The 60,948-nt window shown below is 44.6% G+C and overlaps 2 protein-coding genes across 8 annotated transcripts; both read left to right on the top strand.

The window, feature by feature from the left end:
* The first annotated feature begins 24,620 nt into the window (after window positions 1-24,620).
* IFNAR2 (interferon alpha and beta receptor subunit 2) lies at window positions 24,621-40,231 on the top strand. 6 transcript variants are annotated; one of them, XM_083855313.1, is made up of 10 exons: window positions 24,621-24,757; window positions 27,408-27,709; window positions 29,754-29,850; window positions 32,876-32,917; window positions 33,191-33,320; window positions 33,618-33,787; window positions 35,360-35,532; window positions 35,779-35,941; window positions 36,912-37,030; window positions 39,011-40,231. In XM_083855313.1, exons 3-10 carry the CDS (start codon window positions 29,808-29,810, stop codon window positions 39,659-39,661), a joined length of 1,491 nt encoding a protein of 496 aa, XP_083711439.1. In that variant the 5' UTR covers window positions 24,621-24,757; window positions 27,408-27,709; window positions 29,754-29,807; the 3' UTR covers window positions 39,662-40,231. The 6 variants fall into 6 exon arrangements, with proteins under 6 accessions (XP_083711439.1, XP_083711440.1, XP_083711441.1 ...); XM_083855314.1 differs by having other exon boundaries at window positions 27,576-27,709; XM_083855315.1 differs by lacking the exon at window positions 32,876-32,917.
* Window positions 40,232-41,745: 1,514 nt separating this feature from the next.
* On the top strand, window positions 41,746-60,625 carry IL10RB (interleukin 10 receptor subunit beta). Of its 2 annotated transcripts, none has more exons than XM_083855318.1 (7): window positions 41,746-42,071; window positions 45,150-45,273; window positions 52,023-52,192; window positions 54,310-54,488; window positions 56,230-56,371; window positions 57,224-57,381; window positions 59,455-60,625. In XM_083855318.1, the coding sequence occupies exons 1-7, from the start codon at window positions 42,023-42,025 to the stop codon at window positions 59,662-59,664; spliced, it is 1,032 nt and encodes a 343-aa protein (XP_083711444.1). In that variant the 5' UTR covers window positions 41,746-42,022; the 3' UTR covers window positions 59,665-60,625. The 2 variants fall into 2 exon arrangements, with proteins under 2 accessions (XP_083711444.1, XP_083711443.1); XM_083855317.1 differs by lacking the exon at window positions 41,746-42,071 and adding an exon at window positions 44,234-44,654.
* Window positions 60,626-60,948: the final 323 nt, after the last annotated feature.

Consider the following 60,948-nt stretch of genomic DNA (forward strand, 5'->3'; position numbering starts at 1 on the left):
CAGGTCATTTCTGGCTTTTCTTCAGAAAATTTCTTTTTTTTTTTTGAAGAAATCACAGACTCTGAGTGTGGTTTGTTCCAGTAGTTACAGCACAACGAGGAATAATGCAATAAAAATTATTTTTTCTTTACCTTTTAATTAAAGTACATTTTCCCCAGAAATAAAACCCAATCTCACAATAGAAAAAAAAAAAAAAAGGAAGAAGAAAAGGAAAAAAAAAAAAAAAGAAAAAAAGAAAAAAAAGGAAAATGGAGAAAAAAAGAAGGAAAAAAGGAGAAAAAATAAAAAAAGAAAAAAAGAAGAAAAGAAGAAAAAAGAAGAAAAAAAAGAGAAAAAATAGGAAAATATAAGAAAAAAGAAGGAAAAATTAAGAAAAAAAAAGAAATAAGAAAAAAAAAGAAATAAGAAAACAAAGGAAAAAATAAGAAAAAAAGGAGAAAAGAAGAAAAGAAGAAAAAATAAGAAAAATATAAGGAAAATATAAGAAAAAAAGAAGGAAAAATTAAGAAAAAAGAAAGAAGAAGAAAAAAAAAGAAAAAAGAAAACAAAGGAAAAAATAAGAAAAAAGGAAAATATAAGAAAAAAGAGGAAAAATTGAGGAAAAAAAAGAAAAAGCAAGAAAAAAATAAGGAAAAAGAAAAAAAGAAGAAAAAGAAAAAAATAAGGAAAAAAAAAGAAAAAAGAAAAAAAAGAAGAAAAAAGAAAAAAGAAAGAAAAAAAAGAAAGAAAAAAATTAAATACAACTAATGAAATTAATTATTGAATCCACAATTTCACAATTTTGCTGTGATTAAAAAAAAATATTAACAATTTTAATAGTAATTTATTATTATTAAAATTAATAATAATTTTTAAATTATTATTATTTGGGCAGCACAAGAGGCCACAGTTGTTTGAGGCACTTTTGGATGTGGAGGATTAAAAATAAATCGATTATAAATATAAAATATAAATATAGACAGGGGAACTCTCAACAGGAGCTGAGAAATAATTTTATCTCATTTATTTCTATGTCCCAGAGGAGAATTTGGGGCACAGGGAGGGAGAGAAACTGGGGAGAAATTGGAGAGAAATTGCAGAGAAATTGGGGAGAATTTAAAGAGAAATTAGAGAGAAATAAGAGAATTTAGAGAAAAATTGGAGATGAAATTGGAGAGAAATTGGAGAAAAAATAGAAAGAAATTAGAGAGAATTTAGAGAGAAATTGGAGAAAAATTGGAGAGAAATGGGAGAAAATTTAGAGAAAAAATGAAGAGAAATTAGAGAAAAATTAGAGAAATTCAAGAAAATTTAGAGAGAGTTTAGAGATAATTTAGAGACAAATTACGGAGAAATTAGAACTAATTTAGAGAGAATTTAAAGAGAAATTAGAGAGAATTTGGAGAGAATTTAGAGAGAAATTAGGGAGAAATTGGAGAAAAATTAGAGAGAATTTAGAGAAAAATTGGAGAAAAGTTAGAGAGAATTTAAAGAGAAATGAGAGAAAAAATAGAGAAAAATTGGAGAGAAACTGGAGACAAATGGGAGAGAATTTGGAGAGAAATTGGAAAGAATTTAAAGAGAAATTAGAGAGGATTTGGAGAGAATTTGGAGAGAAATTGGAGAGAAATTGGAGAAAAAAATAGAGAAAAATTGGAGAGAAATTAGAAAGAAAATAGAGAGAAATTGGAGAGAATTTAGAGAGAAATTAGAGAGAATTTAAAGAGAATTTGTAGAGAAATAAGAGAGAAAATGAGATAATTTAGAGAAAAATTGGAGAAAATTAGAGAGAATTTAGAGACAAAGAGAAATTGGAGAAAAATTAGAGAGAAATTAAGAGAAATTAGCGAGAATTTAGAGAGAAATTAGAGAAAAATTAGAGAGAATTTAGAGAGAAATTGGGGAGAAATTAGAGAGAAACTGGAGAAAAATTAGAGTGAAATTAGAGAGAATTTACAGAGAATTTAGAGAGAAATTAGAGAAAAATTGGAGAAAAATTGGAGAGAATTTAAAAAGAAATTAGAGAGAATTTGGAGAAAAATTAAAGAGAATTCAGAGAGAAATTGAAGAGAATTTAGAGAGAAATTAAAGACAAATTAGAGAGAATTTAGAGAGAAAATAGAAAGAAATAAGGGAGAATTTAAAGATAATTTAGAGAAAAATTAGAGAGAAATTAGAAAGTATTTAAAGAGAAATTGGAGAAAAATTAGAGAGAAATTAAGAGAAATTAGAGAGAAATTAGAGAGAAATTGGAGAAAAATTGGAGAAAAATTAGAGAGAATTTAAAGAGAAATGAGAGAAAAAATAGAGAAAAATTGGAGAAAAATTAGAGAGAATTTAGAGAGAATTTAAAGAGAAATTAGAGAGAAATTGGAGAGAATTTAGAGAGAATTTGGAGAGAGATTGGAGAAAAGTTGGAGAAAAAATAGAGAAAAAATAGAGAAAAATTAGGGTGAAATTAGAGAAAAATTGGAGAAAAAATTAGAGAAAAATTGGAGAAAAATTAGAGAGAAATTAAAGAAAATTTAGAGAGAAATTGGAGAGAATTTAGAGAAAAACGGGAGAGAAATTGGAGAGAAATTAGAGAAAAATTAGAGAGAAATTAGAGAAAAATTGGAGAAAATTAGAGAAAAATTGGAGATAAATTAGAGAGAATTTAGAGAAAAATTAGGGAGAAATTAGAGAAAAATTGGAGAAAAATTAGAGAGAAATTGGACAGAAATTAGAGAGAAATTGGAGAGAAATTAGAGAGAATTTAAAGAGAATTTTGAGATAAAATGGAGAGAAATAAGAGAGAGTTTAGAGAAAAATTTGAGATAAATTAGAGAGAAATTAGAGAGAATTTAGAGAGAAATTAGAGAAAAATTGAGAAATTGGAGAAAAAATAGAGAGAAATTGGAGGAAAATTAGAGAGAATTTAGAGAGAAATTAGAGAGAGTTTGGAGAGAAATTGGAGAAAATTTGGAGAAAAATTGGAGATAAATTGGAGAGAAATGGAGAGAAAGCGCAGCCCCAGGTCTCCCACGGCCGAGGACACAAGACCAAATGTAAACAGAATTTAGAGGAAAATTTCCTTTCAAAGCCAAGAGACGCTCTCAGGGCTCCTCTAAAATAAACATTAAAAATGGGGTTTTTTCTGCTTTTTGAAGTGCAGGATCTGCAAAGCTTTGGAGCCTTTGGGAATTTGTCCCTTCATTTATTTTAATCCCCCCTGGATTTGTCCCCTTTGTGGAGGGGTTTGAGGGGAGATGTTTGTGCAATTTCCTTTCCTGCTTTTGTCTGCAGGATTATGGAATTTCAATATTCTCACAGTGGATTCCGCAAATGGAATTTCCAAGGGAAAATAATTCAAATTTATGCTGCCAAAAGCGGCGCTGAAAATGCATAATCTGCAATATTTGACTGTAGTAAAATAAATTAATTAAATTAATTTTTATTTAATAAAAATATATAATATTTTATAATATATACAATATAATATTTTATATATAAAAATAATATATACATTAAAATAATATATAAAATATAATATTTATATAAATAATCATTCAATTATTAAATTAAATAATTAAATAAACATATAATTTAATAAACATTAAATAATGTGTTTAACATAATGTGGAATATGTTTATTATATTACATTATATTACATTATATTACATTATATTATATATTATATATTATACATTATATTATATTATATGCATTATATATTATACATTAAATATATTATTATATTATATTATATTATATTATAATCATATTATACATTATATATTATATATTATATTATATTATATTATATTATATTATATTATATTATATATATTATATATTATATGTTATGTATTATACATTATATGTTATATATTATATTATATTATATTATATTATATTATATTATATTATACTTAATGCTTTATAATTATAACTGGCCTAAAACCCATTAGTTCGGAATAAAAAGGCTTTAAAATAGGTTTAAAATGGGAAAAGGGATGGATGGGGCTGGGTTAAAACCAGGTAATTTCTGCCTTTTCTTCAGAAAACTTTTTTTTTTTTTAAGAAAACACAGACTCTGCACGTGGTTTGTTCCAATAGTTACAGCACAACAAGGAACAATACAACAAAAATTATTTCTTCTTCATCTTTTAATTAAAGTACATTTCCCCCAATCTCACAATAGAAAAAAAAAAAAAAAAGCTCAAAAATGAAACACAACTAATGAAATTAATTATTTCCTCCCTCCAAAAAGAACTTTTTTCTTTGAATCCAATGAAATATTCTGAGTACAAAACCATCCCAACCTGTTTTCCCAAAAATCTGCTGTGGGGGATAAGCCTGACTTAGGGGTGTCCAGCTCTGGGTGTCCAGTTCAGGATGGACATTGAGTGCTGTGTCCAGCTCAGGATGGACATTGAGTGCTGTGTCCAGTCCAGGATGGACACTGAGTGCTGTGTCCAGTTTGGGGTGGACACTGAGTGCTGTGTCCAGTTTGGGGTGGACACTGAGTGCTGTATCCAGTCCAAGATGGACACTGAGTGCTGTGTCCAGTTTGGGGTGGACACTGAGTGCTGTGTCCAGTTTGGGGTGGACACTGAGTGCTGTATCCAGTCCAGGATGGACAATGAGTGCTGTGTCCAGCTCTGGGTGTCTCAGTTTAGGGTGGACATTGAGTGCTGTGTCCAGTTCTGGATGGACATTGAGTGCTGTGTCCAGTTCAGGATGGACATTGAGTGCTGTGTCCAGTTCAGAATGGACATCGAGTGCTGTGTCCAGTTCTGGATGGACATTGAGTGCTGTGTCCAGTTCAGAATGGACATCGAGTGCTGTGTCCAGTTCTGGATGGACATTGAGTGCTGTGTCCAGTTCAGGATGGACATTGAGTGCTGTGTCCAGTTCAGGGTGGACACTGAGTGCTGTGTCCAGTTCAGGATGGACACTGAGTGCTGTGTCCAGTTCAGGGTGGACACTGAGTGCTGTGTCCAGTTCAGGATGGACACTGAGTGCTGTGTCCAGTTTAGGATGGACATTGAGTGCTGTGTCCAGTTCAGGGTGGACACTGAGTGCTGTGTCCAGTTCAGGATGGACATTGAGTGCTGTGTCCAGTTCAGGATGGACACTGAGTGCTGTGTCCAGCTCTGGGTGGACATTGAGTGCTGTGTCCAGTTCTGGCCCCTCAGTTCAGGAAGGACACTGAGATGTTTGAACGTGTCCAGAGGAGGCACCAAAGCTGGTGAAGGGATTGGAAAACAAACCAGATGAAGAACGACTGAGGGAGCTGGGGGTGTTTATCCTGGAGAAAAGGAGACTCAGGGGTGACCTGATCACTCCCCACAACCCCCTGAAAGGTGCCTGTGCTCAGTGGGGTTGGTCTCTCTCTCCAGGCAGCACTGACAGAACCAGAGGACACAGCCTTGAGCTGCACCAAGGGAAATATAAGTTGGATATCAGGAAAAAGTGTTTTATTGAAAGAGTGATAAAGTATTGGAATGTCCTGTCCAGGGAGGTGGTGGAATCACCATCCCTGGATGTGTTTAAAGCAGACTGGATGTGCCAGGGTTTAGTTGGGGTGTTGGGGTTGGGTTGGACTCGATGATATTGAAGGTCTCTTCCAACCCAGAGATTCTGTGAAATCCTGGATGTAAATCAACATCAATTCCACAGGAGTGTTCCAGCTCAGCCTTCCCAAGGCATCAATGTGCAGACTGGACCTCAGGAGGTTTTATTTGGGTCCATTTTGTGCCCATTTTGTGACCATTTTGGGTCCATTTTGGGTCCATTTTGTGTCCACTTTGTGTCCACTTTGTGTCCACTTTGTGACCATTTTGAACCATTTTGTGACCATTTTGTGCCCATTTTGTGTCCCTTTTGTGCCTATTTTGTGTCCATTTTGGGTCCACCTTGGGTGTAGCCCTGGCCAGGCTCTTGTCCTGCCCAAGGTGTACCTTAAAGGCCTTTTAATAAATCTCTGTTTTATTCTCCAGCTCTGCCCAGTCTCTGTTCCAGCTCAGCCTCCCCAAGGCATCAATGTGCAGACTGGACCTCAGGAGGTTTTATTTATCTTTTCTCTTGTATAAAATTCTGGAAAGCTGATGGATTTCCAGTCCTGGGAAATTTTTCCTCAGGATTTGACAGACTAAAATAGAATACACATGAACCATCCCATGGAGATTGAATAAAGGTGATGGAATTTGGGAATTTCAGTTTTCCTGCAGCCCTGCAAGCCTTTTTTACATTCTTGGATGTAAATGGATGGGACTGCACCACCTGGGGCTGGAATTGGACAATTCAACCCCAAGGTGCAAATGGACCAAAACTTATCACAGTGTGAGACCTCCTGACCTGGTGTCCATTTTGTGTCCATTGTGTGTCCATTTTGGGACCATTTTGTGACCATTTTGTGTCCCTTTTGTGACCATTTTGGGTCCACCTTGGGTGTATCCCTGGCCAGGCTCTTGTCCTGCCCAAGGTGTACCTTAAAGACCTTTCAATAAATCTCTACTTTATTCTCCAGCTCTGCCCAGTCTCTGTTCCAGCTCAGCCTTCCCAAGGCATCAATGTGCAGACTGGACCTCAGGAGGTTTTATTTATCTTTTCTCTTGTATAAACTTCAGGAAAGCTGGTGGATTTCCAGTCCTGGGAAATTTTTCCTCAGGATTTGACAGACTAAAATGGAATACACATGAACCAGCCCATAGAGGCTGAATAAAGGTGATGGAATTTGGGAATTTCAGTTTTCCTGCAGCCCTGAAAGCATTTACATCATTTTCCATCCTTGCTCTTACTCACAGGAATAATCTCAGTGAAATAAATGAGATTATTAAATGAGTGTGAGCACAGGGGCTGGGAATGATAGAAAAAGAGAAGAGAAAGGTGCAGAAGGAGAACTTTAATTTCCAGTGGGACTTTCAGCTCCAAAAGCTGTTGGGCACAAAGATTTCTGCTGCTCTCCCTGTCAGCCAAACTCTGCTCCTGTTTAACTTTGGGATGGGGTTGATCTTTGTGCCTCCCAGGAGTGTTTGAGCAGATGGGAAATGAGCCCTGGGCAGGGCTGGAATTGCCTGGCTGGGGAAGGGCTGAGGGTGCCCTGTCAGGATCCCAAAATTCCAGAATCCTCAGGGCTGGAAGAGCCCCTCAGGGTCACCCAGGGCCACCCCAGGGTCACCCAGGGCCACCCCAGGGCCACCAGCACCAGCCCAAAGCCTGTCCCCAAGGGCCACCTCCAGCCTGTCACTCCAAAGCTCAGCTGAACTTCATCTCAGCCCTTTGGCTTTGGAGGAAGCTGAGCTTTGGATGGGAGGGACCATCCTGGAGACTCCTGACAGCCCTCAAGGGGCTGAGGCTGGGAGCAGATGAATTGGGAGTTGTGGCCCCCTGAAGATTTGGTGGATGTGCAGGTGCCTTTGGCTTTGATTCCATGGAATGGCCAAGGTGGGAAGAGCCCCTGAGGATCAGGCAGTGCCACCCCAGCAGCACCAGCATCAGCCCAAAGCCTGTCCCCAAGGGCCACCTCCAGCCTCCTCCTGAACACTCCCCCAGACAGTGACTCCAAACCTCCCTGGGCAGCTCATCCCAAGGCCTGACCACTCTGAGAGGGGAAAAAATTATTCCAATCTCCACCCTGGCACCCTCAGTGCTTCATTTCAAATGGAAAACACGACTGTGTAAAACATCCTTATACAATATAATTCCACCTGGGGAAAAAAAAAATGGATTTCCAGACAGAAATAAATGTAACAACAAAGTCCATCCAGCCCAGTCTCCTCCATTAACAATGAATTCTTAATAATTGTTAATAATTGTTAATAATGGCTAATAACTGCTAATAATTACTCTGATAGGACTCATAAGTGTCTATACAGTTTATATTCAGTTTATGAGTCCTGCCAGATTAATGAGACAGAAGAAACCTGTGTTCCTGTTTCTCCTGAGGATGTGATGCTCACAAACAAAGCAGGCAGGTCTGGTGTATAAAAAACATTTTTTTAAAAAGAAATTTCTCCAGGGCATGGATTTTTATAAAGAAATTTCTCCAGGGCATGGATTGCTGCAGGGGCCAGATGAAAATTCAGGTTTGGAAAGACAAGGAGTGTGTCAGGGAAAGCTGGAGCTTCCCTTGGGATGGAGAATGTAAACCCCCCTCCCTCTGATTTATTATAATTTTGAAATTAAGGGGCTTTCAGACAAAGATTTGGGAGTAGGAATAACAGCTCTTTACTAGGAATATTAAAATTAAAGTGGAGTAGTACAAAAAAGTAAAGAAACAAAAAGAAAACACTGAGAGAGTCAGAACAACCTGACCCCTGTTGCTCAGGGTGTTGGTGTCAGTCCAAATAAATCCTCCTGCAGTGCCAGATGTGGCTCTGGTGGAGCAGAGATGATCCTGTAGAAGGTCCAGTGGTGCTGAGATGGGTCTGGTCTGATTTATTATTAAAAAACTCTGGATATTGATCTAATACCAATATCCAACTATGACAGACAAGGACTCTCTAACAGTTTAAAGTTAGAAAGTGTCTGTTTATTTATGTTTATTACAACGCCAGACAGGGCATTTGGGGCTCCCAAACACACACCTCAATCCACAGATGGTCACAGGGGCTTTTATGTCCAGGAGTATTGAACACCCAAAACACAAATGCACATTCATAACTCTGGTACATCCCATTCCCCACTTTGTATGGTAATTAGCCCAAAAAGCCATTAAGCCTGGGGAGTTTGTTCTCTAAAATGGGTCGGTGGTCTTTTTTATAGGGTGGGGTCCTAAAATGATGAAGAAAGAAGGGTCTTCCTCTCTTTGACATTTTAACCTTTAGTGTTAGTGACAGCTGAATCCTGTTTTTTCCAGGACTGTTTGATTTATGATTGTATTGTATTCATGGGGTCTATTGATTATTCAGGATGCAAAAACCTGGTTTGACAGGTTCTATGATTTATCAGTTCCTTCAATGATTTATCAGTTCCTTCACTGATTTATCAGTTCTTTCCATGATTTATCAGTTCTTTCCATGATTTATCAGTTCCTTCACTGATTTATCAGTTCCTTCACTGATTTATCAGTTCCTTCAATGATTTATCAGTTCCATCCATGATTTATCAGTTCCTTCAGTCTGGCTCCTGTTAACAAAAAGGGAAATCCCGGCTACATTATCTCAGCACTATTTATTTTGACTAAAAAGTCTTTAATTCTTCTAAATCAATGCTTCAGGTCTCCCTCTGGGAATCCAAACAGGCTGTGCTGGGGTTCTGAATGATCCGGGTTTGATCCAGGTGGGAATTCCGGGCTCCTCCCCCTGGGCTGATGGAATTGTCTCAGCCCTGCAGTGACCTGGATGGGCCATGGACAGCAGAGATCCCCTGGGGGAGGATGGGATGGAAGGGATAAAGAAACACTTCCCCACCTGGTTTATCAGCTGCCCATTAACACAACACACTCGCCCCTCCAGCCCCAGATTTATGAGGAATGGATTAAAGAACCTATTAAAAACCTAAACACCCACTAAAGAACCTAAACACCTCCCCTAACTGGTTTCAACAGATGATAACAGAATATTTTTGGTCCCACCTTGCATTGCAACCCAAGCCAAGCCTGTGTGGGGATGGGCAGTGGTGGAGCAGAGGCCACTTCTGACAAACCCCTCACTGTGTGGCACCAGTGATTTTGAGCTGCTGTACCAAAGTTCTAAACAGTATTTAAAAATCCAAGATATTTCCTGTAAATGAGCTCTAAAGCTTCCTGAGCTGTAGAAACAAAAAAAAAAAGGGTGTTTGTGTGCTGTGGGGTGATGGCCCATGAACAGCAGGTTCCCCTGGGGGGAGGATGGGGTGGAGGGGATAAAGAAAACACTTTAAAAACTGGTTTTAACAGCCGGTGATAAAACACAAACTGCTGTTTACATCCTGCATTGAACCCAAGACACCTCCCCACACCCTGGACCTTCAATTGATAATAACTGTGGTCTCAAAGATGTTGGCTGGAAATGAGTTGGGGAAGATAAATCAGGGAAACCTTATAAATATGATTGCTTGGCAAAAGAGTCTGAAAATATGAAACCTAGAATTGAAATAGAAATGGAAGATTATTTGAGTAGTAGAATATTATAGTTACTCTATAACCTAAAAACAATAGCCTGGGCAGCTGAAGGAGAATCCCTTTGGATTGAACAATTAACTTTTTAATTGAATCTCTTTTAACTGAACAATCCCCTTCTGCTGCCTGAGGGACCCAAAGGTCAATGCAGCAAAACAGAAAAGTCTAAAGAGGAGTTTTTAGAGTTTAAAATATAACACATGGTAATGTAGTAGTTCTTATAGGCTGTGTGGAGATTCTATAGGATTTTGTGTCTTGTGTTGGTTGGTCACTGTAAATTAGAATATTCATCACAAAAGGAGATGGAATGGATTGGAACAAAGACTTTGCTCTCTTTGCTCTGTCTTTCCCCTACTCTTATCTCTCTCTGGCTCTCTTTTCCCTGCTCTCTGGCCTTGCTCTCTCATTCCCTTCTCTCTCAGCTCTCACCCTCTTGTTTTTTCTCCCTCTCTCTTTGGGGTTCCCTCCAGCCCAGGCTGGTGACTGAAGGCAAAACCCTTTTTACCCTTGTAATAACCCCACATATTCTAGAATATCTCAGCTCTGCAGAGTCCCCTCTTCCTGCCCTCCAAGGATGATCCTACAAACTTTTGTAGGATTTCTACAAGAGCAGGAAGAAAACAACAAATCAACAAGAAGAAAAATCCCCAATTTGAGCCTCCCCTGGAGCACCTGGAAAGAGCTTCAGGGGTTTGGGCACAGATTTCACCTTCTTGCCCTCTCTTGATCCTTTCCTGGGTATAAATAACCAATAATGACACACCAGTGTCAAAAAAACCCTGCAGAAATTTAGATTTTAAGGCTTTAGAATATAGTTTTATAGTTTAAATTTAGCCTATATTTGGACAATAGTCTAAATATGGAATAATATTGCTCCATAGAGAGCAATATGGAGGATTTGGGGTGTTGGCTGAGTTCTTCTTCTTTCACTTTCTTTTTCATGTGTTTGGGTGGTTTTTTTCTAATTGGGTGAAAAATCCTCATTGCAGACCTTTGGTATTTGGCTATTGGGTTAAAAGTATAAAAAGGGTTAAAAGTATAAATAATATAAATAATATAAATAATATAAACAATATAAACAATATAAACAATATAAACAATATAAATAATATAAATAATATATAAATTGGGTTAAAAGTGTAAATAATAGAGGTGTCATCTCGTTGTTGGGTAATTTATGATTAAGAAGAGCTTGGAAAGAGTTGGAGGCATCAATTTTCTACCTTGTGAGCCAAAACTCACAACTTGTGAGTCTACTATAGATAAGAATTAATAAATACGAGTTATTTATATCAATATATTAATTATATATTAATATATATCAGTATATATCAGTATATATTAATATATAATTATTATATATTATTATATAAAATTAATATTATATGTAATATAATATTAATTTAATATAATTATTATATATTATTATATAAACTTAATATTATATGTAATATAATATTAATTAATTATATATATTAATATATATTAATGTTAATCAATATAAATACAAAACTGTGACTCCCGTGCTTTAGTCCCAGCTATAAAAGAAGAAAAGAAAATAAGAAAACCAACACTCCAGAGCCCTTTTTTCCTGAGGAAATCACCAATAATATCATAATAATGTCATCAACAATGTCATTTGCAGCAAACAGGTCCTGGCCTTGTCCATCCATGGGATGGGGAATTCTGACTTGAGTTTCTGCTGGATCTGCAATGGGAATCCCAGGAAAAAACAGCTGGAATTGTGGAGAGAATGTGGAAAAAAAACCCTGGAGCATCCCAGGGATGGGAGGAATGTTGTTCATGTTCCTGCAAACCCAGAGCAGCCTCAGCCCACACAAAGCCTGATTTCAGCCCTGGGATGTGCCTGACCGTGTTTATACTCCTGGAAAACCTTCCTTGGGTGGAGCGTTGGGATGGGGGAATTCTGGAAACTTGGATTTTGGGGTTTTAGTGTAGAGTAAGACACGTAAGTCAAGATGGAGGAGTTTGGGTGTTGTCTGAGTCCTTCTTCTTCTTCTTCTTCTTCTTCTGCTTCTGCTTCTGCTTCTGCTTCTGCTTCTTCTGCTTCTGCTTCTGCTTCTGCTTCTTCTTCTGCTTCTGCTTCTTCTTCTGCTTCTGCTTCTGCTTCTTCTTCTGCTTCTTCTTCTGCTTCTTCTGCTTCTTCTTCTGCTTCTTCTGCTTCTTCTTCTGCTTCTTCTGCTTCTTCTGCTTCTTCTGCTTCTGCTTCTGCTTCTGCTTCTGCTTCTGCTTCTTCTTCTGCTTCTTCTTCTTCTGCTTCTTCTTCTTCTGCTTCTTCTTCTGCTTCTTCTTCTGCTGCTTCTTCTGCTGCTTCTTCTGCTGCTTCTGCTTCTTCTGCTTCTTCTTCTTCTTCTTCTTCTTCTTCTTCTTCTGCTTCTCCTTCTCCTTCTCCTTCTCCTTCTCCTTCTCCTTCTCCTTCTCCTTCTCCTTCTTCTCCTTCTTCTCCATGGGTTTGGGTGGTTTTCTGTAATTGGGTGAAAAAGTTCACATTGGAGGCCTTGGGTGCTCATTATTGGGTCAGAAATATATAATATAATATAATATAATATAATATAATATAATATAATATAATATAATATAATACAGGTGTCACCTCATTATTGGGTGATTATCACTTAAATAACCTTGGGCAGAGTCAGAGTCACTCCATTTAACCTTCATTTTCTAACTTGCTGGTTAGAGTTCACAGCTCCTGAGGCTGTAAATAGATAAAAAATAATAAACATCCAGGTCTGAACTCGAAACCTGCATTTCCTGTGGATTATTCACCCTGAGCTGAGCAGAGAAAAAGAAACCAGAACTGTCACAGGGGGATTTCCCCTCCATTCTCTGGAGATCTCTGCAGTGACTCTGGGCTTTGGCTTTGTTTTATTTTTTTCCCCTGTAGCTCATTAACCCTTTATTCCCCCCAAATCTGAGATCTTTGCCCCCTTTTAAAGCCTTGTGCCTTCCCCTGCTTGTGCAGAGCAGCAAAACTCCCACTGCAGCAACATTTGGTTGTTTTCCCTTGGATTTTTTTGGAATTTTTTTTGTGGATTTTTTTGCTGGAGTGAGGATGGGAAGGAACATTTTGCCCAAAGCAGGGCCCAGACTGCTCTGTGGCACTCAGTGGCTGCAATGACCTGGCAATTTCAATTTTCTCTTGTTTGTTTTTTTTTAACAAAACAGGACAAAAAACTTCCAAGCCTTGCATTTGGAAAATCATTGTTCAGGCTGCAATGACCTGGCAATTTGAATTTTCTCTTTTTTTTTAACAAAACAGGACAAAAACTTCCAAACCTTGAAAGAAAAATCATTCTTCAGCCTGATTCCTACTCTGAATTTTGAGGAAACACCGCAGAGTTTTGCCAGGAGATGACAACTGGAAACACCAATTGCAAAAAAACTCTTCCCTTTAATTCTCCAATTTCAAACAGCTCCCAATAAAAGGATTTATTGTGTCGTTGATTATCATTAGACCTCTGCTTTTGATTAATGCCGCTAATTAGTCCCTGCCCTTGGCTTTTCCCAATTAAGGGGTGGATGCTGAACACGTGGGGAGATTGTCTAATGAGATGGAAGGAGAATGAAATTCTCTTTGTAGGGAATTATTGGAACTTCCAGGAGTTGCTTTGGTGGTGCCACAGGAGATGTTGAAGCTCCAGGGAGCAGCAGGTGGGTGGGAGCCTCTTGTTGCTGATAATTCTTTTGATTTACAGGGCAAAAAGTTGGATAATCTGTGATTCTGGGATGGAAGGAACTCCTCCCCTATTCTGTTCTTCACTTCTCTTGGGAAAAAAGGGGAACTGGTGGTGGAAAAAGTTGAATAATCTGTGATTCTGGGATGGAAGAAACTCCTCTCCTATTCTGTTCTTCCCTTCTCTTGGGAAAAAGGGGAAATTCCCAAATTCCATCACCTTTATTCAGCCTCCATGGGCTGGTTCATGTGTATTCTATTTTAGTCTGTCAAATCCTGAGGAAAAATTTCCCAGGACCAATAAATCCATCAGCTTTCCAGAATTTTATACAAGAGAAAAGATAAATAAAACCTCCTGAGGTCCAGTCTGCACATTGATGTCTTGGGAAGGCTGAGCTGGAACAGAGACTGGGCAGAGCTGGAGAATAAAGTAGAGATTTATTAAAAGGTCTTTAAGGTGCACCTGAGGCAGGACAAGAGCCTGGGCAGGGCTACACCCAAGGTGGACCCAAAATGGGCACAAAAGGGACACAAAATGGAAACACAAAATGGACCCAAAGTGGACACAAAATGGTCACAAAATGGGCACAAAATGGGCACAAAATGGGCACAAAATGGACCCAAAGTGGACACAAAATGGTCACAAAATGGGCACAAAATGGTCACAAAATGGACACAAAATGGGCACAGAATGGACACAAAATAGACCCAAAATGGTCACAAAATGGTAAAAAAATGGTCACAAAATGGGCACAAAATGGTCACAAAATGGTCACACAATGGACCAAAAAATGGACACAAAATGGGCACAAAATGGACACAAAATGGTAAAAAAAGATCACAAAATGGACACAAAATGGACACAAATTGGACACAAAATGGGCACACAATGGACACAAAATGGACACCTGGTCAGGAGGTCTCACACTTTTCTAAGTTTTGGTCCATTTGCACATTGGGGTTGAATTGTCCAATCCCAGCCCCAGGTGGTGCAGTCCCATCCTTCTTGTTTTCTCTCCTCAGCCCAGCCTTGGTTGTGCTTTTGGGCCTGAACACTTGTCCCAGTTGTCCTTGGTGTGCAGCAGGAAAAGGATTTGTTTTGTGTCCCTGCTGTGTGCAGAGCTGAGTGACACTGACTGGGAGCTCTGGGCACCACAGAACCTCAAACACAGCAAAGAGAAAACTTCAGGCATCAACATATTCCCCAAACCATTTGGGATTTTCCAGCTCCTCCTCCCAAAGGACTCTCATGGAACAAAATAAACCCAAGTGCTCCAGCCCCACTCCTGTATCAATTTGCTATTTCTGTCTTTACACCTCAATGAGCAAAGCAGGAGAGAAATATAAATTATTATTTCATCTGGTGTGTGCACTGAGAACAAATTGCCATCCATATTGATTAAACCTGGGGGATTTAAAGCCCCACAAGGCTGTGAAATCCCAGCTGCTGCAGGAGCTGCTTTGGGGAACTCTGATTGCATCTTCCTGGGTTTTATATTTGTCTGAGAACACTGAGAAAGCACCCAGGGAATGATGTGTTGTCATAGCCAGGATGGTGCAGTTCCTGCAGGTCTTTAGCAGGTGCCAAACAAGGATTAAAATTAACCTAAAAATGAGTTATCTCAGAAAAAAAGAAAAAAAAATAATAAAAAAAAAAAACTCCAAACAAAAAACCACCCAAAAAAATAACAACAAAAAAATACCAAACAAACAAACAAACCCCACCAGACTCGTTATGAGTTTTTAGCAGCCCCAGAAAGTATTTAATTATTTTTTAGCTCAGTGCTGGTTTTTAATGAATATAAATCACCACAGATTTTGCCTCTCTGACTGCAAACCCTGCACTGAGGTGCCACAAATTCACACAGAATTCGGCTTGAAGAGTCGTGGAATCAAAGAAATGTAGAATGGATTGGGTTGGAGGTGTGAAAAATGAAAGTTCACTCTTAGAATCTATTTCAAAAGGGAATAAATAATATTTTATTAATATTTATTTATTTATTTATTTATTCTCTTTAATAAGGGGATAAAACAGGACAATGTCCAGCACTGAGGTGTCCCTGGCTATGGCACAATGTACATTAAGACAATATTATCTATATACTCTTATTTTACATATTAATAAGTTTCATGCATCATCCAAACATTCTTGGTATTTTTTAACTTTGCAGAAACTTCCTTTTGTTTTGGTTTTTCACTCTGACTTATCTGCACGACATCCTGCAGATCAGGGCAACAAATTTTACTCCTCCTTGTGGTTTAATCTCATTGTTTCACACTTCTCTGATAAGGAGGAGTGAACAAGTTCTGTAATTCTCCTGTGGTTTGTGTCACAGTTTTCCCTTGGAGGGGTCAGCAGAGGTGGGAAACCAAAGAATTGCTTTATACAGTTCTCTCACTTACACAGGAGTATTTAATATTTTATATTTTGCTAAGGCTTGTAGTACAATGCATTCATCACAGTATTATTTCTCTAAGCTATAAGGTGGATATAGATATAATATATACATATAAAATATATATATTATATATTATATATTATATATTATATATTATATATATTATGTATTATTATGTATTATATATTATTATATATTATGTAGTATATAATATATACTATACTATATATTATATATTATATTATATTATATTATATATTACATATTATATTCTATATTCTATATAATATATTCTATATATTATTTATTATTTATTATTTATTATTTATATATTATATATTATATACAATATCATATATATAACCTAAGCTAATATATAATATTATATAATTATAATATTATATAATATTATATACATAGATATAATATATACTATATATAATATATACAAATTTATAAAATATATAATATCTTATAATATAGATTATATTACATTATATTATATTGTATTATATTATATTATATTATATTATTATTATACTATACTATATTATATTTGTACATAGATATAATATATTCATCACATTCCTACTTCCATGGGCTACATGGTGCATATTTAAAATGAGAAATTAGGTTATATTAGCAAGCAGCTAAAAGGGGTTATAAATTGCATTATATTTACAATCAATATCATGTAAAGACTATTCCACTGCAGTGGTTTCACTAGTGTCTATTAGAATATTTACTTTTTTTCTCCTGTGAGATAGAATTAGGAGAAAAGCAAAGCAGGCCTAAAACATAAAAGGATATAAAGCCAGGTTTATTAACAAAACTACAAAAGAGATAAAAAAAATTAATAAGAATCAGAATAAAACTTTCAAAAAAAGAGTTTTTCCTGATATTCTGTGATTTTAACACATGTAATCCCAGAGGTGTCAACTTTCCACTGATTTAACCAGATATCAATATCCAACCCTGGTCACTGACTGGGTTTTGCTGTAACTTCCTGGGGAAAATCATTTCCTGGCAGAACCAGCACAGCACAAATGTGAAAGTCAATATTGTGGGGTCATTTTGAACAGAGGGAACTCAAGGATGGTTTAACTGAGTCCCACCTGCCATGGCAGGGACACCTCCCACTGTCCCCAATGTCCAACCTGGCCTTGGGCACTGCCAGGGATCCAGGGGCAGCCACAGCAAATCTGGGAATTCCATCCCAAACCCCTCCTCACCCTTATGGGAAAGAATTCCTGCCCCAGATCCCACCCAGCCCTGCCCTCGGGCAGTTTGAAGCCATTCCCTGTGTCCTGCCCATATAAAAGTCCCCCGTGTTTTTGACAAGCCCCTCCAGGCACTGCAGGGAGCTCCAAGCCTTGCCCAGAGCTTTCCCTTCATGCTGAGTTGGGAGAGGTTTCTCTGCTGAGCTGAAGGGCAGAGGTGTTTTCTGGGCACTCACACCCAAGGCAGCTCTGTCCTGTTTGTTTTGGAGCAAAATACATTCTACATTCTTTTGGAACAAACACATTCTGACATTGGATGTTACTGGTTGTGTCTGTGGGTTTTCCCTCTCATGGGACACTTCCCTGTGACTGCAGAGACCTGGAGTGTTTGTCCTTCCCTGATCTGTCAGATCCTCCCATCCCATCCCAGCCCTGCCATGGCAGGGACACCTCCCAATGTCCCCAATGACCAGCCTGGCCTTGGGCACTGCCAGGGATCCAGGGGCAGCCACAGCAAATCTGGGAATTCCATCCCAGCCCCTCACCACCCTTATAGGAAAGAATTCCTGCCCAAGATCCCATCCAGCCCTGCCCTCGGGCAGTTTGAAGCCATTCCCTGTGTCTTGTCCATATAAAAGTCCTCTCTCTTCTTGACAAGCCCCTCCAGGCACTGCAGGGAGCTCCGAGCCTTGCCCAGAGCCTTCTCTTCGTGCTGAGTTGGGAGAGGCTGTTCTCTTCATAGTTGGGAGAGGTTTCTCTGCTGAGCCGAAGGGCAGAGGCGTTTTCTGGGCACTCACACCCAAGGCAGCTCTGTCCTGTTTGTTTTGGAAACACAAACACAAACACATTCTGACACTGGATGTTACTGGTTGTGTCTGTGGCTTTTTCTCTCTCATGGGACACTTCCCTGAGATTGAAGAGACCTGGTTGTGCTGAGTGTTTGTCCTTCTCTGATCTGTCAGATCATCCCATCCCATCCCATCCCACCCCATCCCATCCCATCCCATCCATCCCATCCCATCCCATCCATCCCATCCATCCCATCCATCCCATCCATCCCATCCATCCCATCCCATCCCATCCATTCCATCCCATCCCATCCCTTCATCCCATCCCATCCATCCCATCCCATCCCATCCCTTCATCCCATCCCATCCATCCCATCCATCCCATCCATCCCATCCCATCCCATCCCATCCCATCCCATCCCATCCCATCCCATCCCATCCCTTCATCCCATCCCATCCATCCCATCCATCCCATCCATCCCATCCATCCCATCCATCCCATCCATCCCATCCCATCCCATCCATCCCATCCATCCCATCCATCCCATCCATCCCATCCATCCCATCCCATCCCATCCATCCCATCCATCCCATCCCATCCATCCCATCCATCCCATCCATCCCATCCCATCCCATCCATCCCATCCATCCCATCCCATCCCATCCATCCCATCCCATCCATCCCATCCACCCCATCCCATCCCATCCCATCCCATCCACCCCACCCCACAGGACTGGCAGGGGGCAGAGCTGTTCCCTGCAGAAGATAAATCCTCACTCAGATTTGCAGCAGTTTTTGGTCCCCTTGGCTTAAAATCTTCCAGGCAGAGTCTGAAGGAATCCCCTGTTGGAGTGAGATATGGACAACTTTCCTTTCCTCTTGGCTTTCCTGGAGGCCTTTTGGTTTCTGCCTCAAATGTGCTGATTGAATCCTGGAATGGGTTTGGGTTGGGACCTTAAATCCCCCCCAGAGCCCCCCCTGCCATGGCAGGGACACCTCCCACTGTCCCCAATGTCCAGCCTGGCCTTGGGCACTGCCAGGGATCCAGGGGCAGCCACAGCAAATCTGGGAATTCCATCCCAGCCTCTCTTCACCCTCTCAGGGAAGGATTTTTTCCTAGTATCACAGCTAAACCTGTAATTTTTCACTTTGAGGCCATTCCCTGTGTCCTGTCCCTTTGGCCTTTGGGAATTGTCTCTCTCCAGGTTTCCTGGGGCTCCTTCAGGCCCTGCAAGGCCACCCTGAGCTCAGCCCAAAGCTTCTCCTGTCCAGGCTGAACAATCCCAGCTGTGCCAGCCTTTCCTCCCAGCACAGGAATATCTTAAGACTCATTTCATGGCAGGGACACCTCCCACTGTCCCCAATGTCCAGCCTGGCCTTGGGCACTCCAGGGATCCAGGGGCAGCCACAGCAAATCTGGGAATTCTCTTCCACCCGAGCCTGGAAAGGGATTTTAAAGCACCTTGCCCAGAAGAAAAGGGCTCTCAGCACAAAGAAGGGTCTCACTGAGGTTTCTAAGCTGACACAGAAACCAGAAATTTGCCTGGGTGTCAGAATTTGAGACTGAGGTGACAAAAAGTGACAGGAGTGAGTCATTTACTGAAGAAACACCAAAAAGCTGCTTTGGTTTGGGTCTTGCATGGGAAAATCTCTCAAAACAAACGAGTCAAAGCAGATTTTGTGGGCACAGGAACCACAAGTGTCCCACCACAGACCTGACAGCACAGCACAGCACACAGGGAGGATGTGCACTGATATTATTATATTATATTATATTATATTATATTATATTATATTATATTATGTTATATTATATTATTAATCTCATATATCATAATTATATATTATTTATAATATTAATATATAAAGAATTATATATTAATACATATTATATATTATATTATATTATATTATATTATATTATATTACATATATTATAATATATATTATCTTATACTATATTATATTATATTATTAATCTCATATAATAGATAATTATATATAATTATATATTATATATAATATTAATATATAAAGAATTATATATTAATATATATTATATACAATATATAAAAGATATATTCTATTCTATTCTATTCTATTCTATTATATCTATTATAATATATATTCTATTCTATTCTATTATTAATATCATATAATATAATTATATACAATATTAATATATAATAATTATATATAATATAATTATATATAATATATGAAAGATATATATACTATATTATATTATATATCATATCATATTATATATTATATTTTCTTTTATACATTATATGTCATATGTTATATTATATTATATTATATTATATTATATATTACATATTATATATTATATTATATATTATATATATTATCTATTGTATATAATAGATCATATAATATATAATATTATATTAATATTATATTATTAATAATAACAATTAAAACAAATTAATTACTGGTTTTTATTTTGAGTATGCTGACCCACAATACACTAGAGCGTTTAATAAACTCAATTTAATAACCTCTGCTCAGACAGAACTCAAATCTTTCCAAGTTTTGATGAAAACTTGCCAACACAAAGGGCACAAATCGGTGTATATTGAATTTTAACACAAGTGTTTCCCCACCAGCCTTCCCAGTGGCTTTTCCCAGGACTTTTTCCTGGAGAAACAGCATCACCTTCAGGCCAAAAAAAAGGAGACACATTCCAGTTTTTTTTTAATTGGGAAAACTTAAAGGAATACTTCTCAAATTCTTCAACGTTTTTTATTTCTTTCTGACCCGAGATTGCAAAACGTGAACGCACAAAAGAAATGTAGGAATTTAAAATACAAAATTCTAAATAAATGCAAAATAAATTCAAAATAAATCCAAAATAAATTAAATATATATATAGAGAGAGAGGGAAGGAGCATCTCTCCTCATTTTGGATGCACTGAAGTTTCAGAAAAGCCCACACAGAACAAATCAAGACAGGAAAAATATAAATATGTATTTTTAATTCCCCATTTCTTTGCAAAGAGCCACTTTTACCAACTCCTGTGGCAATTATTCTGCAGGCTGAAATCCCCCCTGGCAGTGACACAGCCACAAAACCCTTGTGGGACATGAACAGCAGAAAAAAACAAAAAACAGGATGTGCAAGGAGACATCCCCAGCAGAAATCAGACTGCTGCCCCAAAATTCAGACATCAAACACCAAACCACAGCAGGAAAGGCTTTGTGCCTGCAGAAATTATTTCTGCAAAATTTCTGTGCTGAGAACAGAGCAAAAGGAGCAGCCTGGAGTGGTGGGAATCTCCCTGCCCATGGCAATGAAATGAGATTTAAGGTCCCTCCAATCCAAACTAATTAAATTCTTTGGTTTTAAATCAGAATTAATTCACTGCACCAAGGGAAAACACAGAGAACTCTCCAGGTCTTTGTGGCTGAGGTTTTCTGTGACTTTGTTTTGCAACAAGAGCAGCAGAAAAACAGAGGGGAGAGGCTGCAGTGAACAGGAAATTCTGCATTTCAGCTGCGTCTTCAAACACCTCCTGCCTTGCCCAGGGCGGCTCTGCAGGGCAGGAACTGCTGCTCTTCACCCTGAGAGAGAGATGCGGCTTTTTTATCTTCTTTTTTTCTGTTAGAGTTGGGATTAAATGCTCCAGAGATGGTGTTCCATGTTTGGATTCAGATGTTTATTAATTATTGTCTATTAATTAATTCAGTCTCACAAACTGTGAGTTCTGGCTAAAGAAGTAGAAAATGGTTCTGTCCATCTCTCTCTTTCCAAGGTCTTTAAAGGGCATTTATGTTATGTGGTTGGATAAAGAAAAGGTGCATTTTGTTGCTTTTGTCTTCTTTTCCTGCCAGAGACAGGATTAAATGCTCCAGATGTTATTTCATGTTCAGACTCAGAGGTTTATTAATTCTTATCTCTGTTACAGTCTCACAAACTGTGAGTGCTACAGCACTTCAAGCTAACAAATAAAAATTGGCCCCATTTCTCTCTACAAGGGCTTTTAAGCACAAACTGTCCAATTAAGAAATGACACCTCAATTATTGTGACTTTTACCCCAATAACCAACCCCCCCTGGCCCGCAATGGGGACTTTTCTATCCAATCACAAAACACCCCCCAGACCATGAAGGAGGAGAAGGTGAAAAAGAAGGACTCAGGCCCTGCCCTAAATCCTCCATCCTGCTTTAGATCTCTATTCCTGTATTCTAAACCCTTCAGCTCTGAGTTTTGCCCCCTGTGATATCACACACTTCTATCCCAACTCCACAGGCACAATCCCAGGGCTGTCACTCAATTTTGGGAGCCTTTTCCAGGGCCTCAGGTCAGTGCAGGGTTTGCTGGGGGTCAGAGCCTGGCAGCACAGACAGTCTGGAGTTCCAAGAGCAGAGATTGACTCACCAGGGATAGCACAGCATGAGGACTGGGATAAATACAGTAATTAAATGGTTTTTGAGGGAAATGAGTCCTAAAAGGGCTCCAGGAGAGCTGCAGAGGGACTGGGGACAAGGCCTGCAGGGACAGGACACAGGGAATGGTTTCCCAGTGCCCAAGGGCAGGGCTGGATGGGATCTTGGGCAGGAATTGTTCCCTGGCAGGGTGGGCAGGCCCTGGCACAGGGTGCCCAGAGAATCAGAGAACATCCTGAGCTGTAGGGACCCACAGGGATCACTGATCCACCTCCTGTCCCTGCCCAGAGCCCCAACAATCCCCCCTGGGCATCCCTGGCAGGGCTGTCCAAAGGCTCCTGGAGCTCTGGGGCTGTGCCCATTCCCTGGGGAGCCTGGGCAGTGCCTGAACCCTCTGGGGGCAGAGCCTTGCCCTACAATCCCCCCTCAATCCCTGGGGGCCCAGCTGCAGGTGCTCCCTGGGTGCTGTTCCCTGTGGCAGGAGCAGAGCCCAGAGCTGTCCCTGCGCTGCCCCTCGGGAGGAGTGTCAGGGTCTGTCCAAGGATGCGTTATGCCCCACAACTGTCTCCGATGGTTGAAGACCAAGACCCCCGGAGAGACTGGGGAGAGCCCCTGGCCTGGCTGAGGTGGGGCCTTGCCAAGGATTGATTTGCATCTCCACAAGAACAATAGTGGACAGTGGACTGAGCTGACTATACTGACCGTGCCAGAAGGGCACAGCTTGAGCTTGTTCCTGAGCACCCAACCTTAACACAGGTACCTGCCTCAGCCCTGTGCCCTCTTTGGCTCCGTTCCACTCGCCTTGGTCCTCTTCCTGACCAGCCTATAAAGATTCTGGAGACCCCGAACACCTTTGTGATCACCCCACTGGAGAAGATCCCATCCATGGGCATCTCTAGGCCTTGAGGACTTGACTCTCCACGTTGGTAGCTATAACCCCCTTCCCCTCTTTCTCTATCTTTCTCACTATTCTCTATTTTCTTTCCCTACTATCACATTGTGGGCACTAAATAAAAGTGCATTTTTTGTTTAAGCAAACTGGTTTGTCCCCTGCTGTGTCTTTTGTGCTTTGAGATCTCCAAAACGAACCATCAGGTTCCGTGCAGATGTTTGTGACCCTGACAAGGAGCTGCAGCCCCGGGGAGCTCTGACCTCAGGCTGCTCCAGGCTGCCCTGCCCAGTGACCTCCTGGGGCCCCTCCAGACCCTTCCCCAGCCCCAGAACCTTCCAGCATCTTCTGATCTTTTACTGGGACACCCAGAGGTGTCCCCAGCACTGGGGGTGAGGCCACCCCAGCCCAGAGCAGGACAATCCCTTTCCTCTGGCCAGGGATGGTGGCCCCGGTGTCCCCAGGACAGGGATGTCCCTCCGGGCTCCAGGGCACGGCTCACTCAGGCCATGGAGCAATTCCCCCAGTGTTCCCACAGCACTGCAGGAGCTGTGGCTGCCCCTGGATCCCAAGGCCAGGCTGGACATTGGGGACAGTGGGAGGTGTCCCTGCCCATGGCAGGGGTGGGATGGGATTTAAGGTCCCTCCAGCCCAAACCTTCTGCTTCTCCGACTCTATAAACGAGGCAGGACATCAGCCACCGCTGCCGCACTGGAGCGGGCCTGGAGGGGTGACAAAAACCGAAATAAACCGAAATAAACCGAAATAAAGGCACAAATGGCCTTTGCCCTCCGTGTGGGGAGACATTGGCGCCACCCCCGCGCGCCCAACATGGCCTCGGTGGGCGGGGCCTATGGGAAGGGGGCGTGGTTTCTGTAAAGGGGCGTGGCCTAATATAATTATATGCTTCAATGGGCGTGGTTTGCTGTTGGGGGCGTGGTTAGCTGCTATGGGGGCGTGATTTGCTGCAATGGGGGCGTGGTTTACAACTATGGATGTGTGGTTTGATGCTTTGGGGGCGTGGTTTAGCGATAAATGGGCGTGGTTTCCTGCCTTTGGGGGCGTGGTTTCCTGCTTTGGATGCGTAGCTCATCGATAAACGGGCGTGGTTTCCTCAGGGGGCGTGTCCATCCCACACCGCCCCGCCGCCATTTCCCGCTGGGCGCCGGCGCGGGCGGTGCAGCCGGGGACCCATGGGGAACGGTGGGCGTTGATAAGGAGCGATAAGAAGCGATCAGGAGCCATGAGCGGCCGCAGCGGAGCCCCTGGGGGTTCCCCACCGCCAGGTACGGCGGGAGGTGTTGGTGTGTGCGGGGCCGGGTGAGGGGAGCGCTCCAGGCCTGGCTTCGTTCGCTCCCGGGGGTTCCTTGAGGGCTCCGCTGCTCCAGGGAGGGCTTTGCTGGCACCATGTGGGGCCCAGACCCGTGTGGTGCCCCTTGACCCACACATAGAGCCCTAAAATCCCGCTGAGTTTGCTTTTGGCAGCGTCCCGCTCGCTGAATTGACCCTGTGGGTGGCCTGGGAGGCGCCTGGGGGTGGGTTTGATGTGGAAATCGCTTTAAAGGCCTGATATTTGTGAGCAGCCTGTGGGCTCTGCAGCGCCTCTGGTGTGGTTTGCTGTGTCCTCTGCCCAGGCTGGAACATCTCTGTGTGTCCCATTCTGCACATCCCAAAATCCCTGAGGCTGGAAAAGCCCCCCCAGAACATCCCACCTTGTCCCCAGGGCAGAGACACCCACAGAGCTGGTGCTGCTGCAGCCCCTTATCAGCTCTCTGGATCCCACCCAGCCCTTATCAGCTCAGCTGCTCATTTGGACACAACTTCTCCATTTGATGGTTTTTTGAAGACCTTTTTTTCCTTTCTAAGATGAAATTTCGTCTGTTCCCTCTTTGCTTGTCAGGGGTAGATCCCAATCCAGGGGTTGTCACAAAACCAGGGAATTGTGAGGATTTGGGAAGAAATGGGTGAGATTTGAGTCAGGATGGTTTTCACATTTCTTATCCTTTCAAATGATTCCCTGGGAATTGTCCCCAGCCCTGTGCCCACCTTGTCCCCAGGGCAGAGCTCTGAGTGCCACCTCCAGGTGACACCTCCAGGGATGGGCACTCCAAAGCTCCCTGGGCAGCCCCTGCCAAGGCCTGAGCCCCCTTTCCATGGGGAAATTCCTGCTGCTGGCCAAGCTGAGCCTCCCCTGGCCCAGCCTGGGGCTGTTCCCTCCCCAGCTCTGTGACAGCCCATGGAAAATGGGCAGCTCTAATGGCCTTGGCTTTTACTGAGGTTAAATAATTTCCATTTCTTTAGAAGTGGCTTATCCAAGCTCTGCCAGCAGTCTGGGTGGGAATAATGCTGCGGGCACAGTGTGGTTCCCTGGCTCAGGGATTGTGCAGAGCTCCAGATTCTCTCAGTGGTGCCAGTGACAGCACAAGGAACTAAAACACAACAATTCCAGCCCAGCCTGAGGAAGAACTTCCTCCCATGGAGGGGCAGAGCCCTGGAGCAGCTGCCCAGGGAGGGGCTGGAGTGTCCCTGTCTGGGGACATCCCAAACCCCCCTGGACACGTCCCTGTGTCACTGCTGAGGGCAGGGGCTGGGCTGGGGGACATCCAGAGGTTCCTGTGCAGGTTTAGAACGTTCCTCTGCAGACTTTCCTGCTCTCAGTCAATCTCTCAGTATCCCTATAAGCTGATTTATGTAAATAAATGGACCATCTGCTTGTTTCAGAGAAATGGGAGGTGTTTTCTGAGAAACTGAGGTGGAGCTTTTCTGAAATACGAGCCACTGACTTTCAAAACCTCAGAGCTGGTTTTTCTTTTCTGAATGGAAGCAAATATAACCCCATATATATCCAAATACAACTCCAGCTCAGAGCCACTAAATGATCTCTGGAGCCAGGCTGGGAGAGCTGGGGGTGCCCACCTGGAGAGGAGAAGCTCCAGGGAGAGCTCAGAGCACCTAAAGGGGCTCCAGGAGAGCTGCAGAGGGACTGGAGACAAGGGATGGAGGGACAGGACACGGGGAATGGCTTCAGAGTAGGATTTGATGGGATCTTGGGCAGGAATTGTTCCCTGGGATGGAATTCCCAGATTTGCTGTGGCTGCCCCTGGATCCCTGGCAGTGCCCAAGGCCAGGCTGGACATTGGGGACAGTGGGAGGTGTCCCTGCCATGGCAGGGGTGGCTCTGGGTGGGATTTAATGTCCCTCCCAACCCAAACCTTGTGTGATTCCATGACCTGTGGGTGCTGTGCAGGGCTCACCCTGAGCCTCAGGGGTCTCCCCCAGGGTAGTGGTGTGGTTTTAGTTTTATCAGTTTTATGGATGTATTTGTTCCTTGTATCAAGTTCATTTTTATAAGTTGTAATGGTTTGCCCCATTTGTTCCACCCTCATTGGTCTCACCCCAACCCCAGTTATGTGTCAGTCAGAAGTTTTCCAGCCCCTGGGCCTTGTCTGTCACTTTGGGGTCTCTCCCAAAAGTCTGGAAAGTTCCAGTGAGGACCCCAAGTGATTGGACAAGACTTCAGCTGTCTCCCCACCCGAGTTATTGATTTGTCACAATGTGTGTCGTTTACCTGGATTTACCTGATTTGTCCCCAGTTAAACCCATCCCTGAGTTCCTCCCCCCAATAAAAGGTGTTACTTTGGGGGGTTTCCTGCTTTTTTTTTCCTGCTGCTCCTGCTGAGGGGTGTCTGCTGGGGCAGATAAATAAATAAATGATGAATAAAGCCAGCAGTTAACCCAGAACAGCCTCCTCTTTTCTCCTGCTGTTGTTGCTTCACTCCTTTGGGCAAGACAAGAGCTCACAGGGGTGGGTGAGGTTCATCCTGGTACCAAACCCTTCACTGCTGAGGTGTCAGGGCTGGCCCAGGCAGAGACAGACACCTCAGCCCCCCTGGGCCAGGGGCTGCACTCACTGCTGTCCCCACATCTTCTCTGCAGGGATTGCTGCAGCTCTGGAGAGGAGGAGTAACAAAAGCTCATCAGAGTTCTGACAGAAATGGGATTTCCCCTGGAATCTCCCTGGCAGTGGCAGATCTGCACAGGACACCTGGATTTAAGGAGCCTGGAGATGAACACATTGTATCACATTTTCTCCAACATTCCAAGGTGCTGAACAAATAACCTGGATTTGGATATTCCTCGTGTGGGAGAGTCCCTTGTTCAGCATCCAGAGCCACAGAGGAGCCTCGTGTCATTCCTGAGTGGGATTGTTGTTATCCTGGTGCACAGCAAGGATCCAGGTACACAAATGGAGGGTTTTGAACAGGGCTGTGATTCCAGAGTGGGATTGTTGTTATCCTGACAAGGATCCAGGTACACAAATCCCTGTGATATGGAGGGCTTTGATTCCAGACTGGGATTGTTGTTATCCTGATGGACACAAGGATCCAGGGACACAAATGGAGGGGTTTGAGCAGGGCTTTGATTCCAGAGTGGGATTGTTGTTATCCTGACAAAGATCCAGGTACACAAATCCCTGTGATATGGAGGGCTTTGATTCCAGAGTGGGATTGTTGTTATCCTGACAAAGATCCAGGGACACAAATGAAGGGTTTTGAACAGGGCTGTGATTCCAGAGTGGGATTGTTGTTATCCTGATGGACACAAGGATCCAGGGACACAAATGGAGGGGTTTGAGCAGGGCTTTGATTCCAGACTGGGATTGTTGTTATCCTGACAAAGATCCAGGGACACAAATGGAGGGCTCTGCACAGGGCTGTGATTCCAGAGTGGCATTGTTGTCCTGACAAGGATCCAGGTACACAAATCCCAATGATATGGAGGGTTTTGAGCAGGGCTGTGATTCCAGACTGGGATTATTGTTATCCTGATGCATCCAGGTACACAAATCCCCCTGGCCATGGAGGGTTTTGAACAGGGCTGTGATTCCAGAGTGGGGTTGTTGTTATCCTGACAAAGATCCAGGTACACAAATCCCAATGATATGGAGAGTTTTGAGCAGGGCTGTGATTCCAGAGTGGGATTGTTGTTATCCCTGATGCACAGAAAGGATCCAGGTACACAAATCCCTGTGAAATTGAGGGTTTTGATTCCAGACTGGGATTGTTGTTATCCCTGATGGACACGAGGATCCAGGTACACAAATGGAGGGGTTTGAGCAGGGCTGTGATTCCAGACTGGGATTGTTGTTATCCCTGATGGATCCAGATACACAAATTCCCTCTGGAGGACTCTGAGCAGGACCTGGCATTAACTGCAAGCATTAACACAGGAAGAAAATCTTTTGCCAAGTGAATTCATCATCCCCAAGGCTTTCTCCTGAAGGAAACATTTTGAATAACCTGGAAAATCCCAGCCTGCAGGTGGAATTGCTCTTTGAACTTTAATAGAATGAGGGGATGAGAACATTCCCTTGGAATTATCAATTGCACATAATAGAGTTTCTGACATTTCTCCAGTGGTTTCCTGCAGAACTCTGAGCACAGGGACATTGACTTCTCACATTAAAGGGTTTAATTCACCTGATTTTAACAGATTACTCCTATTCTGTGTTAATATATGAATATTCAGTGTTGAGCTTGAGCAGAGTGTGCTCTGGCATGATTTTAAACTGGCTGTTCTGCAGAGAAAATAATTCCAGTTGTATTTGCAAGTAATGTTTAATTAAAAAGCAGTTTATTTTTATTAAACCTGAGGGGAAGATTCTTTAGAAATAGATCCCCCCTTGTCCAGCTAACTCAAAAAACAGATCTGTGGATAGTAATATTAATATTAATATTAATATTAATATTATGGGGATGTTAAAAAGACTTAAAAATAACAGTAAAGAGAAGGATTATTTTAATAGATCTTATGCATTAAAAATTTATAACAACTTCATAACTTGTTTATAATTATTTTTTTTCTAAGCTTCCTGTTGATCTTTTCTCTTTGTGGAAAACATTTCTTACCACAGTGATGACTTCATTTCAAAGAAAGCCAAGCAAAGTTTGTTTTCATTGTATTAATGAAGTTGGAGTGGGTGGAATTGAATTTTTGGATACTGTCTGAATGCAAAATTAATATAAATAATCATACAGTGGTTTCTGTTTTATCTGAAATGGTAAAAGCTCTTTCCATGTGCAAAAATGCTGCCAGAAAATGAACAAAAATTACCATAAAATGATAAGGATCAGTGCCCCCCTCCCCAGTAACTCTCCCTCAGACAGTGGAGAGGATAAAATAACTCTGTACAGGAACTTTTTGTTGGTTTAAAGTGACTTCCTAAGATAATTTGCTGTGATAATTCAGTAAAATGTGCCTGTTTTTTTCATGTATTTGTAGGAACAGAGGCAAGATGTTTCCTTTGCCAGCAGAGGGGTTTGTTTGCTGATCCCCATGGGAGCCCTGATGGATGTGCCAATGCCTCTCTCTCAGCTTGGTGAGTATCTGAATTTTTGGGCTGGAGGGGAGCACTGCAGGGAGCTCATTAATTCATTACTAATCCTGCTGATTAATGAAGTAAGAGACCTTAATGGTATTGCAGAGCTCTCCCTGGAGTAATTCCCAAAATAATAATAATAATAATAATTGTTTTACCCCTGGATGATCCATTCTGTGCATGAATCATGAGCAGGGTTGGGAGAGCTGGGGGTGCTCACCTGGAGAGGAGAAGCTCCAGGGAGAGCTCAGAGCACCTAAAGGGGCTCCAGGAGAGCTGCAGAGGGACTGGGGACAAGGAATGGAGGGACAGGACACAGGGAATGGATTCAGAGTAGGATTTGATGGGATCTGGGGCAGGAATTGTTCCCTGGGATGGAATTCCCAGATTCGCTGTGGCTGCCCCTGGATCCCTGGCAGTGCCCAAGGCCAGGCTGGACATTGGGGACAGAGGGAGGTGTCCCTGCCCATGAAATGAGTCTTAAGATATTCCTCTGCTGGGAGGAAAGGCTGGCACAGCTGGGATTGTTCAGCCTGGACAGGAGAAGCTTTGGGCTGAGCTCAGGGTGGCCTTGCAGGGCCTGAAGGAGCCCCAGGAAACCTGGAGAGAGACAATTCCCAAGGGCCAAAGGGACAGGACACAGGGAATGGCTTCAAAACTGAAAAATTACAAGTTTAGGTGGGATGGTGGGAAAAAATCCTTCCCTGGGAGGGTGAGGAGGGGCTGGGATGGAATTCCCAGATTTGCTGTGGCTGCCCCTGGATCCCTGGCAGTGCCCAAGGCCAGGTTGGACATTGGGGACAGTGGGAGGTGTCCCTGCCATGGCAGGGCTGGCCCTGGGTGGGATTTAAGGTCTTTTCCAATCCAGGCCATTCCATAATTCTCCCTCCCTGCATGTCCTGTTACATCTGAGGGGTTTTATTTTTTTATTCTGATTTTTTTGCAGCACTCCTCATTTTCTGGATTAGCAGGAGAAACAAACACAGCTTGGCTGAGCTGTGTTTATTGTGAGAAGGGAGTTTGTTAGGATTCTTCAATTCTGTACAAAGGATGAGATCATTATCCCAAAACTCCAGCCTGGTTTGGGTTTGGAGGGACATTAAATCCCACCCAGTGCCACCCCAGCCATGGCAGGGACACCTCCCACTGTCCCCAGTGTCCAACCTGGCCTTGGGCACTTTCAGTAAAAACTCCAAGTAGATCCAGATGCTGAAGAAGATTTCCCATGCAGTTTCCAGACCATCTGTATTTCCCCAGGCTGAATTCTCCCTTTTTTTTTTTTTTTCTTCTAAGATATTTGTTCTTGGCTGTGTCTCCTTTGGAAGAGTGTAACACAAACAGCTTTGCAACTGTTCAGCTTCCTCTGCTGAATTTGTTTGTTGAAACAAAGTTCAGAGGCAGTTTGAACTGGACCTGAGAGGAATTTGGTTTGGGTAGAGAAAAATCAAATAATGCTCACTGGAATACTCCAACACTTCAGCAGACATGAATTATTACAATTCTGAGATTGTGTTCAGATATTAATAATAATAATAGTGACTGTTAAAATATTGCTTTATTTATCCTCACTGCGTGGTTTTCTCCAAATGAGTGATTTCCTCCCTGCTAAGAAATCCTTTGTTCTGCATTAAACTGCAGTTAAACCCATTATTTATAAATCTCCATAAAGATTCTTTAAATTTTCTAATTCAAGCCCCAGATGTCTCTTTTTCAGTCTTGCTGGCTGTGGCACATCCTGTTAACACAACAGGTCAAGACAAAAGAGAGTTTTAGGGAGGATAAGGAAGGAACTTTGCAGCTTTACCCATGGAATTCATGTAAAACTGAGCAGAAATGTGTTTGGAATTAAAGCAGTGACTCTTTTGGCCAACTGAATGTGGGAATCAGCATCTCCTGAGTCAGAGGCACAACCACAAAACGCCTTAAACCATGAACAGGAAATTTCTCCTTGTTGCACTCAAAGCAGAAGGGAGGCTGAAGAGTCTTGAGAAAAAAAAAAATGAGAAGAGTCAGAAGAAAAACTTGAAGTGTTTTGAAGCACTGTGTTGAAAAGATGGGAATGATGAGAAGCTGGGAAAAGAATTCTGGGTGCAGTGAGAGCTGGGAGGGATCACAGCCTCCTGGGGAGGTTTTACAGGAAGATGTAGGAACCTCTGGAATTGCAGGGTTGTCCAGGGAAGTTCTGGGTGCCTCTGGATCCCTGGAAGTGTCCAAGGCCAGGCTGGAGCAGCCTGGGGCACTGTGAGGTGTCCCTGCCCATGACAGGGGTGGAATTAAATCTTTAAGGTCCTTTCCAACCCAAACCATTCTGGGATCTATGAGGACAAGTCCAGCAATAATGGAATATTTCCCCAGATCAGTTCTAAACTTGGGATGGTTTGAAAAGGTTTGAAATGCAGTCAGAGCCCTCTGAGACACGATTTGATGGGAACATCCTGGGTGTTTGTGCTGACACTGAGTCCTGAGCCCCACACAGAGGGAGAGCAGTGCAGGGATCCTCAGAGCCCCAGGCTCATGGACACTTCTCCCAGGCTCTGGGCAAGGAGGACACTGGAAGTGTCCAAGGCCAGGCTGGAGCAGCCTGAGGCACTGTGAGGTGTCCCTGCAGGGGTAGAACTGGATCTTTTTTGAGGTCCTTTCCAACCCAAACCATTCTGGGATCTATGAGGACAAGTCCAGCAATAATGGAATATTTCCCTAGATCAGTTCTAAACTTCTTGGGATGGTTTGAAATTAAGTCAGAGCCCTCTGAGACACGATTTGATGGGAACATCCTGGGTGTTTGTGCTGACACTGAGTCCTGAGCCTCACACAGAGGGAGAGCAGTGCAGGGATCCTCAGAGCCCCAGGCTCATGGACACTTCTCCCAGGCTCTGGGCAAGGAGGGAAGTGGAGGAAAGTTGTAAGAAGATGTGAAAAAGGTAGCAGTTCCATACCGGGTTGCAGTTGTTGCAAATGAATATTCGCAATAAAACTCAGATCTTGTGGCTACACCAGTGCATTAATACAGAGTTTCAATTTCCAGTGTACCTCACCTTTCTGTCTACAGCTGTTTGCAGCCTGCCTGGTAAGAGTTTTATCATCTTTAAAATGCTTTTCCTAACACATTTCATAGCTTGCACATCCTCACCCACCATCATTTTTGGAACTTCATGCTTTTTTTTGGAGAAAGAACTTAAAGAAATGTGCACAGTGCTTTGCATTGCTGTGTCTGTTGTGCTGATCTCTCCCCTGTAACTGCTTTTTGGGAGCTGCTCTAAATGGGTTTATTTATTAGAATTGTTGCAAGGCTCAGAGTCGTTTGTTAGGGGGATTTTTGTTATTTTTTTTTCCTTTCTAGAAAGAACTTTGCCAGGGCTTCCTTACAAGCTGCACATGGAATCCCAGAATTTCCAGCACGTTTTGTCCTGGCAGGCAGAAAGTGACCCAGCTGTGCCACCATCCTACAACGTGCTCTACAGGAACCGCAGGCAAGTGGTGCAAAATGAGGCACAAATTAATGGTTTTAATGTTTAGTGACCCAAAGATGAGGGAGCTTTGGAGTGCCCATCCCTGGAGGTGACACTCAGTGCTCTGGGCACAGCTGGGACTGCCTGGGCTGGGAGGGCTTTTCCAACCTCAAGGATCCTGGATTCTCTAGAAATCCTAAGACTTTCTCTTTTTCTCATTTTTTTTTTTCTTAGTTATTCTGGGGTTTTTTCCCTGATAAATGCTCTCCTCTCACTCCCATGCCTTCTGATGTCAGGGAATTTTGGTGTTTCCTGCAGGAGTCAGAGCTGGCTGAGTGCTCAGCAGTGCTCAGGCACTGCCCAGCTCTCCTGTGAGCTGACAGAGGAGTTCAAGGACACTTTCACTGTGTATGCTCTGCTCGTCCAGAGCGTGGCAGGAGCTCAGCTGCTCAATTCTTCTGTGCTGTACTTCGACCCATTCTCTCAGAGTAAGTTCTCTCTCTCTCTGCATTTCTCTCTGTTGTAGTTTTTATTACCAGCTGGTGTCTGAGTTATGTCCTGCTGCCTTTGCTGCAGGACTCCACCCTGGATATTTGTATGCTGTATTTCATATATCTGTTACAAAGCTTCAAGTGTATAGATCACTTTCTAAAATGAGTAGTTCTGATAAAAGAGTGAGGCTCTGGTTTTGAAATAAATACATATATATACATTATAAATATAAAGGAAATACAGTTGTGCATTGACAAACACCAAGTAAAAAATCTCTTGAGTGTGTAAGATATATAACTTTAAAAACAACATTGTTTTTGGGTGCTCAGAGAGTGACTGTTGAGTTGAAAAATGCCAGGTCTGCACCAGGTGTTGGGAAGAGATTGATGGACAAACAATCAATCTGCCCTTTTCCCTGCTGAAGATACTTGACTTTAATGCCAGAGATGGCTTCATCCTTGGCTTTGCTTGCAGCTGAGTTTTGAGCTAACAGAGACAGAAATTGAGGAACAGTTGGCGGATAAACTGATCATGTTTCCTCTGAACTCAGCAGAGGCAGCTGCTGTGTCCCCTTCCAGAGTCAGAAATGAGGGAATGAGGAGATGGGCACAAGGAGAACTGAGGAATTGGAGAACATCCCTGGGGAGGAGCCCTGCAGACCCTCAGCAGTTTGTTTAGTGAAAAGGACAGGACAAGGGGCAGTGGCTTTAAGCTGAGGGAGGACAGGAATAGGTGGGATCTGGGCAGGCCTGTGGAATATTCCACCCAGCTGTGGCTGTCCCTGGATCCCTGGCAGTGCCCAAGGCCACATTAGACACTGGGGACAGCGGAAGGTGGCCCTGCCATGGCACTGGGTTGGACACTGGGGACAGTGGAAGGTGGCCCTGCCATGGCACTGGGTTGGACACTGGGGACAGTGGAAGGTGGCCCTGCCATGGCACTGGGTTGGACACTGGGGACAGTGGAAGGTGGCCCTGCCATGGCACTGGGTTGGACACTGGGGACAGTGGAAGGTGGCCCTGCCATGGCACTGGGTTGGACACTGGGGACAGCGGAAGGTGGCCCTGCCATGGCACTGGGTTGGACACTGGGGACAGCGGAAGGTGGCCCTGCCATGACACTGGGTTGGACACTGGGGACAGTGGAAGGTGGCCCTGCCATGGCACTGGGTTGGACACTGGGGACAGTGGAAGGTGGCCCTGCCATGGCACTGGGTTGGACACTGGATGGGATTTAATGTCCCTTCCAACCCAAACCATTCCAGGATTCTGTTCTGTACTTTAACCTCAGCTTTAATCTGAGGTAAATACAAAGTTCACATTTCTGTGGAGCTGAAGCAAAGCCTCTGTCCCCTTTCTGCTTTTTCACCCCACTCTTTTCCCTTTAGAACCTGTCCCTGTGGGAGATGATGACTTGGCTGTGGAGGTTAAATGTTGCAAGGCTTTGTGGATTTAGAACAGTGGCCCCTCTGGAATGTGCTGAACCAGCATCCCAGAAATGCAATTGGTGCTGGGTGAAGTGTGGATATTCTTTTCCATCATTTTTTCCTCTTGGTTGTTTTCCCACAGCGTATCTGGGACCACCAGAAGTGAATATCACTTCCTGCCAAAACTGCATCAACGTCACCATAAAGCTGCCAACCACTCACTTCAGGAAGGGGGGAAAGCTGCAGTCTTTAATTGATATCTATGAGGAGCTGAATTATGATATCACACTGAAATCACAGGATGGAGAGCATAAGGTAGGGAAATTTGAGGGTGAGTTGTGCTTTAGGGGAGGACACGAAATGGCTCTGATGGTTAACGGGTTCCCAAAAACAAATACATGAATAGAAGCAAAAGAAAAAAACAAATAGATTTCTTAGAAGCCAAGAGAGACCATGGCAGGATCTGAGCTTCCTTTTCACTGCAGGGGAGCAGGTCTGGAAGGGTGGGCAGGGGCTCTTTGGAGCCAATAAGTGACTTCAAAACCTTGTTTTTCACAACAGAGGCCACGACAGACAACCACTAAGGAAGTGTTCAGTACTGTGATTGAGGAGCTGTATCCCAGCAGGAATTACTGCGTGTCTGTGGCAGTCAGTGCATCGCTGAACAAACATTTCATCCCCTCCCCCTGGAAATGTGCCACTGCAGACTCAGAGGCTCGACAAGGTAACGGAGCTGTGGGGCAGGAGGGGCTGCTCTGGGTGTTTTCTTTTGGTGTAGGGACATTTACAGTTCAATCCTAAAAAACAAGTGATCACAGAGTCATGGAATGTCCTGAGCTGGGAGGGATCCACAGGGATCATTGATCCTGCCCAGAGCCCCAACAATCCCCCCTGGGCATCCCTGGCAGGGCTGTCCAAAGGCTCCTGGAGCTCTGGGGCTGTGCCCATTCCCTGGGGAGCCTGGGCAGTGCCTGAACTCTCTGGGGGAAGAGCCTTGCCCTAAAATCCCCCCTCAATCCCTCCTGGAACAGCTCCAGCCTCTCCCTGGCTCCCATCAGGTCCCAGGAGCAGTTCCATGTTGGATCAGCCTGTTGGACATTTGGGGAATTCACCTTCCCAAGGAGGTGGGAGCAGCAGAGTTGCAAACACAGCAGGGAATTCCCTTATCCTGTGCTCTCCCTGTGTGCTCACACATCCCAAACTAGGGGAATTTTATTTATTTTGGACAATCACCAGAAGTTTTGCTGGATGTTAACGTGTTATTTTTCCACCCATTCCCTGGGGAGCCTGGGCAGGGCCTGAACCCTCTGGGGGCAGAGCCTTGCCCTACAATCCCCCCTCAATCCCTCTCTGGATGCTGTTCCCTGTGCCAGGAGCAGAGATCAGAGCCTCAGTGGCAGAGAGAAACATTCCAAGAGAGAACCACTGTGGGTGTTTAGGAGTGAAATATAAAACCCATCAACTTTGGGGCAGCAAATCTCTTGGCAATCCCCTGAGCCATACAGAGCTCCACCAACTCTGCATAAAGATGGAGTCACTTCTTTTATAATTCATGAAGCTAATTTGAGATTTGATCTTTGACTTTCACAGGTCCCTTCTAACCAACATTATTGGTGATTCCTGATAGCTGTTGTGACTGTGAGATCATGAAGCACCTCCTCCATGTGTGTTTATTTGTTTTTTTTTCACTCCAGGGTATCATGAAGCTGCAGTGGCCAGTGCTCTCTGTGTTTCAGCAGTCATTGCTGTAGTCCTGAAGTGTGCACATTCTGCAGGTTTTATTCTCCAGAAGTTTTCCCTTCCTCAGACTTTGGTATGTCACAGCTCTCAGAGCTGCCCTTTCTGGCTGGCAGGAGGAAGTTTAATAACAGCTCGGACACAAGGCGACTCCCCTTCCCCTGTGTCCGGCCATGGTGTTCTCAGCAGCTCGGACACAAGGCGACTCCCCCTGTGATGGGAGGTCACTACCTCTTATACAGATAACTACGTACCCATTGTTTACAATTCTATGCCAATGTCTATCACCTATACTAACAGGGTCATTTCTACTTTGACCCAATCCACTGAAACTACTTTGTGCCCACGTCACTGCAGAAGATGGATGCCAAGGGAGAAGAAGAAGAACCCAGGGCACCGCCCTAAAATCACCATCTTGTCCCTTTGCATCTACATTCTAAAAATCCATAACTTCAAAATCTTCTGCACAGTGATAACTACACTACTCTCAGTAATACCTTTGTGACTTGCAATTCTTCTCTGTGTTAGATGTTTTTCTCATGGACCAAAATCAAAGACGGTGTCTTCCTGGGCTCTGTGCCAGGCAAACCCCCCTGCACAGACCCCAGACCCTCATTTTCGGGTCCCAGGCCTCTCTACCGAGGTCTGTGACTTCCCAGGGCACCCAGAGGGATGCCCTGGACTCCAACAATTTCCAATCCTGTGCTTTAGGTACAGGTTATGTAAGAGCACAGAATGTTTACCTCAGTCAGAGATGATCTTTAGGCTGCTGAGTTCTGTCTGATCTTCAGAACAAACATTCAAACCCATTTCTTGCTACTTTTGTGACAAATTACTAAGGGAGAGGATCATCCCACCCTGCTCAGGGGGAAAATCCAGGAATATTCCACCCAGTTCTGGTCCCCACAGGGCACAAAAACTGTGGACAGGCTGGAGTGGGCCCAGGGGGTGAGCAGAGGGCTGCAGAACCTGCCCTGTGAGGAGAAGTTGTTCCACTGGTTAATGATAATAAAATAATCTCTCCTGGACTTTCTCTGTGATAAAGTGTTTTATCACTTGAGGGAGCCAGTCCAGAGCCACCTAATTTTTTATTTTCATAGATTGAACTGCCACTAAATTTCAAGCAAAAATAACAAGGTTTCTAGTTTCTATCTTTTATCTTTGCTTGCTTGTTCTATTTTTTACAGGTCTCTTGACTTCTTTTGCATTTAATTCTCTAGGGTTTTTCACCATAAATATTTTCCATTTTCTGCAAACGTACCCAGAGCAGATGGGTGTCACTTTTTTCTGAGACCTTTGCCTCACATTTCTGTCCTTTGCTTTGTCATCACTTTCACATCCCAACAACTGCTGAACACTTTACAAAGGAGCGTCTAAAGTTTATTTATTTTTGATTGTCAACACGATTAATGCTTCGAATATTGAATAATCCTGTGTAGTGCAGAGTGAAGACGGGGCTTGGGATGATAAAAGGAAAATTTATTTTATTTTATATATATATATATTTATTTTATTATTATTATAATCAATAGTAATAACTTAGATAATTATTTATAATAATTTATAGTATTTATAAGTTTATTTATTATTTATTTATTATTTTGTTATTTATTTATTTATTTATTTATAGCAATTTTGAAAATTCCTTCAAAAGGTAATTTCTAAAGGATGTGAAAATTGATCAGCTGTGACAAGTCACTGCAAGAGTTGAGTGACAAGTGACCCTGGGAGCTTTGGGGTCCCCTGGATCCCTGGCAGTGCCCAAGGCCAGGTTGGACATTGGGGCTTGGAACAACCTGGGACAGTGGGAAGTGTCCCTGCCCATGGCAGGGGATTAGAATGTGACTGATCTTTTTAGATCCCTTCTCACTCAAACCATTCTGAAGTTTTGTGATGTTCAGGAAAATTCTACCCTGAACTGCAGAAAAGGCCAAAACTGTGGCACAGAAGGAATCATTTGTTTGACACCTCACGGCTAGAGGTTATTTGGGGGGTTTTTTTGATGGTTTTGTGTGCAAACGTGGCTGAGCTGATTTAACTCCTTTTACTCTCCCAGGCTTGCATCAAGAGGTTGGCCTACTCCCCTTGGGAATCTGAGTCAGAAGAAGTGGCCTGTGTGGAGATCATCCTCACAGAGGTGAAAAGCAAGGCCAGGAGGGGCAGAGGCAGCGCCAGCGATGACAGTGACAGCAGTGACAATGACAGCAGTGACCCCAGTGACCACGACTACAGGAGGAGAGGAGCTCTGGGCAGGAGCAGCGTCCCTCAGGGCAGCCTGGGGCAGTACTCAGTGAACAGCAGCTGTGACAACAGCAGCAGCCAGCCTGGGGACAGCCCAAATGCTGAGCCACAGCAGCTCCAGCAGCACCCCGAGGGAGAGGAGGACAGCAGTGAGTTACTGAGCCCTTTCTCTGAGGGCAGCTGTAACTCCCAGGGCAGCAGTGAGTGTTTCACCATCAATTTACAGTCGGTGCTGCTGGGGAGCCTGGAGCAGGACGGAGCTGCAGCTGCTGCCCCAGCCCAGGGGGATGGAGGTGACTGGCACTGTGCTCGTGCTCTGGAAGCAAAGCTGCTGGAGGACACGAGTGTGCAGGAAGCACCTTGTTCTAGTGACTTCCAGGAGTGGCAAAACTCCTCCTCTTCCTCTGAGGAAAGCGACTCTTCCGACTCAGACACTGAGCTCGTGACGGGATACATGAGGAGATGAAGAAAGGAGAGCTGCTTTTACTTTATAACAAGGGAATCAGTGTTGTCCAACTTTTATTTCTGGATTGAAGACACAAATCTTGTCCTTTCATTAACATGCTGTGAACGTGGGCTCCTACAGCAAGAGCTGGGGGTGTTTGTCTGGAGAAGGATCCAGAGAGACCTTGGAGCCCCTAAAGAGGCTCCAGAAGAGGAGCTTTGGACACAGGGAATGGCTTCAAAGAAGGATTTGATGGGATCTTGGGCAGGAATTGTTCCCTGGCAGTGCCCAAGGCCAGGTTGGACACTGGAGCTTGGAGCAGCCTGGGACAGTGGAAGGCTGGTCTCTCAACCAGAGCACTTTCTCAATTTTTTTTACTCTTTCTCTCTGTCACTGGATTTTTTGTGAAGCCTGTTCTTCTGGCTGGATGCTGGATTTGTGCAGAGGAAGCTGATCAAGTGGAATAATGAGGGCAGAGACAGGAACACTGAGCTGGCAAAACAGCAGACCGAGGCATTAATACACTTTTTGAATTTATTTTTATATAATTTTATACAATTAGCGACTCGCATTAAAATATTTTTTATTACATTGAAAATCCCCAGTGTGGGCAGCCCTCAGCGTGTGAGGGGGAACCCGCCTGCCCCGGAGAAGTGAGAGGGTTTGGGGTGTCGGGATTTTTCTGAGGAGAAATGGAAGGGTTTGGGGTATTGGAAGGGTTTGGGGTGTCAGGACTGCTCTGAGGGGAAGTGTGGGAGGGTTTGGGTAGCAGAAGGTTTTGGGGTACCAGGATTGCTCTGAGAGGAAGCAGAAGGGTTTGGGGTGTTAGGAGGGTTTGGGGTGTCGGGATTTTTCTGAGAAGTGGAAGAGTTTGGGGTATTGGAAGGGCTTGAGGCGTTGGGACTGCTCTGAGGGAAGCAAAAGGTTTTGGGGTGTCCGAAGGGTTTGGGGCATTGGGACTGCTCTGAGGGAAGCAAAAGGTTTTGGGGTGTCCGAAGGGTTTGGGGTATTGGAAGAGTTTGGGGTTCCAGGACTGCTCTGAGGGGAAGGAGAAGGGTTTGGGGTATCAAAAGGTTTGGGGTGTCGGGACTGCTCTCAGGGGAAGTGGAAGGATTTGGGGTGTCAGGAGGGTTTGGGGTGCCGGGATTGCTCTGAGAAGAAACAGATGAGTTTGGGGTGCTGGGAGGGTTTGGGGTGTTGGGATTTTTCTGAGAAGTGGAAGGGTTTGGGGTGCTGGGACTGCTCTGAGGGAAGCAAAAGGTTTTGGGGTGTCCGAAAGGTTTGGGGTGCTGGGACTGCTCTGAGGAGAAGCAGAATGGTTTGGGGTATTGGAAGAGTTTGGGGTTCCGGAACTGCTCTGAGGGGAAGGAGGAGGGTTTGGGGTGTCGGGATTTTTCTGAGGGGAAGTGGAAGGGTTTGGAATATTGGAAGGATTTGGGGTGCTGGAATTGCTCTCAGGGGAAGTGGAAGGGTTTGGGGCGTCAGAAGGGTTTGGGGTGTCGGGATTTTTCTGAGAAATGGAAGAGTTTGGGGTATTGGAATGATTTGGGGTGTTGGGACTGCTCTGAGGAGAAGCAGAAGGGTTTGGGGTATTGGAAGAGTTTGGGGTTCCAGGACTGCTCTGAGGGGAAGGAGGAGGGTTTGGGTATCGGGAGGGTTTGGGGTGCCAGGATTTTTCTGAGAGGAAGTGGAAGGGTTTGGGGTATCAAAAGGTTTGGGGTGCTGGGATTGCTCTGAAGGAAGGGGGAGAGTTTGGGGTGTCAGAAGGCTTTGGGGTGTCAGGACTGCTCTCAGGGGAAGTGGAAGGGTTTGGGATGTCGGGAGGGTTTGGGGTGCCTGGATTGCTCTGAGAGGAAGCGGATGGGTTTGGGGTGCCGGGATTTTTCTGAGGGGAAGCAGGAGGGTTTGGGGTGCCGGGAGGGTTTGCAGTGTCGGGATTGCTCTGAGGGGGAAGCGGAAAGGTTTGGGGTGTTGTGACTGCTCTGAGGGGAAGTGGAAGGGTTTGGGGTGCTGGGAGGGTTTGAGGTGCTGGGATTTTTCTGAGGGGAAGTGGATGGGTTTGGGGTATCAAAAGGTTTGGGGTGTCAGGACTGCTCTCAGGGGAAGCGGAAGGCTTTGGGGTGCCGGGATCACTCTGTGAGGGAAGCGGAAGGCTTTGGGGAGCCGGGATCACTCTGTGAGGGAAGCGGAAGGCTTTGGGGAGCCGGGATCTCTCTGTGAGGGAAGCGGAAGGCTTTGGGGAGCCGGGATCTCTCTCTGAGGGAAGCGGAAGGCTTTGGGGAGCCGGGATCACCCTGAAGGGGAAGCGGAAGGCTTTGGGGAGCCGGGGCGGTGCCGCTCCCGCGGCCATGGCGCGAAGGGAGCGGGGCTGAGGGAGGCGCCATGGCCGCCGCCCTGCGGGCTCTGCTCTGCTCGGGGCTCCTGCTCTGCGGTGAGTCCGCCGGGGGAGAGGGAGGGACAGAGGGACGGGGCGACCTCGTGGTCCCGCCTGGCCACGGTGCCCTCAGGGGGAGCCACAGCGAGGGGCGCCCGAGGCGGCGGTGCCTGAACGTGTCAGTGCCCGAGGTGTCGGTGTGTGAGGTGCCGGTGCCTGAGGCGGCGATACCCGAGCTCTCGGTGTTTGTGCTGTCGGTGTTTGTGCTGTCGGTGTTTGTGCTGTCGGTGTTTGAGCTGTCGGTGTTTGTGCTGTCGGTGTTTGTGCTGTCGGTGTTTGAGCTGTCGGTGTTTGAGCTGTCGGTGTTTGTGCTGTCGGTGTTTGTGCTGTCGGTGTTTGTGCTGTCGGTGTTTGTGCTGTCGGTGTTTGTGCTGTCGGTGTCTGAGCTGCCTCAGCGCTGCCCCGAGCCCGGCGCGGCTCCTCGGGGTTTGTGGGGAACCGAGCGGTGCCCGGAGCGCCCTGTGGGCACAGCGGGTCCCTGGGGGAGCCGTGCCGGGGTCTCCCCACCGCCGGGGTTATTGATCCGGTTATTGATCCGGTTATTGATCCGGGTATTGCCGCGGGGCTCAGGCTGTGCTGGGAAACGGGGATAGTCCTGCCGGGATTGGGTGTTGTGTAAGAACCGGGAGCTCCGTGTCGCTGTCTACAGAGGGGACACCGGGAGAGCAGGGAGTGTCCAGGGCAGGGAAGGGTCTGGAGCCCCAGGAGGGGCTGAGGGAGCTGGGAAGGGGCTGAGCCTGGAGAAAAGGAGGCTCAGGGGGGACCTTGTGGCTCTGCACAAGTCCCTGCCAGGAGGGGACAGCCGGGGGGGTCGGGCTCTGCTCCCAGGGAACAGGGACAGGAGGAGAGGGAACGGCCTCAGGCTGGGCCAGGGGAGGCTCAGCTTGGCCAGCAGCAGGAATTTCCCCATGGAAAGGGGGCTCAGGCCTTGGCAGGGGCTGCCCAGGGAGCTTTGGAGTGCCCATCTCTGCAGGTGGCACTCAGGGGGACAAGGTGGGCACAGCTGGCACTGCCTGGGCTGGGAGGTCTGTGCACAACTCTGAAATCCCAGTATTTCCTCATTGCCTCTACAGTGCTCAGTGGAGCAATTTACCTGGAGGCTCCTGAGGCAGGAAGCACTGTGATGGAAATGAGCTTTGCAAGGAAATGTGCTTTTTCTGGGAATTTGCCTGCCTACCTCAGACCTCATCCTCAGAGCAGGGGCAGCGCTGCAAGAGAACTGAGAGAGACTTTGGACAAGGCCTGGAATGCCAGGAATAAAGGGGAACGACTTGCCAGTGCCAGAGGGCAGGGCTGGGTGGGATCTGGGGCAGGAATTGTTCCCTGGCAGGGTGGGGAGGGGCTGGGATGGAATTCCCAGATTTTCTGTGGCTGCCCCTGGATCCCTGGCAGTGCCCAAGGCCAGGCTGGACATTGGGGACAGTGGGAGGTGTCCCTGCCATGGCACTGGGTGGGATTTAAGGTCCCTTCCTCTCGGGTTGGTTTTCTCACCCGAGATTCAAGTTGTTTAAAGTCCTTGGCCCTCTAAAAGCCCCGAGTCGCGTTGGTACAAAGAAGCGGAGTCTTCAAGGCCTTGCTTTCTGGTTTCTCGAGTTGTTTATTATTTGATATCACAAAGTTTTTCTCCGCTCCCAGCCGAGGTCCGGACAGCGGCTGGGACACGAGGCGACTGCCCACCGATGGGACGTCACCTTACATTTATACAGATAATTACGTATAGGATATTTACTATTTCACACCAATGCCTAGTGCTTACACTAAGAGGGTCACTTCTGCTTTGACCCAATCCACTCTAACTATCTTATTTCATCACCACCCCAGAAGATGGAGAACGAGGAAGAAGGAGAGGGACACGAGGTACCACCCAAATTCCACCATCTTGTCCCCCATTTACCTCTATTCTAAGAATCTTAAAACTACTGAATTTTGTATGTTCTACTGTGTTATACTACTATTTTCACTTCCTGGTGATTTGCAATTCCTCTCCTAATGCTGGAAGTTTTTCCCATGGGCTAAGATCAAACTCAGTGTCTTCCTGGGCTCTGTGCCAAGGTTTCCAACCCCCCTGGACCGGTTCTACACCCCCCTGTCCAGGGCTCAAATTCTCTTTCCCAGGTCTCAGGTCATCCAAGGGGATGTCCTGGACTCCAACACCTTCCCAACCCAAACCAGTGTGTGATTTAAATTTCTGTATTCGTGATGGGTAACATTGTAGGACCAGAGTCTGAATCAGGTTTTATTTAAGGCAGGTTCAGATTTCAAACTCTTCAGATTTCAAACTCTTGCCTGCAGAGGGGGGTGACTGACACAGGAATTTCATCCATTTCTCCCTCAGCTGGGGCCACAGCTCAGGGTGATTACAGTGCTGGGGTGACACAGAGTCACCTTGAAGGTCTCTCCCAGCCCTGATGATTCTGTGAACAACAGACATGGAAAATGTGTTATTTATCTTAGACAATCTGTCAGCAGGTGTGACATTTAAGCATTTCTCTGTCCTGTCAGGGTTTGTTTGCAGTGCTCATCTGGGCTGCAGTAACAGCCTGGAATCTTTGCTATTTTACTCTCCATACCCACAATTATGTAAGAATAATTAAATCATAACACTAATGGACTTTTCATTGATACTTCATACTACTTTAGGGACTCTTTTATTCACTCCTGAGAAATGAGAACAACTGGGGTGTTGTCACTTGGGAATAATGCCAATGAATGATAATTACATTTAATTATATGTAATAGTTCCCTTACCTCTGTTTATCAATCCCCACGCCCTTGTTATCCCCTTAGGAAAATTGGGGTTTGACAATCTCAGGTTCATGCCCCGAGTCCTGGGCAGCACCAGCTCAGTCACGCACAAGAAATGTTGGTGTCACAAGGATTTACTGGAAGTCACTGGTGCCAATATTTTGTTTTGTTGCACAAGGAGGCAGGAGAGGCATCAGGATTTAAATTAATTTAATTGGGATCTGTTTTTTCAATAAGCACCTAAGGCAAGGCAGAGGCTGATTTAAATTTTGGGTGAGTGAGAAGTGCTGGAGCAAACACTGAAATGTTTGTTTCTGATTCCTCCCACAGTTTCTGGAATGCTCCCACAGCCCCGAAATGCAAGAATTACTTCAGTGAACCTTCACAGCACCCTGCAGTGGGACCCACCAGTGTTCCCCAGAGAGAACATCACCTACACTGTCCGATACAAGAGGTGGGGCTGGGGCTGGGCTGCCTTTAATCCACATCTACAGCTCTGTGGGGTTGGGATTTTCATCCTTCTCAGAGCACAGCCAGGAGCTGTCCCTTCATTTCAGCTTGGGAGAGGTTTCTCTGCTGAGCCGAAGGGCAGAGGTGTTTTCTGGGCACTCACACCCAAGGCAGCTCCGTCCTGTTTGTTTAGGACACACAAACACAAACACGTTCTGACACTGGATGTTACTGGTTGTGTCTGTGGCTTTTTCTCTCTCATGGGACACTTCCCTGAGATTGAAGAGACCTGGAGTGTTTGTCCTTCCCTGATCTGTCAGATCATCCCATCCCAGCCCTGCCATGGCAGGGACACCTCCCACTGTCCCCAATGTCCAGCCTGGCCTTGGGCACTGCCAGGGATCCAGGGGCAGCCACAGCAAATCTGGGAATTCCATCCCAGCCCCTCACCACCCTTATAGGAAAGAATTCCTGCCCAAGATCCCATCCAGCCCTGCCCTCGGGCACTGGGAACCCATTCCCTGTGTCCTGCCCATATAAAAGTCCTCTCTCTTCTTGACAAGCCCCTCCAGGCACTGCAAGGAGCTCCAAGCCTTGCCCAGAGCCTTCTCTTCATGCTTGGGAGAGGTTTCTCTGCTGAGCTGAAGGGCAGAGGTGTTTTCTGGGCACTCACACCCAAGGCAGCTCCGTCCTGTTTGTTTTGGAAACACAAACACGTTCTGACACTGGATGTTACTGGTTGTGTCTGTGGGTTTTCTCTCTCATGGGACACTTCCCTGAGATTGAAGAGACCTGGAGTGTTTGTCCTCCCCTGATCTGTCAGATTATTCCATCCCCATCCCATAAAATTTCTCTCTCCCCTTGATAAACTCCTCCAGGCCCTGGCAGGAGCTCTAAGCCTTGCCCAGAGCTTTCCCTTCAGGCTTAGTTGAGGGAAGATTTTTCCTGGGTTCTGTAGCCATGGCTCCTTGATCAGTACATTTCTGGGCTGGCTTTTGATGCAAAACAGAAAAAAATAAAATATATTAAATATAATCTATTAAATCATATATTGATCAAGGCCAGGTTGGACACTGGGGACAGTGGGAGGTGTCCCTGCCATGGCAGGGGTGACACTGGGTGGGATTTAAGTCCCTCCAGCCCAAACCTTCTGTGGTTTTATTCCATGAGCAGTTCCTGGTCCCTTCCCAGCCCTGTTTTCTCTGGCTTTTCCTGGAGTGCAGCTCCTGGAGACAGCCCAGAGCAAAGTCCCAGTGCCCTGCAGTGTCACTGCTGTGTTTGCTCCCTGCTCTGAACTCCTGCCTGCTCAATGGAGCATTGTGACCCTGCCAGCAAAAAGGCATTTTTTTACACAATTAGAAATTTAATCCCTAACTTTATCATGGATTTATAGATGGATATAAAATCCTTTGTGTGAGTCTTACACACATTTTTGTCTCCATGAGTGCTCACTGCCTGGGGAATGGAAAGCTCCCAAACCCCTGTGCCTGCAGGCTCAGAGATGGAAATGGATACAGAGTTTGAGCTGTGGAAAGACCCTGGAAAAGGCTTATTAATTTAGAGCAATAAAATTACATAGGTATATTGCAAGGATGTATTGGTGGTTTAAGCATCAATGCCTTTTTTAAGTGTAAAAAGCATATTAAGTTAGGTAGTGGAAGGTTTTGAAGGTTTTAAAGGTTTTAAAATTTAGCAGTAGAATTAGTTTAGAGTCAGTAAGAAGATGGAGGTGTAGCAGTGCAGGTTTGTGTGGTGTTATGTGGTTGGATAAAGAAAAGTTGCATTTTGTTGCTTTTGTCTTCTCTTTCTGTCAGAGACAGGATTAAATGCTCCAGATGTTATTTTGTCTTTGGACTCAGAGGTTTATTAATTTTTATCTCTGTTACAGTCTCACAAACTGTGAGTGCTGCAGCACTTCAAGCTCACAAATAAAAAATGGCCCCATCTCTCTCTACAAGGCCTTTGGAGGATAAATTTTCCAATTAAGAAATGACACCCGAATTATTGTGACTTTTACCCCAATAACCAACCCCCCCTGGCCCGCAATGGGGACTTTTCTATCCAATCACAAAACACCCCCCAGACCATGAAGGAGGAGAAGGTGAAAAAGAAGGACTCAGCCCCTGCCCTAAATCCTCCATCCTGCTTTAGATCTCTATTCCTGTATTCTAAACCCTTCAGCTCTGAGTTTTGCCCCCTGTGATATCACACACTTCTATCCCAACTCCACAGGCACAATCCCAGGGCTGTCACTCAATTTTGGGAGCCTTTTCCAGGGCCTCAGGTCAGTGCAGGGTTTGCTGGGGGTCAGAGCCTGGCAGCACAGAGAGTCCAAAACTCTCAGTTTCCAGGGTTCCAACACTGCATTGTGGTAGATTAATTCATTAATCATTAAAGCAATTAATGATTGTTGTAAAAGACACTAATTGGCCTTGTGGCAGTGGTTTATTGGCCAATAAGGCAGTTATAGCCTTATGGAATAGCACAGTTATAGAATAGAATGTATAAAGTGTTCTAACTAGAGTTACTGTGGCTTCTGATGTGATGCCTTTGGAATGAATCATGAAAAACAGATAAAATCACAGACAAAGACCCTCTGTGGTGGTTCTGCCTCCTTTCTCTGCCAAGGTCAGGATTAATAGCAGGAGAGACAAAGTTCATGTTTGGACTCAGATATTTATAAATCCTTATCTCCATGGCAGCCTCACAAGCTGGGAGTTCTGCAGTTCCTCTAATTAACGAGGTGCAGGAGGGAGCACCTCTCTGCCTCTGCTCTCATGGTTTGGGTTTCTTTTCTTCTCTGCCACGGTCAGGATGGATAACACAGGAAAGAAATGTCGAGTTGGACTTGGATGTTTATTATTCCTTATCTATTCACAGACTAACGAGCTGTGAGCTCTGACTGGCAGGTCAGGGAACAGAGGTAAAATGGAGAGCTTCTAACTTCCCAAGGTTATTTAAGAGATAATCACCCAACAATGAGGTGACACCTGTATTATTTATACTTTTGACCCAGCAATGACCACCCAACCCTGCAATGTGGAATCTTGTTTCACCCAATTACAGAAAACCACCCAAACCCATGAAGAAGAAGGAAAAAGAAGGTGAAGAAGCACAAAGACAACACTTAAACTCTTCCATCATGACTCATATGTATTAGTATACACTAAAACCCCAAATTCTAAGTTTCTATGATTCCAACACACTACAAAGTCTTTTCAAGGACAGTCTGTCCAATCGGGAAATACCACCTAAATTATTTATATTTTAAACCCAATAACCAACCCCTTGAAGTCCACAATGTGGACTTTATTAACCAATTGCAGAAAACCACCCAAACCCATGAAGAAGAAGGAAGAAGAAGGTGAAGAAGCAGCACAAAGACAACACTTAAACTCTTCCATCATGACTCACATGTATTACTATACACTAAAACCCCAAATTCTAAGTTTCTAGGATTCCAACACTTTATAAGGTCTTTTCAAGGACAATATGTCTAATTGGGAAATACCACCTAAATTATTTTTTATTTTAAACCCAATAACCAACCCCTTGAAATCCACAATGTGGACTTTATTAACCAATTACAGAAAACCACATAAACCCACAAGGAAGAAGGAAGAAGAAGATGAAAAAAGAACAACAAACCTCCACCCTGAAGTCTCCATCTTGCCCCATGTGTATTGCTGTATATTAAAATCTTAAACTCTTCTTTATCACACAATTCTGTTCAAACTACACCCACAATCTCAGTGCCATCAGTTAATTTTGGGAGCCTTTTCCAGGCCCTCAGGTCAGTGCAGTATTTGCCGGGGGGTCAGTGCCTGGCAGCACAGAGAGTCCAAAACTCTCAGTTTCCAGGATTCCAACAACCCTGTAACTAGTTAGAGTTAGAAAATGTGTGTTTTATATTTTATTGTGATGTTGGGTGGCACAGGAGTCACTTCCTGGAGTCCTGGCAGCAAATCCCAAGGCTCTTTACCCTTTATTTATTTCCCAAAGTCTTACATACACACAATGCTAATAAATAATGCACAATCCCAGCACCACCCACTGCCTGCTCTGTGTTAAAATGAGATTAAAAGTCCTTCATGCCTCCACAATTATTCTTTTGAATTGGGTCAGTGGTCTTGAAGGATGAAATCAGGAAAATCTTCAACACAACTCCTGCTTTGTGATCAATTAATACTGAATCCAGGTGCTGGTCGTGGTTCTGTTGGTTCCCATTTGTCATTATGATGATCCATCTATTTCATTTCCTTCTATAAACACAACTTAAAACAAGCACTTAACACCAGGCAATGCATCATCCAGCTGTAGCTCCAGCATCTAATAATCATTAATTTCTCTTTTGTTTTTCCCAGCTTGCATCCTAATCGATAGAAATTCCTTCTAAGCCTTGGCTAAAATCTTAACCCTTTAAAATCATGATTTAGGATGTAACAGCTTTAAAATTTCTTCTTCTCATGAGATTGATGAAGCAATAAATCACATTTTGTGTTGGAATTTTGTGCTTGAACAGGATGGAGCCACTGCTGGAGGTTCCCTGAGCTTTTACTGCAGCATCAGCCTCATAACAGGGTTTGAGACAATTAAAATATGACAACAGCTTAATTCTGCCAGCAGCAGCCAAAGATTTATTTGTTACAGGACATTTTAAAAGTTTTCCAGCCAACAGCACCTTGCTAAAGCTCACAGACAATTGTTTTATCCAGTCACTAAAAGCACCTGCTTCAAACAATGCTTGCTTGGATGCTTTTTATTAAAAACAAACAATATTCCATTATTAAGCTTAAAACTCTCTACAGATTTTTTTCTGCAGCCTTAAGGTCTCTCCCAGCCAAACCTAAAACTCAGATTATTGTTTCACATCCTTCCTTGCTGTACTATTGTAATTTTTCCTCCTTTCAATCTTTGCAATTGCAGCTAATTCTAAATCTTTCTGCTCTTTCTGAAACCCTTCTCACCTTTAATATTTCCTGTAGCTCTGGTTGGTGCCTGAGATTTTGGTTTTTCTGAGTTTTTTTAGTAGTTGGTGTATGGTAGGGGATATGGTATATTTATTTAATATTATCTTTTTTAGTTTAGGTGTTGATAAGGTTATTTTTGAAATTAGTTTTATTGTTTGATTTGATTTTTTAGGGGTATTATGTTTTTTAAAAACTTGTTTTTAAGTTTTAGAATGGTGTTATGGGTTGTAGTGTGAGGTTTTTAGTTATTTTGTGGTGGTTTTTATTATGTAGTGTTTATTTTGATGTGTTTGGGTAGTGTGATATAATTAATTTGTTAGGTTTTTTTAATATTTATATTTGTTTTATTGTTTATTATATTACAGGGGTTTTATATATTTGGTTTGTTTGATTGTAGTATATATGTTACAGTTATAGATAATTTGAAAAATATTGTTATGGTTAGATTTAATTTTTGGTTTTGTGTTTATTTATAGGTGGTATTTTTGTTTTGATGACTTGAGGTATTATGAGTTTATTGAGTTAGGAACAGGGGGTTTGTTGTGTTGTTAATTTAAATTTATTTTTGGAGTTTGATTTATTTGTTTATTGTTTTGGTGGGTTTTAGTAGTTTTATTTTTGGGGATATGGGTATTTATATGGTGGATTTTTATAGGTAGTTTTTTTATTTGAGTGGTAATTTTTTTTATTTTTTAGTAGTTTAAATTGAGGGAGTTTTTTTATGTTGTTAATTTCCCAGGGAATTTTCTGTGAAGAAATGTTTTGGCAATGGCAAATTTTTTTATTCCTTTCCCTGGGAGGGACTTCTTGATGTCCCTCTGCTCTGACCAATGTGATTGAAGAGTTTTATCTTTGTGTCCCCAATCCAACTGCTCTGTGTAGAATTGTTGGGAAAGATGGGACAGGAAGGACTTATGGATATGATTTTATGGTAAGAAATACTGCAGATATAAAACCTGTGAGTGAAATAGGAATGGAAGCCAGTTTGGAGATGTGAGCATGGCAGGGAGGAAGACGGGGATGAGCTGGAGATGAGTTGAAAGACAGAAAAGCAAAAGACTCAAAAATGTTGCCTTTCCACCCTGCAAAGACATCCGGGAACAAGGGCATGAGAAAGGAGTCTGTAGAGTTTAGAATATAAAATGACATGGTGATGTAGTAGTTCTCACAGGCTGCAGGCAAAGTCTGTAGGTTTTGTATCTCACGCCGGTTGGTCGCTGTAAATTAGAATATTCAACACAAAAAGAGATGGAATGGATTGGAACAAGGGGATCGCTCTCTTGTCCTGGCTCTCCTCCCTTTTGCCCTCACCTCTCTCCTCTGGCCCTCTCACCCTCTTCCCTCACCTCTCTTGGCCCATCCCCTCTCCTCTCTCTCACCTCACTTGCTCCTGTTTTCTCCCCACGTTTTTCCCCTGCTCCTGCCCCGTTTTTCCCCCTGAGCTCTCTTCTCTCTCTCTCTCCCCATTCTCTCTTTGGGGCTTTGCTCCAGCCCAGGCTGGTGGCTGAAGGCAAAGCCCTCTTTACCCACCACCCTTGGAATAATAAACCCCCGTGTTTCTAGAACATCTCAGCTCTGCAGAGCTCCTTGTCCCTGCCACCCACAGAAAAAATTGCTACACAGAATAGTATAAAAAGGGAGACACATCCCAAAAATAAAAGAGTCACTTTCAGCTTCCTGAAAGTCAGACTCTTTGTATCATAAAACAGCATCAATTTCTCCCAATCTTTTATGAGATTTCTCAGTTCTGGTGTCTCAAAGAGGCTGTTTTTGTTCCCTGCAGCATCAATTTCCCCGGGGACAGCTACGAGACGCTGCGGACGGCGCTGAGGCGGCCCCGGTGCGACGTGTCCTCGCTCTCCGAGTACGGGGAGTACCTGCTGCAGCTGCGGGCACAGGCAGGGCCCCTGCACTCCCCCTGGCTCACCCTCAGCTTCAGGCCCATGGATGACAGTGAGACTTTTCCCTCTTCTTCCCCAAAAAAACCTGCCTGCTCTTCAGGCACTTTATTTTATCTTCTTCAGGATGAAATGCTCCAGACCGCGTTTCGTATTCGGACTCTGATGTTTGTTAATTCTTGTCTATATTTCAATCATGAGTTCTACAGATTCAAGCTAACAAACTAAAAAATGGCCCCATCTCTCTCTCCCCAAGGCCTATTAAGGATTGGCCCCATCTCCCTCCCTCCCCACAGTCTTTTAAGGATTTGGCCCCATCTCTCTCTCTCTCTCTCTCCAAGGCCTTTTAAGGATAAACTGTCCAATTAACAAATGACACCTCAATTATTTTGACTTTTACCCCAATAACAACCACCCCTGGCCCACAATGGGGACTTTTCCTTCTTCAAGATATTCCCAACAAGATGAGCTTGGAAGCCTTTCCCAGCCTGAATAATTCCAGAATTCTGTGATTCTCTTCCCTGAATTTCTGCTGTTCGTGTTGGAATCTTGTCAAGTGCCCTGGGTAAAGTTGGATTTCTCAGTGTGGGTGTTAAAATTACAGAGAAATGCCTCAAACTGGGTGTCTCTGAGACCAAAAAACGCTTCACCCCTGTTGGGTTTGTGGGGTAAATTCAGTATTTATCTACAGCTCCCAGCCCCTGTTACATTTTATCTGCTTTTTGCCAGAGTTGGGATTAAATGCTCCAGACCGAATTTCTTATTTGGACTCAGATGCTTTTTAATTCTTATCTCACAAACTGTGAGTTCTACAGCACTTCTGGCTAAAAAAGTAGAAAATGGCTTTGTCTCTTTCAAGGATAAACTGACCAATTAGGAAATAATACTTGAATTATTGTGACTTTTACCCCAATAACCAACCCCCCCTGGCCCGCAATGGGGACTTTTCTATCCAATCACAAAACACCCCCCAGACCATGAAGGAGGAGAAGGTGAAAAAGAAGGACTCAGCCCCTGCCCTAAATCCTCCATCCTGCTTTAGATCTCTATTCCTGTATTCTAAACCCTTCAGCTCTGAGTTTTGCCCCCTGTGATATCACACACTTCTATCCCAACTCCACAGGCACAATCCCAGGGCTGTCACTCCATTTTGGGAGCCTTTTCCAGGTCAGTGCAGGGTTTGCTGGGGGTCAGAGCCTGGCAGCACAGAGGGTCTGCAATTCTCAGGGTTCCAACAAGGCACTGCCTGGCTCTGTGAGAAAAGGTAGAAGATGTAAAGTATTTCAGCATTGTATTACACTGAACTATAAAATCTTAATTTTAACACTGACAGAAAACAGTGTAGGTTCACTATCATAATATTGATAACCTCTTTGGAGGAGATTTTCACATAAAACATCATTTTCTCTTAAAATAAGATACATTTCTATTTTCCAGCCAGGGAGAAGTTGTCTCGAAGGAGCCAGACTTCCTGTATATCTAAATAAATTCAGTTACTTCCTTATTTATTGCTTTGCCAGACAAAAAAACCTTAATTTTTATTTCTTCTTACTTAAAAAAAAAAAAAAAAAAAAAAAAAAAAAGACTACACTCTCACAGAGAAGGATCAATTTGCAGCCTAGAAACTTTGATTCCACAAGGCAGAAATAATTCAAATGTTTTCATTCTTCGAGCTGATCACAATAAAAACCCACAACAAAACCCTTTTTTGGAGGGTCTGCTCAGGACAGACAGATGTTTGGCCCAGAAGGAGAAGTGAGTGCCAGCCATGGAAATGGTCCTTCCTCTGCTGGAGCCACCACAGCTGGCAAAGGGGAACTGAGTTTGTGGGAATGGAGCCTGCACTGGTACCTGCTGTTTAATTCCAGAAATAAAATCCCTTTTCACAGGGGATTTAATAATTTTAACTTCTGTGAGGAACTAAGTTTGTTTAGAGGCTGTGGGAATGGAGCCTGCACTGGTACCTGGTGTTTAACTACAGAAATAAAATCCCTTTTCACAGGAGATTTAATGCTTTTAACTTCTGTGAGGAAGGGATTTATTTCTCCCTGATTGAGAAGCAGAAATTCCTTTTTTCTAACACGTTATTTCAGACTTTTGGGCTGTGCACAATGTCCAGCTGAGCCTGCAGGTACTAAACTCCCCCCTGTCCTCTCCTGTCCCTGTGTGCAGCCACCATTGGCCCTCCTGAGGTGAGGCTGAAATCAGAGTCTGGAGCTCTGCACGTGGATTTCTCAGGACCCTTCGCTGAGCACAAGGAGGACAGGTGGCCCCTGAGGCAGTACTATGGCTCCTGGAAATACAGGATCCTCTACTGGAGGAAAGACACACACCTGGCCTCTCCTTCCCAGGTATGTTCCCTGGCCTCCAGATGTGCTTCTCCTTAAAACACCAGCCTGGGGAACTCCTGGAAGCTCCTGCAGGGGCTGGAGCCAGGCCGGGAGAGCTGGGGAGGAGAAACTCCAGGGAGAGCTCAGAGCACCTAAAGGGGCTCCAGGAGAGCTGCAGAGGGACTGGGGACAAGGGATGGAGGGACAGGACACAGGGAATGGCTTCAGAGTAGGATTTGATGGGATCTTGGGCAGGAATTGTTCCCTGGGATGGAATTCCCAGATTTGCTGTGGCTGCCCCTGGATCCCTGGCAGTGCCCAAGGCCAGGCTGGACATTGGGGACAGTGGGAGGTGTCCCTGCCATGGCAGGGGTGGCACTGGGTGGGATTTAGGGTCCTTTCCAGCCCAAACCAGTCTGGGATTCTGTGATTCTAAGAGTAAAAATTGATCTCTACTAATTACAATTAATCAAGTCTGGCCACTACTGGGGCTCAGAGCAAATACAGGAGCTGTGTAGTTCAGCAGGAGCATGGACAGAATTTTCTCTTTCTATAATTATCAATAACTCTGTGGTTTTTTTCCCTCTTTGGGCTTTTTAACCCCAAAAATATCTAAAAATGGGTGAGCCTTTAATTGACTGTGGTCACCTGCAACATCCACTGCAGTTCCCTTTGTCCCTCTCAGGCCCAACCTCTTCCATAGACACTTGTGCTCCTCCACACACAGTGCATGGAGAAAGATCATTAATAATGTATTAATTAGAGCATTATAACCTCAGCTTCAGGGGCCAGCAGACCCCAGGCACAGTTAATGAGTGCAGTTTTATAAAATGACACTCCAGCATGTGTCATTCTGATTTATACCTGGTACCTGCTCATTGCTTTGCCAGTCAGTTCCAGGAAAGGATTTCCATCATTTCCCACTCAGGAGCCTCTTTCCCATTCCCAAACTCCTGAGGAATGCAGGAATTCCTGCACCTGGGGGGAAACTCTGCTGCATTCCCCAGAGGAGCAGAACTGCAGCACTTCCAGATGAAAATCTGGGACATTCCCCAGGGATCAAAGAGGGAATGGGGGAATTCCCAGCTCATTTTTGAGGATGGGAACCTGCCTGCAGAGTCTCCTGTCCCCGTTGAGGGATACTCTGCACTTACAGGGACATCTCTAACCCTGAACAGCAAAATCATCTGCTCAGCCACCTCACAGCTCCCAGGAATATTTCCTTTCTTGTTTTTTGGTTTTGTCTGGGTGACAGGTCACAGAATCCCAGAGCTGGGAAGGCTGGAAAAGCCTCTGTGGCCATTCACCCAGCACTCTGTGCTCACCACTAACCCCTGTCCCCACATCTACACATTTTTAACACTCCCAGAGGTGGGGACTGGCCCATTTCTCTGGGCAGCCTATTCCAGGGCTCAGCAGCTTTTTCAGTGAAGAAATTTCCCCTCATGTCCAGTTTAAACCTCTCCTGGCACAACCTGAGGCCTTTTCCTCTTGTGCTGCTCCTCCACCCCACTGCTCCCACAGTTTGGTGGTGTCTGTGTGTGACTGAGCTCCCAGCTGAGCTCATGTGCTTGGGTGACAGTTCCTGGCTGCCACCAGATCTCATTTATCATCCCTCATTAGCCTAAAACTTCATTAGTGCTGTGGATGGTCTCACAGTACAGTTATAACTAATTGGAATTCCCTGGTAATTCCTGAGCTAATTCCAGAGCTGAGTCACTGCTCTCACAGCCTTCCATTTTCTGTTTCTCTCCTTTTTCAGGTGGACACCACCCACAGCTCTGAGATCCTGTCCCAGCTGGAGCCTTGGACAGTTTATTGTGTGCAGGTTCAGGCTGTGATTCCCGAGTGGAACAAGACGGGGGAGCTGAGCAGGGAGCTCTGTGAGCAGACAACACACAATGGTAACGTGCTGTGGGGGCATCCCTGGAGGGCAGGGACAGGGAACTCTGCTGACCTGAGATGTTCTAAAATATGTGTTTTATTGCAAGGGTTGGGGGTAAAAAGGGCTTTGCCTTCAGCCACCAGCCTGGGCTGGAGGGAAACCCCAAAAGAGAAAAAGGGAGAGAGAGAGGGGGTGAGGTGAGGGAGGTAAAATAGTAAGAGGGGTAAGAGAGAGGTAAAAGCAAGAGGTAAGAGCAAAGAGAGTGATCACCTTGTTCCAATCCATTCCATCTCCTTTTGTGTTGAATATTCTAATTTACAGTGACCAACCGGCGCCAGATACAAACCCTACAGACTTTGCCTGCAGCCCATGAGAACTGCTCTATCACCACATCATCCTGTATTCTAAACTCTAAAGAGACTTTTCTTATCCACCTTTTCCCTGATGCCTTGGCAGGGTGGAGAGGGGCTGCACCCTTGGCTCCTTTTGTTTTCTGTCCTTCCACCCATCTCCAGCTCATCCTCATCTTCCTGCCTCCCATGATCACATCTCAGAGCTGAAATTCATTTCTATTTCACTCACAGGTTTTACATCTCCAGTATTTCTTACCAGACAATCATATCCATAAGCCCTTCCTGTCCCATCTTTCCCAACAACGTGGGAAATCCTGGGATACACTTTGGGATGGCTGGAGGGACCCTAAATCCCACCCTGTGCCACCCCTGCCATGACAGGGACACCTCCCTCTGTCCCAGGATGTCCTGGACTCTGCTAGGGATGAGACATTCCATCAAGACAGAGATAATTTGAAAATAATCACTCAGAAATGAATAATGCCAGTTTTAATTGTTTTTTTCCTTGTCTCCTGCAGGTGTAACCCCTGTGTGGGTGATTGTGGCTGTCCTGGTGGGATCCATGCTGGTCATGGTCACAGCTGTCACTGTTTGTTTCTTCTCCAGTTTTTATCTGTACAGACTCACCAAACACGTTTTCTGCCCTTCCTACATCTTCCCACAGCACTTGAAAGAGGTTTGTTTTCTGCCTAACACATGAAAAATCAGCCTTTCCAGCAAAGCCACTTGTTTTTTCAAGGCTTTCAGTGCCAAAAACATTTAGAGCTTCTTTTATTTTGCCTCCTGTGACTGGCACCTGATGGTCACTGATCTGAAATTTGTAATCACCAGTTTTTTATGGCTCAGAAACAGGATGGGTTTGTTGTTTTTGAAGTGAGAGAGCACCAGGTGTCAACTTCAGTTCCTCATTTAGCCAGTGACCACAGAAATCTCTGTCTCTCCTGCCTCCTTTTAGACTTAAACCAGCTCCTTTTTTTCTCCTGCAGCAAAGTCCAAGAGAAAAACCATTTTTTCTCCTGCAGCAAAGTCCTGCCACGAGTGAAATCAGGAGTTTTAACTGCAGGGAAGTGTCTGGGGAGGGAAGCTGGGCTGGATCAGCTGTGCCAGAGCAGTCCCTGGGCTGGGAGGGGTCCCTGGCCATGGCAGGGGCAGGATGGGATTGGGACGAGCTCTGGATCAACCCAAACCATTCTGGGAATCTGTGATTGTGTGGAGGATGAAAATCCCAGCTGAAAGGGGAGCAGTGACAGCAGAATTCCTTCCCAGAAACAAGGATGTACAAAATCCTCCTGCACCAGCCTGTGCTCCCCTGAATTCCTCTGGGGTTTTAATTCTGACTCACTCAGAGCTCAGCAGCCCCAGGTTTGCAGCTGCTGCTTTAGGCTGAACATGTTCTCAGCACCAGGAGAGTCATGGAATCACAGAATCCCAACTGGATTGGGCTGGGAGAGACCTTAAATCCCACCCAGTGCCAGCCCTGCCATGGCAGGGACACCTCCCACTGTCCCCAATGTCCAACCTGGCCTTGGGCACTGCCAGGGATCCAGGGGCAGCCACAGCAAAGCTGGGAATTCTATTCCAGGGAACAATTCCTGCCCAAAATCCCATAAAATCCTACTCTGAAGCCATTCCCTGTGTCCTGTCCCTCCATCCCTTGTCCCCAGTCCCTCTCCTGGAGCCCCTTCAGGCCCTGCCAGGGGCTCTGACCAAAGGGTGGCTGCAGGGAGGGGACAAGAGGGTCCCAAACTGAGCTCTGGGGACAATAAATCTCCCTCCCAGCTGTGGCACTGAACACAGAAATTCAGGTTCACTTCCTCTCCCCTGGGCTCATGGTGGGATTTCAGCCTCTGGAAACCTCTCTGTGCTCCCTTATCACTGTTCCCAGATTTATACCAAATTAAAAATCTTAATTCCACACCACTACACTCCCTCCCTCTGGAATGGCTCCAAATGACTGGAATGCCCGAGTTCCCTTTGCCCCCAGCTGGGTCTGAGGACAGGGAGAGCTTTGGGCTGGTTTAGGTTATCCCAGGAATCAAAGGTCAGCTGGGCCTCCCTAAAATTTGCTTTGGCCTTTGAAGGCTGTGCTTTCACTTTGGGAATGTTTCAATTTGTGCCACGACATTCCCAGTCCCGGTTTGGTACAAAAGGTTTGATAGTGAAGAGATTTGTGCTGATTTTTGTACCTGCAGTGCTCAGCACTCCTGGTTTGTTATTCCAGGTTCAGTTCACACTGGTTTCATCTGAGGGCTCCAGGGTGAGCAGAGGGATGGAGCAGCTCTTGAGGAAAGGCTGGGATTGCTCAGCCTGGGGAGGGAAAAGCTCTGGGGTCACCTCAGGGTGGCCTGAAGGGCTCCAGGAGAGCTGGAAAGGGACTGGAGACAAGAGATGGAAGGACAGGACACAGGGAATATCTCCCGCTGCCAGAGGGGAGGGTTCCTGACACATCTCTCTGTGAACTCCCTCCCCTACAGCCCAGTTTCCATTCAGGGTTTGTTCCCAATCAAAACTGTTTGATTTTTTTCAAGTTTCTATTCCAAACAAGTCTCTGAGCCCTGGGTTATTCTTGAAAGGCATTTCCATCTTGTTCCCGAGCCTGGACAGGAAATGAGGGAGGATGTGACACTGTTGGCCCTGGGGGAAAATCCACTTGTGTGTGTGCAGAACAATCCCAAAGCTGTTTGATAACCCCAGTGTTTGATAATCTCGGCTGGAGGGAGCTAATCCTCACTTCCCCTTTGTTTCCCAGTTCCTGAGCAAACCTGCCAGTGCTCCCCAGCCTTTCCCTGCAGCTGCACAAGAAGAGCTCCTGGTTTGTGACACTCTGACTGTGATTTCAGAGCAATCCCAAGGCCTCAGTGAGGGCAGTGGGGAGGAGGAGGACAGCAGGACAGCCTGGCACCCTCAGGACTCTGCACAAGGAGACTCAGGACTGGGAACAACCTCAGGAAAAGCCTGAATATCCTTCCTTGGAAATGGAAAAGCAAATGGACTTTTGGGATTATCTCCTTGCTGCCTTCTCCAGCAGGAAAAATCCACAGACAAACATGTGGCCACAGACTTCTGACAGAATAATTTTATTTTTTTTTTTTAAATAAAGCAACTTGGCTCTGAATGAGGAATTAAATGATCCATAACTTCTGTTGGTTGTGGCTCCCTGAGGAGTTGTAGCAATTCTGGCACTGATTATGACATTAAAAAGCAAATGTCATATTTATATATGACACTAATTGATTTCACTTTGATTAACTAATTATTGCAAAAATGAATCAGAATATTTATAAAAGAAAATAGTATTTTGTAAGGAAAGACCTGATGTGATTTATTTTTTTTCCTGATGAGAAATGATGTGTTTTTAAGGATGTCCCTCACTGGTATCATCTTCCTATGGAATTTATTCTTCCCTGATGCAAAGTTGGGAAGTTTTTAGGGTGGGATGAACTGATGTCAGTGGGAAACTTGGCAGCTGAAGTGGGAGTTAAATTAGGCTCATTTTAATTATCTATTTAAAAAAAAATAAATGGTGGAATTTTAAAAATCCAGGGGGCTGTGACTCCAAATGCAGCCTGACCTGCCCAGGGGGGTAAAGCTGTGCCCAGCACTGGGGATAAACTGGGACCTTTGCACGGGGCATTCACTGGGTTTGTGTGTTATTGCACCGAAGTGAGAAATGGAATTAAATTCTGTCACCAGAAGGAACCTGTCAGGAGTGAAGTTGTGCCTCAGCTCGATGTGGGAATTGCACAGTTTTGATGCATAAACGTCTCCTTTTTGGGAGTGGTTTGGAGCAGGAAGAAAACAGGAATGGATTTAATCCATTTTCATCTCCCAGCTCCCCTCAAAGGGGAGGGATCTTCCCAATGTCCCCAAGTCCCTGCGAGGAGAGGACAGGAGGAGAGGGAACGGCCTCAGGCTGGGCCAGGGGAGGCTCAGCTTGGCCAGCAGCAGGAATTTCCCCATGGAAAGGGGGCTCAGGCCTTGGCAGGGGCTGCCCAGGGAGCTTTGGAGTGCCCATCCCTGGAGGTGTCACCTGGAGGTGGCACTCAGAGCTCTGCCCTGGGGACAAGGTGGGCACAGCTGGGATGTTCTGGGAGGGCTTTTCCAGCCTCAGGGATTTGGGGATTCTATACCTGGATTTTCTGCACTTTTTAATTTTGGCCACATTCTGCTCTCATGGAGAATATGGAATTTATTGCATTGGGTTTTTTTTTTTTCAAGGTGATTTGTTTCAGTGGTGCTTTTC

The sequence above is a fragment of the Zosterops lateralis genome (genome assembly GCF_965231275.1).
Source record: "Zosterops lateralis genome assembly, chromosome: 2".
NCBI classification, from domain to species: Eukaryota; Metazoa; Chordata; class Aves; order Passeriformes; family Zosteropidae; genus Zosterops; species Zosterops lateralis.

What these genes read in the sequence shown, in the direction of transcription:
- IL10RB (XM_083855317.1), top strand. Translation starts at nt 44,504, where the DNA reads ATGGAAAATGTGTTATTTATCTTAGACAATCTGTCAGCAGGTGTGACA. An exon ending in CTTCAGGCCCATGGATGACA is followed by an intron (nt 52,193 to 54,309) that starts GTGAGACTTTTC and finishes CCCTGTGTGCAG; the next exon opens with CCACCATTGGCCCTCCTGAG. An exon ending in ACCTGGCCTCTCCTTCCCAG is followed by an intron (nt 54,489 to 56,229) that starts GTATGTTCCCTG and finishes CTCCTTTTTCAG; the next exon opens with GTGGACACCACCCACAGCTC.
- IFNAR2 (XM_083855311.1), top strand. An exon ending in CTTCGACCCATTCTCTCAGA is followed by an intron (nt 33,788 to 35,359) that starts GTAAGTTCTCTC and finishes GTTTTCCCACAG; the next exon opens with CGTATCTGGGACCACCAGAA. An exon ending in TTTCCCTTCCTCAGACTTTG is followed by an intron (nt 37,031 to 39,010) that starts GTATGTCACAGC and finishes TTACTCTCCCAG; the next exon opens with GCTTGCATCAAGAGGTTGGC.